This window comes from Apteryx rowi, unplaced genomic scaffold (genome assembly GCF_003343035.1).
Source record: "Apteryx rowi isolate R43461 unplaced genomic scaffold, aptRow1 scaffold_39, whole genome shotgun sequence".
NCBI classification, from domain to species: domain Eukaryota; kingdom Metazoa; phylum Chordata; class Aves; order Apterygiformes; family Apterygidae; genus Apteryx; species Apteryx rowi.
The window spans coordinates 2,902,037-2,974,125 of NW_020450418.1; the positions used below are offsets into that span (position 1 = coordinate 2,902,037).

The following is a 72,089-nucleotide window of genomic DNA, read 5'->3' on the forward strand; positions in this document are numbered from 1 at the left end:
CATTCTCAATATAACCTTCTGCAGTGCAGTAACAATTAAAAGTGTGGCTCATTAAGAAACAGATTGAATTTCATATCAGATTACCAACTTAGAATAGCACAGTGTCTGAGCAACTGATATTTTTGGTATCCTGATGAAGTAAAAAACTTTACAACCCCTCCGCAGCTGCAGCATGGTCTCAGGCTTGAGCTGTAGCACAGGGTTAAAATGCACCAGCGAAAAATCAGAACAATTCTGCACGTCTAGACTGAAATTGTGGTTGCGACAGGTATTGTGAGGCCTCTCAATCAACTGCTGAGCTTATTTTAATACCGGAGATACTTTGATTAATGTTCAGTTCTCCAAGCACTTAGGAATTGCAATAGCATCGGATCAGACTTCAGGTCCATCAGTCACATCCCAACAGAGCCCGTCTTGTCTGAGAGATGCCAGATGGGCAACAGATTGTTTCAGAGATCGCAACAGCCCCCTGCTTCGCTCGGACGCGCGGACTCAGTAAACAGTTGTTTTCACTTTGCTTGCGCTCCCTGGCAGGTACCTTATATATACACTGACAATGCATAGCCCATGCTCGCTAGAATTTGTCAGGTATTTCAGTATATGCCCCCCCGCAAAAGGGATTTCTTTACTCCTGAACCTTTCTTCCACACAGACACAAAAACACTTTAGGCAGCTTTGCCCACGGCTGAACACTTTTTCTTTTTAAGTGGAACTTGATAGCTATGAAACTTGGTATAACACTGCTCCTAGCTGGGTTAGGAATGATGACTAACTCCGTAACAGAAAGAGACTGGTTACCAACATCTCAGTTTCTATTATATAAAAGACAGGGGTCTGCAAATAAACAGTAAAAAATAAGAGGCGAGGAATATAACTCACAAAGCAAATAACTATTCTAAGGATATCATTACACTGGAATGTAATGTAACATCCATTTGGGGAATCATGGTCTTTGCAACAGAATTTATAACCTTTGTTGGCCAACAAATATCCTGAGCAAATCAGCATGAAGGTTATATTTAAAGACAGCAAAAACATAGTAAATCTCAAAACAAACCACTACAAAGCAAATTCAGCTCCTTGAATCATAATTTCAAATGAAAGAAAATAAGATCAAGCAGAAATATTAAGTCACAAAATAAGTACAGTCCCCTTCAGTAAGTGGCACTAAAGGCTAATATGTTCACAGTGGAATCTCAGCCATACTCTCTCCTACAACAATTTCCTCCCTGCTTTAAATCAGATTTCTTCTTTGCCCAAGTCTTATTTTTCCTCTTTCATTAGAGTCAATTTCAAATTTAGAAATAACATACTAGCAGAAAAGCTTTTGGGGTTTCTAGCAAAACCAGGTATAACCCACCTAGCGGTGTGTGGCACGTTCTTACAGAGAGTATTTTTATTGGCTATCCTGTTAATATGCTGCAAATTGCAATTTCAAATCATTCTGTCCCAGCTGCTCTGTAAGTGCCTATTTTCTAGGAATTGGAAACAAATATTGAAAGTTCACAGGAAAACATGAAACCATTTCACATAAAAAGTAGTGAAATTATAACACTGAATTAAAACATTCACTACTGTAAATCAGTACATCTCCGTGACTATCTGATTTACATCAGCTGAAGATCTGGCTAATTATAAACTTGAAGAAAACCCAGCGAAGCTTTGAGATGAATGACTGAATAGCTGGTATGTATTGGGAGTGAATATGCATCTCACTGGCAACTTGTTTTGGTTCTGTAAGCTCCTCAGTGATTTATCCTGACAGGAGACATCAGAATTCAAAACACAACAAGACTTTGACCTTAAAAATGCTGTAACTTGTTAAATATGGAAAACTGGCATGAAGAATATAAGTCAAGTTAAACTTTCCCAACATGTTCTTAAAATTTTTATGAGAGTTCCAACTAGTCTGCTATTCAGTTATAAAAAGGTTTCCATAGAAACTGTCATGCAACATGACTTTTTGCTGTAAACACAGTTGAAGTGTCACACTAACTTACACATGCTTATTCTGTTTTCATGGGGAGCAAGAAAAAGAACAAAAAAAAAAATCCACTCCTTGTTATCCAGGTTTTCTGGCAGAGGTAACACATTTTGCCTTGTTTATAGAGATTTCCTCAATTAAGCTGCAGTTGAAATAAACACACTTAGAGAGGTTAATATTATTTTGCAGGAATTACATCACACAGTTTAATTACTTAACCTTTAACGTCTCCAAAGCGCTTATGATTTGAGCATACGTTCTACGCTATGCCAACAGAATTGATACTGGAACCAAATTAAATGTCAGAAGGTTGGAAAACCAAAAATAAATACACCCAAACTATTTCACAGAGCTTCCCGCTTCCTGCTGTTCTCAGTGCCAAGCTATCTCCGTGTGCCTGTCTAATTTTTTTTACCTCTAGTTGTGGTGGAAGAGTTTGAAAACCAGTCAAATCTGCCAATTTCAACCAAAACTGGAAATATTTGGCAAACTAATCCAAGGCTGCTCCGTTGTTCAGCTGCCATCGCACCGGTGATGCCACCTCTACTTAAATAAAGAGCGGAGAGTGCCAAATGTAGAAGAACTTGTGTATGGCATGGCACTACCTCTTTCGTGGCATTTTTTCACGCAAACACCCTGCTTGCAAAAGGTGCTGCCTTGACATCCTCCGGGACTGAAGTTATTCTGTTTATCCACAGAGCAGCCGTTGCACAAGCTCCCTCGCATTTGGTTGCCAGGTAGAGGGTGGAGTAGGGAGAGGTTCCTGCGCTGCGCTTTTTGGCCAACAATTTCCCTTCCTTGCTACCACTATTTTTATTCCATTAGTGGCAATAACAGTGTGGAGCACTTGTTCAGGCAGTGCTCCAAAAAGCTGATGTTTTTACCAGCATCAGCTGTAAAAATGTAAAATATAATAAAGTATATAATGGTAATTGCTGGATCCTAACTTCTGAGAGCAGTACCATCTACTCCTACCACTAATGACACCAGCCCAGGGATAATAATAGTAATTTTCTTCCATCAAAATTTAGACAAGGCCACTATGATTCACCTTTGAGCTGAAGGCGACATCTCTAGATATAATAAATTCTGAGCCACTCACCAAATTTGTGCTTCTTTGCTCAGGCCATCAGTATTGCTAACTGGTATTGGTTGTCACTTTTTGATGGACATGAAATTGCTTTAAAATACAACAAAAGCCTTGGTTAAACACAGTAGATCTGATTATTTTTTGCACTTGGGATGTTTTTTCCCCCCCTTAATATATTATTAGATCAACTATTTACTGAAAGTCTCAATGGAAATTTGCAGAAGAGAGGTAGAAGTGACTGCTGGGAACTCAGCAGGCAAACAGTAAGTGCATGTCGTAGTGCTGGCTGCCAGCAAAGTCAGCAAGTCCCTTAGGAAATGCCTGTTCACACAAAGCATGAGATATGCTCTGAATTCCAGCCAATTCAGGCTCCTCTGGGTTCCCAGGAAGAAAACGCATCTACCCCAACCTTAAAAAGCCCTGTCCAAAGCAGGGGGTATAAATGGTGCGTAGGCAGGGAAGCATCAAGCTGTTCTGCTGAGATAAAACCGGCAGCGACGCTGGATGTCTGCCGGCAAACACATCGCTGCGTTTGGCACCTCGCTAGCAAGGCTGGGCTGGAGGACTTCACTCTTGGGCTTGAGCGTCTAAATTCCACCGTCGCCTTGGCTGGGCAGAAATGCTGGGCCAAGGTCCTCCTGTGACTCAGTCCACAGCGCATACGGCGGAGGAAATAATTACCTCTCACCACACAGAAGCGCGGAAAATAAGTAACGTGAAATGCTCTGTGACATCTGGATTACTTTTTCATTGTTGGGGTCAATAGCACAGGGGATTTGTGCAGAAAACCCAGCAGTTATCTGAGATAACTGGTGTGGGACCTAAGAGCTGAAAGTTTAGTCCAGGCTCCTTTGGAAATCCCATCCGTAAATGGGATTCTTTTTTAAAAACAAACCAGAACACTGAAATGGGTAACTAAGAGCAATGAACACTGCAAACGAACCTTTATACTTCATACAGCCTGGATTCCCTACAATCTCTTCACTTGATCCACGACTTCTGCAACCTTTTTTTCTTTTCCATATTTGCTGCCAGCCTTGCAATAGTTTGTACTCGGACAAATATATTTTCCATCCTCATCACCATTTCTGTGTCACCTCTCTACAGAATAAAGCCTTCGAAAGCTAGAGACCTCATTTTGACCCGTTCAACTCTCAACTGCTGTTGCACTTGTGAACACCTCATGACTTCTCTTCTGTCTTCTCTCTCACTGCCAAGGGCAAAGGTAAAGATAATATTTCATGGCTTAAGTGGCCTTTTAAAATGTTCACAGGCAAGTTGTAACCTGCTTTTCTTTCCAAATCACATTTTTAAATCAAAGCAATAATTCAAACAAAGATCATCTCAATTCATTTTGAAGAAATAAATTCTGAATACGTAAGCAGCTTCTATCTCTGGGCAGGCCAGCGGGGTTACTTGGATGGAGGGCTTATTGTATGTATGAAAAACAATATTCTTCACAGTGCTCAAATACTGAAAGCATTAAGTCAATTTAACATTAATGAACACAAACCAAAAGCAACACTCATGTAATCTTGGGAAAAAAAGAAAAAACACTTTCAAGAGAACTTTTTCTGGAAGAATGAAAGAAAGCATAAAGGAAATTAATACAACTAAGTTTCAGAAATGAAATGAGTGGAATAAATGATGGCCACAAAGTCTACCAGCGGGATACAGAGAACGAGTCCAAGTCAGGCAACGAACAGCTTGTTCCATGACCTTGCTCCTCAGTCGGCACAGTGAAATAGCAACGGGGAGGGAAGGGCACGGCGACAATACCGCAATAAAACCGCAAGTGCTGCAACGCAGCTTCTTAGAGACCTTCATTACATCCACATTCCCCCTCCCTTATCTGTAAGGTTTTGTTTTAAATGACCGATAGTATCTTCACTAGCATTAGATTTATCCCTGCTGGGACCAGGCCAGCTGTTAGCGTCTGAGTTTGTGATTCAACACACCTCTAGATTGCTATTTTTTCCCTTAATTATTCCTAATAGCAACAGCTTTGGCTCTTCTTATTACTTCAAGCATAAGCAAGAGTGTCTGGACCCCTGGAACTGGGAACAATTCGTATGTCCTAGAACACGAGTGATGAAGGAGCAGTAAGGTACAGCTCTACAAAAGCTTTTACAGGTAAAAACAAGGGGTTTTTTGATAACTGTTCAAAGAGAGGTGCTATGTAGCACTTCAGAATACATGGACAGAATACTATTGCAATTCTGCTTTACACGCCAGTAACTTCCGGAGACACTTTTGCCCTGCGATAACAGCTTTTGGCTGAATTCAGCCTTCTAGATTACATTCACAGCCTTGAACAAATTAACTCACAGGCAGGTCCTCAGATCTCATTTACCAGGGAACTTAATGAGAACATGCTTAAGGATTCCATAGGACTAGGAAATTAAAGCATCTTTCATGATGTTTAATACAAACTATTAACAAAACTTACATATAGTTCGACAACTTTCACACTGAAAGGCATTTTATCTTTACACTTAAAAATTCTGCTTCTTGGTGGTGTATATTTTTGTTTGTCTTAATATCACTGCTAGACCAATGTATTGTCTTCTAAAGGCAAATCTGAAAAAATATCCAGTTTATTCACTGCCCAACAGCCAATATTATTTTGGATTCAAAATCAGAAATTCTAGCAAGTTTGGCCCACCAATTGACCCCTGAACAGTTACAGGATATCAGAAACAGCCCTTTGAGAACACAAAACAGTATTAATGGAAAAACCCCACAGCCCGCTTCTACACAAAAAACATAAGAATGACAAATCCAATGCAACTAGCTAGTTTTCAACTAGTATAAAAGAAAAAAATAAATGATTGGCTTTGGTGAGTCTACAGAGTGGTTGACCATTTCCAGAAATGCTCATTTCCCAAGTAATGACTAACAGGCTTAAAAAAATGAAAAGCTTTGAAACACACGTAAATACTGCATTTTATAAAGATTAGATCTTTCAAGACTGTTGATAAGAGGAATCTGAGCATCAAGTGTTTCATATATATTTTTTGTAGCACTCACTCAGCCAAAAATTTAAAGGAAGTGAAACAGAGTAATTTCAATCTAAACAGTTATCCACAGAACTATACTTTATATACAGTTTATTTCACTAGAGATTTTAATTTTATACATAGTATAAAGGGGTATCCTGATATCACACATATAGTTACTTTACCGTACTGTTTAAGAACCAATTTTTTTTTTTACATAATACAGTATTAAGTACCATATTAATTAAAACAAGTGATTTTAAAAAAAACCTACATATAAATGGATGTTTATCATATGCACAGTGCAAGAACGTTTTTATATCATTGTAATCACAAAATGTGAATCTAAAATACAACACTGCGATTTAAAACTAATTTATAATTATGATGCCCTGTGTTGTAGACAGACAGACTTGATTAACCTGTGTTTCAATTACCAAGCAACGCTAAATTCCAGACAAACAGCAGCAGCTTATGAGTTTACAAAGATACCTTCCACAGTAACCCGAGTGTTGCAAAACACTGGCTTATCCCTACTTCTGATCTTGACAGTGTCCTAAAGAAACGGAAAAATGGCACAGATTTCTTTTGGAATTCTTGGATAACTAATGCTAAATAAATTCTTTATTACTTCCACAAAGGAAACCTTAAGAACTTTTAAGGATGATCCAAGAGGTAAAGATGGAGAGATATACGGGCAGAAATCTCAGAATTTTAGTAGCAAACGACAGGACTTCTCTTCTGCAAATAGGAAGAAAATACTGCAGTATAACTCAAGTTGTAAAATTTACTGAAAACAATTGTGGAAAAGAAAGCATTCATAATGTAAACACGTCAGAGATGATTTCTTCATTTTCCCTTTTTGTAGAGTGGGGCAGTGGATGAATATTAGCTAATGGGAAACAGACGTCTTCCTCAGAAGAACCACTTCACCATCACAGAATATACGTGGTAGTCGTTGAGAATTGCTAACATGTTTTCTCCCCTCCCTCCCCCCCAAGTTTCGAGTTCAATAAATAGTAGAAAAATAATCCTTTTCTTAAAAATCTTGAGATGCATTGTCCCAGGTTCCATACAGCAATTGTCGGAGCAGTGAACTTTCCACACACAAAACAGAAACGGCAGAAAAACCAACAGCCTTTTCTTCCCTCCCCCCGTCTGGCACCTTTTTAGTCTTCAGCTGCACAGATTTCTGCTCTTCCAGTTAAGGAAACCAAATCAGCTCTGGCTCCTTTGAGCTCGCGCTCTCCCCCTTCTCTTGGCTCAGCATAACAGGGCTTCCAGAGTTTCAACCGCTGTATAAACTTGTATCCCTGGTTCTGGAGGTCTCACATGCCTCCTGCTCCATTTTATTAAATGTTATGGCAGGTCCATTCATCACGCACGTTCCCCTTCCATTCCAGAGCCAACCTTACATTTATGAAAACGTAAAGCTTTTATGCCCAACAGTTTACTCAGGAAGTTTAGTTAAATGGTTCCTGGTAAAAAGCACCAAACAAAGCTGCCCGTTGCTGCATGGATCGTTGTTCACCGATTGCGTTTCTCCTGCCGTCGTTCATTAGCACTCTGCATCCACAGTGTGTACCGTGACTGCGGCCTGTAGGTGGTGGCTGTGGTGAAGAGTTGGGTGGTGCAACCGATAGTGGTGAAACTTGTGACTCAACAGCGCGGCCGTCTGCGGGGGCGTATCCAGGTCTAAGTCTTCATCGTGGTTTCCGACATCCACCCCGGCCGATAACGGGTCGTTATTGCAGGGAGGATTTTCACTGTCTTCCTGAGGACTCATAGTGCTGTAGCCTAGAAAGTCAAAACGATCGGACTGAGAATCAAGAGCAAGGCTAAAAGGTCGGTGTTGCACAGTGCTGACCCAACCAGCATGCAATCAGAGGCAGTCTGTACTTTACAGAGAATAAACAAGTAGCTGCTTTAATTAAGAGAAAAGGAAAAAAAAAATCCCCTGTAATTTTGAAACAGATGCCCTTTTCCTGCCACGCTCTTTCTTCGGGAGCCTATGGGTCTGTAGTATACCAAACAGCAAAACCAGTTACGCACACAACAGTTCACTATGGAAGAATCGTTAGCGCTGATTTAAAAAACAGAAGATAGCAGAAATTTTGGGGGGTTGGTATCTTTTAAGATATTTACTTGGATTTTACAAACTGACAAGAAATAAGTGGGGTTCACTACCTCCACCTCTCTTCATATCAAACTACAACTTTGCTAGTAAGGATCACCAGCTATTCTGGAAGTAGCAAGACTTCTTCACATCATCTTTTCATATTATATATTATCATAATATTATTTTTTAAATGGAAAAGAATGCTATTTGGGTCTATTTTCAAAAAACAAGCATATATGTTTTTAATACTGGTGAACTTTCCATAAAATTAAAGAAATCTATTGAATCCATGTGGAAGTGTTTTACACAGGTCCATTAAGCCAAATAATACAGACTTTTCCAGCTAAACATGCACACAAAGCATAATTAACTTGAGGCTCTCATTCCTCCAAGATATCTGTTCCTGGGGTTTGAGAAGTTAAAAAAAAATTAAGCGTCTATACCAATAATGAGACATTACATTCATTGGGATATTCTAATGAAAGAACGTCACCAGAAAGTTAGCTAACTGCTAACTGTTGCAAGACAAGATCATGTTTTTGCTAGCAGTTACTGCAAGATTCAGATTTACCACTGGTCAGATCCAGTTTGCACTATTCTAAACAAAACCATGCCTCAATACTTCCAAATGCAAAAATGCAAACAAAATTCTAAAGGAAAAGGACCTTGCATTAATTATGAAAACATGTCTTCCGAGAAGACTTTGGCTAAAAGCTGAAAAAACACCAGTGCTTCTGAGCATCTCAATTTGTTGGGTTTTCAGCCTGAGACACCTAAAACAGGTGTTATAAATATCAGGCTAAGCACCCAAAGTTGGTTCTCACTTTCCACAGCCTTGGGCCTTGTTTCTAGTTGGCAGAGAGGAACCAGGGAATAAAACTTGGACGGCCCTTTGAAGGAGAGGAAATTACAGAAACTAAAAATAGAAGTGTACATTTATGAAGAGGGTGAACAGTTACCCTCATAACCCTGACACGTTGATGAGAAAGATGGTGAGGATTTGTTAGGACTGCAAGGAATGGAGCAAAAGTAGCTTTATCTTAGCCAATCTGCCTCATTGCAGGTGATCTGACCCCAAATCCAGGATAATTCCTCCTAGATCAAGACTGTGCCTCTTTCAGACATCTGTCCATTCACGTTCCAAGGCTTTGGTCTGGAGGTTTTCTGTCCCTGAGCAATTCCATTAGTGCAATCACCATCTTAATAATAGAACAGGTTTGTTACAAGATACACAGCTACCGGGACATGCAGCTAGAGCTGACGTCCGTGGCAGACTGCCTTGTCTAACCTCCTCTTAACTTATGTTAAGCCCTCCTCATGAGTCAGCAGCATGACACCCTTCTAACTGCTCTTAAGATTTAAGACCACCTAGTCTCAGGGCAAGAGAGAGAAATCAGAGTTCCCTGAATCCTGAAAGGGTTATAATAGGGTTAAAAAAAAAAAAGAAAAAAAGAAAATATACATAATTGAATACTCTTCATTGCTATTGACATACACAGATAACGTTGACTGTTTACTTTATTTACTTAAAAGGTGACATAAGATGTCCTCTGTGGTGATGGTATTGACTGAATGTGCAACAGAAAGGCCAAGAAGCATCTGACTCATTGGCCTCTAATCCATGGTTACTTCAGCTCAGCAAATGCAGGCATCCAGCACATATTGGGTATTTTATAAAAAGATGGGCATGTCACGTCTAAGACAAGAGCAGCAGACATGCTGACTTGACTGCGAGGAATTTGCTTTCTCTTGTTAAGTATGAGAGGTCCGTTATCTCGACCAAACGTTTAAATCGATTGTTACGGTTGGCTGTGGAAAAAGGGTCCAGTAAACGTAGTAACGTTTCTGTCGGTCTGAATTCCAGTCCCCCAAGCAAGCTAACAAAACCCAAGAATCAGATGCAGAGCGCCAGGCACTGAGCTGGTGTTACAGCGCTGCTCTTACAAAACCAGCTCAACGCCTGGATAGTATTATCTGCTGAAAGGTGTCAAAACTGTTTAACTGTGAAGCAATAAGGGGCAAAGGTTTTTGTTTTGCTTTTTTGGCAACCTTATCTGCAATGCGCCAGACATCTGAAGGAAACCGAACAGCCGCAATCATTAACCAGGGGTCGGGGCAGCGGTTCAAGGTCTTACCGTGGTCGCTCTCGGTTCCCGAGCGCCCCCAGTACCGGCGTCTGCGTTCGGGGCTGTGGGCGTGCCGCTCTATTACCGCCGCTATAAACCGCGTGTTGCTAACTGGGAGAGAAACAGAAACAGGGCTGGTTTTAAAGAAAGTGCTTTCACTGAGCTGTATCGGCGGGACAGTCCAGTCGCAGGGGAGGAGGCTTTCCGTGAGCTCATTCTTCTCAAATGCTACTTCTTTTACGAAGTAAGACCGTCGAACCACAGAAGGAGGGGTAGAAGTACAGAGGTGGTGTTCAAATGTGGAATAGATCAAGATAACAAACGCATTTATTTCATTTGCTTGGATCGACAGAAGTTAGAGAATTACTGTACCAGTGCTAAAGAAACTGAGGCACTGAATGCCCACGAAGACCAAAACTAAAAAGCACTTGTAGAAGCAGTAGATGCTGGCCACAGAACTCAGACATGCTTGTTTTTCAATCTTTACATCTTGGCACAGTTTCAAATCCTGGGTTTGATTTAATCCTGTTTAGTTAGGGATGAGAGATAGGGATCTGATCTGACTTTGGAGCTCTCCCAAATTTGAGGTACACTGGCTCATCCTGCAGCACAGCAGCATCATATATAAAGTGCCATTTCTGATGAATGGTAGGGAAAAACTACCATCCCAAATCAACGTGGGCAAGATTTACTGACACACTTGCTGAGCTGCCGTGCCAGACCGCGCTCTCCTTTGCCAGGCTGCGCGAAGGGAGGAGCTCTCCACCCCCTGTACTGGCACAAACGCAATTTTAGAACTGCATCAGAGCAATTCCTGGGACTGGTCATGGGGAGGAGGGCGAGGGTGGCATAAGAGACAGACTTCCTCCACACATAATGGAGAATCCTTTAAGCGAAAAATGCAATGTTTCAGCATGAGACTGAAGGTGCGCCCTAAGTTACAATTTAAGTTAAAACACTGTCCAGTCATTTTCTAATCAGCACAGGATTTCCTCACATTTTTCTTCTAGCATATAAGAAAACAAACAGCTCATTTACTCTTAAACTATCACTTTTTACAGAAAAGTGATTTGGTACTTACTGATTCCTCTGTCTTCATGGCTGTCGTCGTCTCTCTCGTCCCTATCGTTTTCCAGGTTCGACATACGCACTGACATTTCTACACACCATTACAAACAGAAAAATGCAACTGTTAAGAGAAAAATTTTGGATCAACTTACTAACGGCCGTCACCCTGGTAATACAGTGGAAGCACTTTGCATTACTGCCTGAAGAGATACGGTTGGAGCTTGGTACGCTCTGTTTCCGAGAGAGATGGGACTAGGAATACTACAAAAATGATACGTGCCATATCCTTGAAAGGAGCTTTAAAGACAGTGAATTGATTCAAAATAAAGGTAAGATAATCAAATATAAAGGCAATTAGGATTGATCACTCTTCTCACCTGCATACCTTTCTCCCAAACACAGTTTTCTCTCTCAGACTTCAACGGTTTTGTTACAAAAACAGCCTCTCATCAGGTCCTTATAATGGCACCCTGACCCCAGAGAGGCTTCTGTGCCCTGCTCTAGTAGCCATAAAAGAAAGGATTTTGCTCTCTTTTTCTGTTTTGATTTATCTGTAATAAATATCCCATGAACATGAGCATCACATGGAACAGAAGTGGGAATATGTAAAAAAAAAAAAAAAAAAAAAAAAAAAAAAAAAAAAAAAAAAAAAAGACACAGCCAAAACAGCCCAAGCAGAGGGGGTGTGAAAACTGTAATACTAACATCATCACCAGTGTTGTGCAGCAAGAAAGGATATGACCAATGTGCTATGACAAGGTCCAGAAAACTGTAAAGCAGGGCTGATCACTTTAGCTCTAGAAAAAACTTCAGCTTCCAGATGGGAAATGTTAAGTTTTTGTGCACATTTGTCAGGAGGCAGCAGGTCTGACAGCACCCAGGAGAGGGCAGTAACACACAAGCATGCTGGACGAGACCTTGCTTTTATAAAGGTTGGAAACGGGAGATAAAATAGGGTAAGGCATTGAGGGGTGAGAAACAAAACCCAGGGAAGACTTCTGATGCTAGATGGAAGTATGTGCGAAGTATCTGCCCATTTTTCTTTTTTAAATTCTCAAGTACTGTTTCTCTCTCAAGAGTTACCAGCTCACCCTGCGCAGCCAAAGGCGACATGTGCTGGTGACTCCTCCGATGTATCTGGTGGCGATATGCATATACTGCTAGGACAAGCACCATAATGCAGCCCATAATGCCTCCAGCCACTGGTCCAACTGGTGCGCTTTTTATCATGTTCAGAGTGATTACCTCATCTCCTAAATCAAAAGGGACAAAACAGAGGGAAAAAAAAATAAACGTTCTGCAGAAAAGTTTACGTTAACATCTCTGAAGACTAGAGAAGGCTTTCTAGGTGCATCAGTGTGCACACAGGAAAGCACGCTTCCAACAGAAATCTTAAGGACAGGAATCTGCAAGAGACACTGGGCTACACGAAGACTTTCAAAAATATAATACCCACAACAATCCTGATGCCATTCCTTTACTGCTTGATGTACTGTTTTAGGATAATTCATGGCTAGCGTAAAAGTTAAACAAGTCACTTGAGGCACGCACTGACATTGAAAGTGTGCGTTACCAAATACAAGCAGCTAAGCGTAGCACCTGTTCAGAAAGCCAGAGTTACCTATTGCTCCCAAGTCATCCACATATGGGCTCTTTGCTCCCACGATGCCACCAAAGCATTCTTTCTGAGGGGCGCAATAGGATTTATCCAGGTGGGTCTTTCCATCACTGTCTACCATACACCACTCACAGTCCAATACACCAAAGCAATCCCTGAAAATTAAAAACAAAGACAGAAAACATTTACTTTCAAGTCCAGCTGCATCTTGAGCAAGCATCTTCCAAGTCTGCTTGTTTTGTTTTGCTTTTTTCTCTATTGCTCGGACTGAGCAAAGGGAGAACTTCCTACTCGTAACTCCGATGAGACATTTCTCAGGATGGTGAGGTCTGAGTAAGGTCCCAACCCTTTTCTGCAATCCTTGGGAAGAAGAGGGAGGTAAGGATTTGGGAATTCTAGTCAGAGCACAGCGTGTTATCACAATCTCCAGTTCCCTGAGACCGCTCATAGCTGGCAAAAAATAGAGAAGCCATTAAGCTGCTCTGTGTAATGCCAGCAGGAAAACAGAGATGCAGGAAACTAGAAACCACCAGGAAGCTATCAAACCTCTAGTGTGCTCCAGGCTCACCACCGTGGAAGTATTCTCTGGTTTGTGTGAACGCTCTGGTCCACATATTCCCCCAGAAGGTAGACAAACACTTCCCTTTTGCTAAAAGGATCGTCTTTTCAACAACAAATCTGTTCTTCCACTTGCACAACCGTCGGTTCTCATATAGTCACAAAGTGTGATGGGAAAGCCATTTGTTTGCTATTAATGGTGTTACGTGACTCAAGCAGGAATACTGAGGTCTTATATTTCTGCACTGCAGCAAAATGGCATCAGTGGTGGGTGTTATAATAGCTCAGTCTGGCAGCGGACTTTTTTCTCCTTTTTTAAACTGCATAAAGAAGAGCTATCTTAATTTAAAGAAACAACATTCCTAATCATTTCAAGAACGCAGTGTATTTTCAGGGATGGAAAACTCCACTTTACCCGCTCTCTGTTCTCTGATTGCACTGAGTATTAATACACTGTGGCAGAGCATCCTGTAGGCTGGGATCAATTGCTGTGAAAGTCATCGGCTCCTGATGAACTTCACAACTAGGATTCCTATATTGGGGCAAAAATTAAAACCTTGGGTTACAAGAAGTAGTCAAAGCACAAGCATCAAAAAAAATTACGTATTACAAAGCAGCTGCTTAATTATGTTAAAAAAAGTACTGTATATTGTATCCTGTATCAGCTGTAAGTTAGCATGAACAAACAATCCGTTTTGTCAGTTCTGTCACACATCAGTTTTGCCATTAAACGGAACATTTGTTCTCACCTGCTTTCCGCATTAGTAAGGTTGCCGGTACATTCATTTACCTCCAGAGGGCACTCGCAAGGGCATTCACATTCATTTTGTTCCATTCTTGAGCGGCAGGAAAAAAAGAAAAAGGAGAAAAAAAAAAACCATAAGCATCACCCATTACCCTCATAACACTAACTCCACAGCCCAGCTGCGTATCGGTGGTTCACCAAGGAGAAAGGTGTTCAGTAACGGTTCTCTTTCCCCTCGGGGAAGGGATTGCTCCTATCCGGCACTGAGACCCCGGACAATACTTTAACAGAGCCTCTCGGATCCAGCCTCATGCCTCTGACACAGTAGCCACCTTGCTAATTCTAAAAAGCAGACAGCAACCCCCAGACAAATCTTATTACAGACTCTGACCTAGACACAAGGCTCCTTTCCAGTGCAACAAACACAGCGATGCTGATACAGTCAAAACCTCATGCAATCAGAGGCCCCCCTCCATGAAAATCCATGTTAATTCACATAAAACAGTGGGTATTAATATGCCAGAGTAAAGGGCCTGATCCACAGATTATTTCCTCTCTGAGGAACTACAGTCATGGTCTTTAACGCTATCCATAGAAAGCATATGAAAATGTCAGGAAGAAACTACCCTGAGTCTTTTATTATACATTAACAGTATAGCCAAGGATTAAAAGGCATTACAAACCATCATGTCCCCTAGGAACAGCATATGTAAAGCAACTACTTTGTTCTCACTTCAGTTCTGCACTGCATAGTTAGCTTACAAAATAATTTTTTTTTTAAATGTACTTTGAAGCAAGAGAGCAGCAGTGCAGGCCTGCAGCAGCCCGCGCGCTTCCCGTCTCCTGCTCACCGGTGGCAGTTGAGGCAGAGCCTGTCCACCATGCTGCAGGCGCAGAAGGCAAGGGAATCGCAGGTCTCATTGACGATCCCCACAAAGGCGTTGGTGCCCGGGATTCGCGTCAGCCGGTATTTGGAACAGTGGCTGCCGTGCACGAGGTTGGTCAGGTCCCCCTAGGGAAAAACAAGTTGCGTCGGAGGGCCTCCTTTTCAGATACGAGCCTGGTAAAACCGTTCAAACTGTTGAGTTTTCCCTATCTTCCGCATCGCCGTTGAGTGAAAAGACTTTGTTGAAGCCAGAAAAACCATGCTTAGCTAGTAAGCATGACATGTGGCAGTGGGGTCCAGTCTGACACGCTGCCGCGAGCGGGTTACGCTCCACTCGAACGCGTCGCTCGCCCCCCTTCCCCGCCGTGCCAGCCAGCTGCACCCTTCCCCGAGAGGCTCCCTCCTGCCTGGGAGGCACCACCAAAACTTGCTGAAAACTTCCTGGCACACGTACTACAAAAATACACCACAGTATTCCACAGCTGCGATCTATTTGGTGGGCAAACTCATTCCTGGTTCTGATTTGCATGACACAATCTTAAGTTTTTGCTCTGTCCTATACAATTTCCTTTATAGTCATATACTTTCCTATTTTGCATTTCAAGCGTGGGGAAAATGTTCAAACCTATCTGACATAAATCAATGCATCATGACATAACTTTCAAATAATTCTGACACTCATTTCCCACCTTCTCCTCCCAGTAATAATGGAAAAGTATTAAAGAATGGCTTCTTCCACAGAGCTTAGGATCTTTTGCATTATTTTACAATGATCTTAAAACGGTGGATCTGTGGCATTGCAATCAGCATCCAGGACACAGATGACAGCCTTTTTTGRTTCAGATCTCCAAGCAAGGCGGAGAACAAGAGGAAGCTTGCACATGACACGCTGGGACCACCGTGCAGCCAGATCTTCAGAAGACTGCGGTCTGACAAATTATACTCTGGATGCTCACATACGTTTGCTCAGTAAATGCATCTGCTCGGCCACCTAGCTAAAAGTTATTAAAGGCCTTTACTGTCCGTATCCCAGGAGGACATGACACGAGTCAGAGTTGGAAACGAGATGTCAGGGGGCTGGATGCAATGCAAAAAATCCCAACCGCTACTGGAAACTTCTCACCTAACGCTAGAGAGCTTCTCTCATTTTTGTGTTCCTGGACTAGGCTTAGCAGGTGGCCAGCTCTCACCTCCGTACCCCCTTGTACGCCAGCTGCCTCCTCATACAAGCACAGTGCGTGCACCCCAGATCACTGATCTCCTGTTTGCGGAGGGCAAACAGAGGCCACCCTGCGCGAAGGGTTGGCCTCGGCGTCATTGCAGCTGGTGCTGGCGAGGATTTGCGTTCCTACCCAAAGAAACTCAACCTAACCAAAGTACATTCAAAAGCAAAAGCAAAACACACGCGCGCTTACCACTAAGCTGGTGTTAAATTTATAAAACCGCTGAACTGTTCTGTCGCTGAAGCTGTTGCAGAGGTTTTTCTTGACGAAGTTTGGGTGGTTCAGAATGTCATTTGCTACCAAAGGCTCCTAAAGGGAGATGCGTAGGATTTTATGCCTTTTAAAACATGCACAAACAGCAACTTGTCTACATTCCTTACTACCTCAGAAATTAAATAAGGCAGGACTAAATCATGGAAAAAGGAGCCAGACCTTGTGTGTAATGTGCTGCTGTTCTACCGGCGCGTGTCCTTTGGGATCGATGAGGGTTGGGTGTGCCACGAGATACCCTCTGTCTTCCATAATAAAGCACCTGCCCCACAACAAAGAAAGCGTACAGCCTCTGATTAGACTTCCTTGGATTTTAGAAAAATATGGTGAAATATAATACGATCCTTACACCTGGAATAAAAATTTTTAAAGGCTTCTATTTAATAAAAAAACCATGACCATTAAACAAGATCATCGGAAAATGTATTTAAAGAATATATCAGTATTTCCCTGAAGCTTTTAAACCTGTTACTGTTACAGCAAGCCTGGACAGACTATCAAGAACGTGAAAATGGAACCAACTAGAAACAAAAAGAAAGGCCAATGGGTTTATTGTCAAGTCTGATTTGGGAAGAGCCAGAAATCAAATATAAACCTTTTGAAGTTAATTACGCTCTAACAGTTTATTAATCTATCCTATTACTAATTAAACAGAGATTTCACACTCTCATTTAATGACCTCCTGCTTTAGAAGCAGCCTTGAATTCAATTTTAACTGAGGGATGATAAATCACCTCTATTTAATTCTCGGTTCTCCCAACCTTTCCTCTCCCCTTTCCAGTTCTTCATTAGTTTCCCGTGTGATTTCAGGGAAATTATATTGTATCTGTGCCCCAGGATCCTCACCTAGAAAACAGTGTGCTGTGAGGTTTTAATCTGTAGTGTTTCGTTCCCCAATGCATTACATGATGCCTCTGTTCTCTGTTTTGGGTTCATTTGCTGGTTATCAGCACCCCAGAATGACTGCAAATAAAAATGCTTTGTGGAGATGCATTAAAAAAAAAAGAAAAAAGCAAAAAAAAAGCCTGGTGAACTGTTAGAATAGATCTCTCCCTACCTGTATACGTTCAAGCAAAGGCTAAAAGCATTAGTTGCGGCTCCTATGTACGGTCTAAAAAAGCATTTAACAATGTGCCTGACATTCCTGGTTTTTGGAATGCAAAGACAGAATAAAGCACCTGACCCCCTTTATTAGGGATAGTTTTTAAACAAGAAAAGCAAAAAACCACTAAAAAACAGAAAAGAACTCCAGACTAAAAACCCTGATACGCCTTTTACACATCATCAAACAAAAAACCCACAAATCAAACAAGAAAAGAAATGGCAGAATAGCAGAAAACCACTTCCCTTCCTAAATTTAAGGTTTAAAAACAAACAAGCAACAAAAATGCCAAAACCATGTTATCAAGTTACTGCATATCCAAACTACAGCCTTTTTTTCACCCTCATGTGACCTCATCTGGTCAAAGAGGAAAAACAGGGAAGAGAAAAAAAAAAAAAAAGGCTGAAGAGATGTATTACTTGAAAGAAAAGCCTTACCTGATTTTGTTCCCTCCATCCTGGTTACAAACCGGTAGCAGGTCCATGAGAACTTTGTAGAAGTATCTCAGGGTAAAATCGATGCCCATCACTGCCACAGAATGTCCTGAAGACATCTGTGCACTGCAAAGAGGAAAAAAAATATATTAATACAGCCACCAAAATGTTTTTGCTTAATTACTCAATTCCCTACTTAATAAAAGGGACTGGGTTCCCTGGCACATAAATGACCAGCTCAAATCCATACCTACCTACTGAAGGACCTAGTTCTCACTGTTCTGGATGGAACAACGCTTGGTTTCTTAAACTGAAGAATGTCCAATGAGACGATTTAGATCCAGCCAGCGCTTATTTTCCATTTAATTCTTATCGACATAAATTAGGATCAAGAATTCCCCGAGCACACACATAAAACGACCTCCTCTGCTTTATCACGTGCCTAGCTCCTCCAGCACCGGCCCCGGCCCCGGCCCCGGCCCCGGGCGGCAGCAGCCTCCCGCAGAGCCACGGAGCTGCAGCGACCTGAATCCCTGCAGCCTTTACGGACTCGGGGGCTTCGGGTTTTCAGCGCTTTTGCAGCTCTTCCTGCTCACCCCCGACAGCTGGGAAACAAATACAAAGCTGCTATAGAGATTTTGTTAAATCTCAGTTCGCTAAGGGTTTTTTTTTGTTGTTCTTTGGAGAGACCAACACACGCATTTTTATTTCTAATCCAAAGCCCGTGTCTGTACTATCAGTACGGCTCAGATCTTCCAAGTGTAATCTTCCCTCACGCAGCGAGAAGTCACTCCCCACCGGTCATAACTAGTGTTTAGTCCCTTCCCTGGAACAGAAGTATCGGTGTAGGATGCAAAAGCTAGGAGAAAGCACCATTTTTCACTTGGTCATTAATATTCTCTGCAGTTTTTTCCCCCACAAGTGAACTCCTCTGCGGATAACAGAACTCCTTCTAGGTGTAGGATCGAGCCTATGAATTTTAGTCAGCTGGAAAAAAAAAGCACAGACCTCGACACGAGGCTGCCTTGCGTTGGGCAGCCACCCGGCACCCAGGCCCTGCTTAACTAGAACTGGCCCGAACGCTCCCGTGGGCAAAGCACGTCCTCCCGACAGATCCCTCGCCTGCACGGCTAGCGGGACTTCAGCACGACTAATACGGCGATTAACCCGACCGCTGCCAGCCGAGTGACATTTAAAACCCTGTCGCATAACAAGCATTCGGATTCAGTACATTCCCCCAGCGTAGGGCAACCAAAAAATAACCATTTAGGGAGGAAGCAGAACCTGAAGTTTCTGTGGATGCTTGTGAGCAGCGGCAGCAAAAGCTGCCGTGAATTGCGGTATCTCATCCATACCGAAAGTCGGCTTCGTTCCCATTTTTACGCACCAGTCCAAGCGTTTGCACAGCCACCTTAGCATCTGACACACACCTGCAAAATGGTCGCGTGCCGATGCAGGGAAGTGTTTTCTCCTAACAGCTCTGTAAAGGGAAAAAGCTCTGCTCCCAACGGCAATGATATCCTATCTATGTCGTTATTTTAACAAAACTTCCTGTCCTGGCAAATTCCCATCTCCCCCTCAGCAGAGGCGTCGGGATACTGAAAACTTCCTGTATCAAGGCACAATCCCCCTGGGAAGCGGGACAGCGGAGTGGCGAGGCTTGGGAACGGAAGCCTTCTGGTACAGTAATAGGGGATTATATATTATAATAGGGGAAAATAACTACTGTTCAGGACAGTGGTTACGGAAATGACTGTATCACGCCATGGCCTGCAGCAGCACGAGGCCGGACCGCACAAGGGCATCCCCATCGCTCCCGTGTTCCTACGGCAAATCCTCCCACTGCTGCTTGGCCGGTCACGGATTGCTTCTGGAGGCCAGGAGAAGACACGACACGACCGCTTCAGCCTCAGATCGCAGGCTACGTGGGCCTTATGCTGACGATAAACGATGCATTTGACTTGCTACTTTTTAAAGTTCAACTTTCTAAATAATTTAATCTCTGAGAATAGAAGTAAAAAAAACAAAAAAAAACCAAAACCCCAATGTTTGGAAAAAGGAGGTAACCGAACGGCACAGCCAGACTACCCAGCACAGAGGTTACTGGCAACCTCCCACGCGCATTAAACCAGCGCAGTTTACCGGACTGCAAAGTCTGTTTGCTTTTAAAGCGGTCGGCGAAGACGCGGACCAAGCTGCAGAGCAGCGCGGGCGTTTGCAGGCCACGCTCCGTGCTCCAGGCGTTTGGGCTAGTCCTAAACCTGCACAAAAGGGAGAAGGCGCGGGAGCAGCGCGCGCGAGCCACGGCGGAGCGCTCCGAACGGGAAAGGCGGCAGGCCCACGGGAGCGCCGTGCCCCGGGGGAAGGCTGCTCCCTCCCGCAAAATCCTTACTCGCAGGACTTCTGAGGACACTTCTACAAACTGAGTTCTTCAAAGAAAGGGAATAACATACTGTTCTGCTGGTAGGAAAAAACCCACTGAAGTCTAATTTCACATTGCTCATGTGGCATTTAGTAAAATATATATATTTAAATTTAAAAACCCTATTTTTAAATTTTAATTTATTTTTAATTTTATCCATTTCAGGGAGAATGAATGGGATAAAGGATGACAGTGAAACAGCACAGACATATTTAACTATATGGGACAAGGCATCAAGCTACAACATTCTGAGATTACTGCTCTGTTCCACAGGCAAAAAGCTATTAACAACGCTATGAACATTTTAACTTCATTTTTAAGCATTAGTTCCTTCTTTGCTGATGGAAGTTGCATTAAATAATTTTGTGCATGAATCTTCTATTCCCAACTGCCAGATAGAAAAGATATACATAAAATGGGAATAAGAGATAGGTTTCAGTTCCAGATAAACTAATGTTGTAATTTAAACCCACACAATAGTTTCTAATGAAAGTATATCTATTAACTCTACTGTCTTCTGCCTTTTTCTTTTTTAAACTAAGAACTGTTTGAAGATTATAACTGCATGTGACTATAATCTTTAGAGGTCATATTTACCTAGGAATCGCATTCCCATCTGCCTCACTTTGTTTAACTGTTCTTTAATCTCGCTCTAACAACCCATGCGAGCAGTTGTTAAAGTGAACTGAACCATCTCTTACTAGACAGAAATCAGAATTTTCACTAATTGCGCTTCTCTTCTCAGAGAAGGGCATATTTTCTTAAGCAAATTTCGCTGTGAAAAACCACAGAGACAGTAAGCCTGACTGATACTCCTGCCAAAAGAGATAAACAGATGTTGTGTGGTGGGAAAACGCAAAGAAAGCCAAGACGTCACTGGAGAAGAAGAGCAGTGTCCTAAACTCTGCTGGATCGGTGATCCGTATTCACCAGCGCCAAGTTAAAAGTTACCTTCTTACTGGAGAGACATTAAATGGAGCGTGTACAGAAGCCACCTGCTCAGTGGAAACCTTGGAACAGACTCCACATAAAAACCAAAACGAGTAACTAATATTTCTGAAACTCTCCAGTGTTTGTAATCGGAATGCTTAGTACACAGTCTCCAAGCAGCACGCAGCTCATGAGCTCCTTTAACGTTGTACATCTCAAACCAGCGGCATCTCGGCTTTGGGCTGGATGCCTGTCCAGAAGATCGTTGAAACAAAAAATGTCTGGTCTTTGAGGAAAGGATCGTTTCAGCATTGAAAAAATATTCATAAAAGAGAAAGACTCCATTTCTCATGGTGGTAATATTAACTCTGCTGAGAATAAAGGAAACGCTAACGCTCTCTTTATCAGCTTTGATAGACAACTAATTAAACACTACTTTCGGTATGGTACAATAATCCTTTAGCTGTATGTGGTGTTTCGATCCCAAAGGCATGGACCGGTGTTATCACTCTGACTGCTTTCTGCAATCCTGTAAGTACAGGCCAAGGTTTACAGGCTTTTCCTCACGTCCTTTTACGCCTGAAAGCCCTGCACAAAACATCTACGTGCTAAATTTACATTGCCGGGAGTACGGACGGCTCTTTAGCTAGGAGAGTCGTGTGGACTGAGCTTCGCCGGCAGGTAGGCAGATTTCCTCTCACCTCTCGCTCCCTTCCAAACATCGCTCTGGTACGTACACCTTCTGTGTGGGAACAGCTTCAGCAAACTGCAGGAAGTTTAGAGATCAGCTGCCTTGATGAAAAAGCAGATCAGTCTACTTGGCTACCAGCAGAGAGGGAACACATCCAAAACTGCCGTATGCAAGAGCTCCCTCTCCACCTCCTATAGCCTCGTGCTGGATACACGAAACCTCGTCTCGCGTTCGTCCAGGAGCACGTTCTCAGCCAATCAATCTTTTCCTCTATACACTGCTATTACTCATATATTAATAAAGCTACAGAATATAAACCTATTCATATACATGGATTTTTCACAGCATCTCAATATACTATTTCTGCTGCATCTACACAAGGTTATATTCCATTTCTTCAAAAGCACTTTAAAAACAGTTCTTGGACATGTAGGAATCACCCAGCATATTTCTGCCCTACCCAAAGCAAACCCCTTTAGAAGGTAATTCAGAGTATTCTTGCTTGACACAAATCTCAGACCACAAGTTACCTGGAAGAATGGACTGTGTGACTGATGGTAACAACATAGCCTGCGCCTCCGACGTCCAAGTAGGGACCAGTGAACGTTATCAGGCCTGGATTAGCCACTGCGTGCAAGTACCTAAGGGAGGCCAAAAGAAACATTCTTGATTAGTGAGAACTGGTTACTTTAAACTTGAAGGCAGCATCCTTGATTTTCCAGAAACACAGACAAACGCTGAATTCTGCACATGGTGAACAACGTGCTACTGAATTAAAGTTTCTGCTTATGGATCTTACAATTAAACAAGTACCTAAGCATAATTAAAACCCAGAACTAAAACAGACTAGTTCAATAAAAGGTTCCTCAGCACATACAACCGCATTAAAATAGCTCAATTCACTTCAGGGTAAAATATGTATAAAGTCAATTTATTCATTTTTTTCCCAGAACAATGCGCGACTTGGTGCCAGATGAGATTCAGGCTCTCAAAGCAAGCACCATCAAAACCATTACACGGCAAATGCAGGAGAGAGTACGTCTTACAAGCAAAACTGACACATGGAAATTCAGAAAGATGTCAGAAAACAACTGCAAACTACAATTTTTCTGAAAAGTGCTCGTCAACATAAAATAAGCCACAATCCAGTCAAATGCCTTTCTACTGCAATAGGAAAACTTATAAAACATTCTAACTGTTAAAATCACTTTTCTGTATGAAAAGGCTATTACTCTGTTTTTTTCCGCAGCATACATACTTGCAAGTCTGCACTGTGTTGTGCAAGTAGCTTAACTGACTTCTACTTTATTACCCGTCTGTTACTCTTGCTTGCATATTCTTTCCAAAACACTGCCCTTTGGCTGTATATATAAAACAAGTGACTATCTCATGTTGCATATGGAGGCTTTTTAAAACCACAGATAGAAAAAAATCAGTGAAGTGTGAAAGTAAACCACAAAAAAAACCCTCACAAAAAATAATAGGGAAGCTTTTAAAAATGGAGACACGGGATTGTAAAGGTATATTCAGTTCGTTTACAGCATGAACACACCCCATTTATCTTGCCACAAAAAAAGAGCAAAATTCCATCGTCTTATCTGTTAGCAAAACCATAAACAACAACAAAAAGGAAGAAAACCTACAGAATCAGTAACCAGAAACTGTGGTAATTATTTTTCAGGGGAAACATGGGTCAGGAGAGCCCCAGACCGGCCAGTGCCCAAGCAGTTCGGAGCCCTCCCCGCGCAGCCGGAGCGCTGGCTCTGCCTCGGAAGTYGGCGTGCGCGTTGCAGCCTCCCCCTGCATTGCTCACGGCCACAGCGGAGCAGCACCTGCCTCCTTCATTTCTAACAATTCCTAACACATGCCAAAACACACGCGAGCGCGCTCTCGTCTCTCAGGCTCTCATTTGTAACGTATACAAATATTTCCCTAAATCGGATGCTGGTGCATAATTAATAGCGCGCAGTCAAGCCGGCAAATTCCTATTTTGAATTAGTGAGGAAATCCACTGTAAAGAAAACAAAAAAAAGTTAAAATATTAACGGTTAAAAATGCCAAAAGGAGCTGAAAACGTTACTGAGAGCCAAATGAGCTAATCCCCAATGGATGAAAAAGGAACGACAAGATCAGTACTGCTCCTTTTCCGAATATTTACATTCCCATCTGCTACAGGAGGCAAATGAAACCAACTATCACTTAAAATAAAAAGGTTGGAATTAGAGCCAGTAAAGGCTTTAGCTAGCTGTATTTAAGCATTAAGCGTTTCACCCATTACGCAAACATTTCGAGATAAACAGCTTAGAGCCGGCCGCAACAAACAGGCTTCCTACGAAGCCGATATTAAATATTTTCCTTAAGATAATCCGCAGCTTTGAGAAGGGGACCCGGCGACTCACCACTGCCGGCGGGTGGGATCGAAGGCTTTGTCCATGAGGGAGCCCGGGTAGATGCGGAGCACCCCGCTGGGGGTTGCAATGTACCGGCGCACGATGTAGCTGTTGAGCCTGCTCATCTCCATCTGCGTCATCCACTCGTCCGTGACGTGGCTGGTCGCCATCACCTCGTTGCGGACGGAGAACTGCAAGACAAAAGGCAGAGCTGGCGGGGGTGTGCGCGCGGGAAGGTCGTAAGCTGCTCGCGGGGTTTCCTAAACGCCTATCGGGGGATCATCTCAACTCAACTACTTGTTTGAAACCTTCTCACACCAGGCAAGACCTCGCGCATTCCAAGCGGGGGAGAAAGCTGATTACAATGAAGCATCGTTGTCATTAGCTCTGCGGCTTTTTAGCTCGGGTAAATATAACTCCTCTTGCACACAAAACAGGATTTTCTCATTTATATGCCTAAAAGCACAAAGATATTTCCCACTAAGAATTCCTTACAGCTTTAGTTTTTCTAGCGCTCACTGTAAAGGTTGCCACTGCAACTTTTTTGTATTTTCCCTCCTGGGGAAGGAGGTCCCTCTCTCCTCCCTCAGCTCTTCCGCTCCGTCTGCCCGCTGGCCGCAAAGCCCACCATCGCAACTCCGCGCCCGCTCGGCCGAGGAGGGGACAGGACTCCTTTCCACGCGAGGTGGTACCACGCTAAAGCATCGCTGCAGCTCCACGCCACCATCAGCATCGGGAGAGAAGAGACTCGGGTCCTCTGCTCCTAGCGCCACCCCACCAGCTGGGAGGCCAACCCGAAGGCGCGAGACAGGCGGCAGGGAGGGACAGACAGGCGGCAGCACACGCAGCACACCTTAAGGCCAGGATTAGCGATCAGCCGGGTGTTGTCACTGAGGTAGGCGGTGTAATGCTCCACCATCCGCTTGGTCTCTGGTTGGCTGAGATGCTCGTAAGGAGAAGAGAAACTGCCTGCAGAGAGCATTACCGTCGGGCTTTCTAAAAAGAACAAAATATTAGGAAGTTAAGGACAATGAATTGCACGTGTTGTGTAGTAAACCCACTCCTACCACGAACGGGGATCCGACCCGGGGTCCCACGTGAGAGTGGGACCAGCGGAAGGAGTTGCAGCGATGCATCCCTTACTCTTGCGCCCATTTCTCCGCTCTCCTGTACTTCAGCGTGAAAAGTGCACAACTGCTTCAGGCCGTAAACGGACTGTGCGTGATGGCGAGGAAGCGCGAGGGCCACCATCCCGAAGGGGAACGCTCGTCAGCACAGCCCGCGACCCGAGTCACCTTCAAAACTTACTTTTCACGCACATTTCTACAGCGCAAGATACACAGCTTATGATGAAGTACCCGTTTCACAGTCACCTAGGCACAGCTTAGGACCATCAGGCTACGCTGCTTTCTGTAAGTAGCCAACACATTTTGGGGTTTCTGGTGATAGTCTTAATTCAAGCGAGGGAAAAGGAAGATCAGAAGCAGCTCTCTGCATCTGACATCTGCTTAGCTGTTATGTGCAGACCGGAGAGGAGATCTTAATGAGAAACCAGAAATGACTAAATGGGATTTTAGCCATGAAAGACAGAGTAAATTATATGGAAAGGGAAGCCCATACTGGGAAAACTAAGGCTGGCATCAGTGGAGTAACTAGTAGCATCATAATGTAACAAGAATAAAGCTGAGAGGGGAAAAAACAGTGTATGGAAAAAAGGTAGACCACTGAAGAGAGTCAGAGATGGAAGTGTCCTCAGCGGCACCSAGAGRGAARGGCACCRKGGGCACTGMAGGAACACGACAGTCGGATCTGGCYCCATGGACAACACAACCTAGTATTAAATACCTGCACCCACAAGTCCAAAACTGCTGCACAAAACAGGCTAAGAGTGGGGGGATGATATAGCATCGTAAGACTAGGCACATAAAACGGCTAAGTGACTTCARCTCTCACACAGGACAGTGGAGAGCGGAAATGATACCACAAAATCCAAATTTCCAAGCCAGCTCTCAACCCAACGGACCGTACTAACTGCCCATGAACAACCTTTATTGTTTCAGCAYACAGAAGTGAGAAAGTTCCTCCATTTATTCTGATCTCTCTATGCCATTAGGTAGACTGTAGTAACCTTGTTCTCAAAGTCTGAACAGTTCTCTGAACTATCATTTTCTGAAAGAYGACAGAACGTGGTTTCCCTTAAGAAAAGAAGGTTTTGTGATAAAGAAGAAATTAATGATCTAGGTTTGTGTTGGATAAGGCAGAGGAAAACACAGCTTTGAGCTCCGGATAATTAATACATGGAGTATTACAAGAGCAAAAGAGGGAACTTACTAATAAGYATGTAGCTGTCTGAGGCGACCTTCAGGACAGACTAGAAAGCAAACTTTTATTGTGCAGACACTGCAATACCTGAGAGGATTAAAAAAATAAATAAAAAAAAATCCAGGATGATGATGATGATGCAGGGCTGAAGGCTGAGAAGAATGTGCTTTCCTGAATATTTGATCAAGGGAACCAGATTTCTCAGGGTGCGATGGTCTCCAGAGAAAAAATTCCACCAGACTAAGTGAAGTGGTCTCCCTTTATTCGCATTCCTCTACAACACATCCCATACATCCAGCAACCATATGTACTGCAGTCATCACTTAGGAACTTCTATTGTAGTCTTTCATCTGCTTCACAGACCAAATACTCCAACTGCATTTTCCCTTGCATGAAGTTTTTCCACTTGCCAGCTTAGCACTGTTTTTTTTTTTTACATATTTTCCATTTATATCTTGTAATTTTGAATACAAGACAACCAAAACTAGGCACCACATTAAAAAGGGAAAAAAATCCTGTGTTTTAAACAACTGGCAAAGCAGTTTCCATAGATCTGTCAAGCTCTTCCACAACTCCTCCAGTCTAATCTCACTTAGCTATTTGCAGCACTGCAATATAGTAAGATATCACTATTCTGTAATTCATCATGAGACCGTCAAACCTTGCCACAAACAAAAGGTTAATTCAGAACTTTCTATAACATAAAACAAATTTTAGAGAGAACCCAATTTTAATACTTATTGTGAAAGCTTGCAACTCACAATGCTTATTTTAAAAAAAATCCTATATTCTTAGGATATATTATATTTCTTAAAAGATTTTTGAAATTCCCTATCCTTTCTGGACATTAAAGCTTCTGACAGGTCGACTCTCCCTCTTTCCCAAGTGTTTGAGCAACTACTGAAATTAGTAATGTGGAACAGAATCAGTTTAACCTATCTACAGCAGAAGCCCGTTTTTCTGAAATGTGTCAGTGACCTGGGAATCTTTAAGCAGGTACAGTAGGTCTGGAAACTTCACACTACAAGAATTCAGAGAACATTAAAATTCTGCGTTTCCCCCAAAAGACGTAACTTTTGACTTCAAGTGTACTGATGGTATTAAATACTTATGGCAGTGAAAAATCTGCATAAATGCAAAGTCAACAGAATAGCAGTCCTGGGTGACTGGCAGGAATTTCACCATACTCGGGTTATTTGCCAATAAGCTGCTTCACAGCCAAGAGAATAGCACCAAGTTTGAAGCCAGGTGTGACATCTCTCCCCACCCCGTTTTCTGGGAACTGCATTGAGCAGGACTCGCAGGGCAGCTCTCCCTCAATCAAACGAGCAGCGTTATTGCGTTCACCACGTAAGCGCTCGCCAGAGGAAGGGCCGAGCAGGCGAGCTGMGATCAAGCAGAGCTGCACAAATGCAACGCCAATTAGAAAATCTGCCTTGGAGAAAAGCCTCGCAAGAGGAGAGCGTCTCCACTGCGTTGTGGGAAGAGGTCCTCCTCCCGCCACACTCTACGGAAACATGCCCAGGGTATGGATGAAGCGCAGGAAGGCTTTACCTAAGGTCGCCAGCTGCTTGAAGTGCAGACAGGCGTTAGGCTGGCCCAGCAGATCGAGGCGATGATACAGGAGCTTGCTACTGGGGACGGTGTTGAGGTTCTTAAGCTGTTTAACAGGTATTTCTGGCTGTATCACCACGACACACAGAATAAAGGACGTGTCTTGGACCTGAAAAACACGGCAAGTCACCAAACTGAAACAAAAACGTACAGGTTTTATAGCATTTGTTTTCTATTTAGCCCTTATTCTCTCKTCTTGAATTGCTCATGTCCATCCTKTTCGGGAAGGTGGCATCCCACTTAGTCATACTCTCCAGGATCACAGTTCCCACTCTCTGAAAACAGACAACTCCCTTTCCAAGTATCTAACAAGGATTCGATCCTGCAGCAAACAAAGTCTATGCACAAAATAAAAATATTTATTTTTCATTACAAAAATATATTAGCTAAATTTTATTGCTCAGCTGGTCACAGTTTCCAATGCTCTTTCATGGATACTTTTTGAAGCATCGTTAAYAGGGGAGAGGCTTCAGGTTCACAGCTGATGAAAGAACACACTGATGCTCCCATTATGAAGAATACTGACAAATTAACGGTCAAGAGTAAGATTTTCTCTTTACCATTCTGTGTTGCATGTGTCACATGCTTTGCTGGTTTGTGTATTTTCTAAGTATCCTGAGGTACACTGGACTGGTGAAACTTGGATTTGCCCAGCTGCTCTCTAAGGTTGTCTGATATTTAATATAGCATTTCACAATTAAAAAAATAGCTCCATACACCCATACACCCCATACACCCTCCTATGTGAATTTCTGTTACACAATGACAGATTTAATCTTTTAAAACTGCTCAGCATAATCTTTTAGGTTGGATTTTTAAGTTAATGCTGTGAAATGATCCACRAGTACCCTAAAAAGTCTATTGACACAAAGAAGTTAGCCAATTATTTCTGACATCAGCAAAAGCTGCCTGGCTTATATTTAGTTTTAGATTCCCATTTTAATCCCTGGGTCAAGATTGTTGTTCGGATGTGTTCACAAATTAGACTGAAGGAAGGAAGACAGCTGCTAGAACCTCTCTTTTATTTCTGTTATTGGTAAGGAGAAAAAGAAACAACTCTCACAACAGGTAATATAGCCTGTTAGATATATGTCCTACTCAGTTTCAGTAATGTAAACTTTTATATAACTAWTGTTTGTAAGAAAGCTCTTAAATTACAGCAAGCATCATTAATGGCTACTCATATAATCCTTTTATGTAGTATGTCCTAAACAAGAAATGGGAATGAGAAGTTACTTTTACCCAATTATATTAATGGATCACACTACCCTGCCCAAAACATAGTAACAGTAATAAAAGAAGAACAACTTAATACTAAACACTGCCTCAGCACTGTGCATGAACRTGGTCTCTGGCAGATACTTACGTGCCACCTGGCTTGCATGTGACATACAGAGCGGTATAGATTTTCTTCCAGTGGGAAGACATGAGTAYAATCACTGTGTGACTGTTCAATGTGTCTTACATAATAAAATGAATGCCTTCCTTTCGGAGAATACTCATGAAGAGAGAGCATCCCTGTGTCCAGATAGACACGTCTCTGAAGATTACATGGTAACAAGCCTCCAACTATAATTTCATTGTTCTTTACATAAGAAAAGCACCCATGCTCCTGTGTAATTCAAACCTTTCATACTTCAACGTTAGCAATACTTCATACTTCACTATATTCAATGTATTAATATACTCTTATATTCAATATATTAATACACTCTTTAATATTTTAACTTACTCTATGCTACCATGCAACAATTTCCCTTTAGGTACTTACCATTTTCCAGGCATAGCTGACATTGTAGGCTTCCTTTCCAATTTCTCTCAGCTTGTTTACATGCCAAGACAGTGAGGAGTTCACAGGGACTGTAATGATCTGACTGCCCAGGGGGATGCTATATTGGCAAAAATAACATCCAGCATTGTATTAAACACTGTGAGAGCTCTTAAACAAAACTCATCTCCTGCACTTTCATAAAACTATCCAAAGSATGAAGGGGTTAATTGTTATCTGTCTTTAGTGAAGAAAAGATTGCTCTGATTTGATGAAAATACCAGCATATTTTGCTGCAGCATATAAGTACCAGCATATTTTGAGTAAAACCTGTCTTTTTCAACTGCAAAAAAACCCCAACCAAACAAGCAAAACTTAAGCCTTAAATTTTTCTATTCTGTAGATTCATACAGCACATGTTCATAGCTTATCATTTCCTGACACAGTATGAACACTGGAATGGTACTCATTTACTATCAATTTAAATTTAGAATAAGAAACAGCAGGCAGACTTGAAATTAGACCTAATATTAGTGAAGTTTAAATTTGCAGAATTGTTCATGCATATCACATTGTACCTTTGCCTATTCTAACGTTGCTTTCAGACCAGAAATGTTGAAATTCATGCTTGAAGACAAGGGCTCTTGTCTACTTTAACACTGTGCCAGTTCTTAAGCAGGGAGTTAAGTACGAGAGTTGCAATGCTGGGAACAAAAGTAAAATTTCTTCAAAGCTCATGCGAGACAGAGGGAAAGGAGGTAAAGGAAGTACATGCAAAATGTGGGGAGTGTCAAAAGCACGTTCATGATATGGATTATGATCCCATATAGAAGTCCTCTAAGCACAATTTTTTCTAGAAAAAAGCAATTATGTGCAGTATCTAAACAATGCACTTATTAAAGAGCCCTGAGCTAGTTACCTGTGCACAGAAGTGCTGGCCAATAGTATCCCTGCTCTGATTCTGATTTTTAACAAGTTTTGGGCAGTATTCCCTGCACTTCTCTATCTCTAAACAAAGTATCAGGATAACTTACCAACCTGAGAGAGGACATGTGGAGAAAAGGGCTGGTAAAGGACTTTGAAGATGAGAGGACTCTAAGTGCTACTTTTATTTTTAATTAGGGCACCGTGGGCTGCAAACTTAGAAAATAAATCCAGATTCAACCAGAAAAAATGAGAAAGAGGTAGACAGAAGGAAGGATATATCCCAAGGTACAAATATTCAGGCATGGTGCAGAACGCTGCGAAAGAGTAAAAGTATAAAGGAATTAATGGGAGTTGTATATCTTAAATAACACTTCAACTGCTGGAGAACACAGAGAAGAACATCAAAATTACTAGAGGGAAGAGAGAAAAGCAAAGAAAAACGTCAGATGGCAACCAGCCAGCCATATGGTAATGTGACTGTAAGATCGCAATGTTAAGCGGCCATAATAACTATCTACTAAGAGCTAAAATAGTTGAACTTCCAGCAGAGAAAAGAGGTATGGGGAGTGAAACTAGGAATTATTGGATAAAAAGAAAAACCCAGACCGAATATTTGGAAAATCTTCCTGACTTGTGAGATTATAAAGACTCTCCCCTAGACAGGCTGTGGAAACCACTGCTTAGCACACCAAATAGGATAAAGAAAGCTGGAGGAAAAATAAAAACAGAATTGTTTTGCATTTGCAAAAGATGATGTGTCCTCAATTCCATCTGAGCATCCAGATATAACAGGAAAAGCAACTTTCAATGATGATAATGATGAGGAATCTATACCATATGTTCTCTTAAACTCCCCTCTGAAAATACTTCTGGTGCTCTTAGGACTGCTAATGTTTGGACTTGCATCCCGGAGTCCTTACCTAAGGATGTTCTGCCGCACCAGCTCAAACTTAGGAATGTTCTCATAATGAATAATGTCAGTGTGGAGCGGCGGTTCAGACAGCAGGTAGGGCCTCGTAAGGGATGGATGCATAAGAGTGTATCCTAAAACATAAATACGTAAAAGCAAACATTGAATGCATTATATCAACTAAGCTAAGGATAAATATAGAGAGAACAAAGACCAAATACAGTAACTACATACAAATGCTCCTCTTATTTTTACAAACGCTTAAAAAAAGTAAACAAGGAATGTTATCACCAAAGAAGTTGCAAACTACAAACTTGGTAAGCTGCAAACAAAAGACAGGTAGAAGAACCAAACAGTAGAATGAACTTGGGATCAGAGAGAAAAAAAAAAAAAAAAAAAAAAGCTTCGTACACATATATTCCAGTTTTGCCTTTTGCCCTACACACGTAGAAAAACTCATTTACACGTGTAGAAAATCCCTTTCAGTAGCAGTCAAAATTTCCATATTAGAACTCCAGTACGGAAATTTCAAATCATGAATCCACTTATAGTCTCTAGCTGCCTGGCAACCCTTAGGCAAAACTAACCAAACAAGTTGCAATTAATCTTTTAATAAACATTATAATTCATTACTTATAGATTAAAGACATGAGAATTAACAGCTTGCTTTTGATACTTAATGACCTCAGTGGGATAGGAAGAGATTATCTGAACCAACAAGTTACCTTTATTATCTATGAGAAATGTGTAGGAACCCAAGGAATCTTGATAATAGGTGACATCTTCCAAGATATACGCAAGATTAACATCTACTCCAACGATCCCCAGCAGCAGGTTTCCAAAGTAGCAAGGTTTACTTACAGTCATTATCAGGCCTTAGAGTGAAAGAAATAACACRGAAAACATCAGCAATAATCTCCAGTTAATTAGCGTTGGAGGAAATAGARCATGTGCTTTATCACTTCAAAATGCTACACAGTCGCACTTCCATGCTGGAATACAGACAGAAATTGCAATGAACTATTTCCGGAGAAGGGGGATTCCAAGTGAAAAGAAAGAACCTCACGGACTTCACGGTGTGTCAGGCTTGTGTCACACAAATAGGACCTTCGTTAYGAATCACAGCCTGGGGGCTTTACTGAGAACACGTTAAGTGCTCCCTGTATTTCCCTTCCTATGGCCCACTGACGTGCTGCCCCAGCGAAGGACTAGCGAGAACACGACTAGTACCTGATTCAAGAAGTTCTGCCAGYGATAGGTATCAGGTGATGTGTAGGATCAGGAGGACAACACGGAAGACGGGAGAAGCCTTGTCACCCATCACCGACAGKTGTGTTTGAGATACCCCACCAGTGCTCCCAGCACATCACTGCAGAGCCGTGCCAGAAACTGGGATGCAGGAGAAGGCTGGGCTCCCACTGGGAGCTGAAGAGGTTATCGGGGCTGGGTTTTCTTAGCCACGCTAATTAGTTATTTTTACATCTTTGATAGTGACCTAAGATTAATTTCATTTAATCTACATGATTTATTAAAATATACAGTACATTTAATATTTTGGGGGTTTTGTTGGCCTACAAGTGGATGCCTTACAGATAAGAAATGCAATAGCATGAGAAGTCAGGACATTCTTATTTTGTTCCTTTAACATTGTTATTTAAGGCAACTCCAAAAAAGAGAGCGAAAGAGAGAATTTGCATTTGTAAAGCAGCAATAGGGATGAATTATGGCTCATCTAATTATATATTCAAAATATTAAACCTCCTCTGCTTAACTAAATCCCAATACAGCCATTGTACTGGGAATTACAATCATAATCACACAGTGATTTGAGAAGCACCTTGTGCTTGAGGTAAGTAATCTAGGTAATACCTTATTTCTCTTACTTTCCATACCATTGCTATTGGGAAACTCTGCAACCCTTTTCTTTCAAATCGATATAAAATTAATTTGCATATATGCCTTCAAAAAAATCTTGATATTTATGTAAGATAAACCTCCTCTACTGCACCATTTCTAATCCTTCTGTTGCTCAAATTTTCCATTCTGCTTTGTGAGAAATGAATAATAAAAGCTTAATTAGAGAGGTTTGAGAAACACAGAAGTACCCTTTTGACTCAGAAGAGGATTACTCAGGAATAGTCTTAACCCACACAATGGGACTCAATGCTCAAGGCAAATAAGGCCATCCTAAACTCAGAAGTCGTGAGAACTATTCGGCATAAGCCTCCAATACTCCTATAGAATAACCAATAGAAGAATATCCAAAGTTGTGAATTAAGAAATACAGAATTTGTTAAATTGTCAAAGCAATACAAAATCACTGCTATATTTCCTAATATTGCGATGTTTTTCAAGATGCTTTACAGAGCGCCGGAGCAGAGCTAGAGAAAAGYCAAGCGAGCTGCCTAAGAACAAGCAGGGGTAGAGGGAGCTAAAGGATCTGTAGTCCTGAGTTTCCCAGTAAATACACTGAGTTTAGGAAGGGCACCGAAGACTGAAGGCAAAAAGAGAATCACTGCAGCTTGCAACCAAGGAAGCTTGAGCATCTGCTGAGCGTAGGGGGACCTGCAACCGGGTGCAGGYCCAGCTGGGGGAGCTCCGCCAGCACCGTGGGACAAGCTCGACCCTGCTCCCTTCCTCCGGTGCCCAGCAAGAGCTGCAAAGGATCATCAAGCACTGCATGCCTATCCTGAGCACAGATGAGACTGTATCACGCTTGCGTTTCCTATGCACGTGCGTCATCTTATATACATGCTGGTACATTCCCAAAGGTCTCTACAGAGATCTGTGTCTTTAGTATCTCCATTAGCCGATCTCACTATTACATACATATAAAGCTGAACATACAGTGTTTGTTACTTAGTTTTAAGGTAAATGCACTAGATGGATCCATTCTAGGAAATCCAGTTTGTCCCCAGCTGCCAGCCTGGCCAGGTCAGGTCTGGTCGGGCAGCTCAGGCAAGCCGTGTATTAAAAGTGTTGTAATAACGAAAGCTGCAATGGTGCAGCATGGCTATGGCTGTCATTTCAACCCGAAAAGATTCCTCCCCCAAGCACAAAGTTATCTCCACAGACTAAATCTATGGAGGCTGTACACGTACTTGCATATAAAAACATGTTTCACCACTGAGATTCCAATCTAAATCAATCCACTCTATGTCCTATTACCATTTTTTTTTCCATAACCAGACCTTCAGCAGATGTAAAACCTCACATGTACTGCTACTGTGACTGGCTAATTTTACATTTGCCTTGGGAATATGCTTAAAAGCATCACCTTTTAAGCCTACGGTACTTTTGGGAATAGACAAGCAAAAGGAAACCTAATCTCTATGTTTTTATGCCTAAATTCCGTGTTTCCTAAGCACTTACCATCTCCCATTTCATCTGAGAAAGGCAGACTGAAGACTGCTTCATCAATCATGCGGTTGGGGAGGTTTGTATAGAATCGTCCAACTGTAGTTTCTAGGTTACTTAGCTGGTTTAAGACCATCATGCTTCCCTTGATCACGGGTAAAGCTGTTCGATCTGGCACTCCGTATTTCACCGAGTTCTGCTCTGCCAGGTCTCGGAGAAAGGCCAGCTCTTTTAAACCTGTCACTCCCTCTGAAAGAGAGGAATATAAGGAATAATATAAGGAAGGAGATAGAAGAAGCTTACTTTGCATCAAGACTCCTGTATCTTACTCCAAAGTATGTTTATACCGTAGGATTGAATATATCTAAGCAATCAGGTGACGTGCTGAATGACTATTCATATATGATATGATATGATAATGACTATTATGGTTTTAGGAAAAATACTTAGCCAGCACAAAATTTAATAAGATCACCTCTTACATACTGTTGCACCGTGCAAAAATTCAACATGTTGTTCACATCATCACTTTAAACAAAGATTTATGAGACCTATAAATCCCCAGGACCGCTGTTTGCTCCCCACCRGGGGCTAGTCCGCATGAAGGACTAGGAGCACGTTATACGCCCCCGGAGACAACAGGCTTTGTTCTTCAGCCTGAACATTACAGCCTCGCGTTTTACACAAGTCCCAAGCTCAATTCCTGCAGACAAAATCAATCAAAGACTTTTGTACATATTAGGGCTCAAATGAGTATTTAAACTTAGAGTGAAACGACACATTAGCTTAAGTATTAGTTCTCCTGGCCAGAGCCTGTGTGCCACTTTCAGTAATGTAACACACAGCCTTCTCACTGGAAATGCTTTCTTGGAAACGGCACGGGATGCCAAACTACCGTGCGAGTGATCTGCATATCTAGCTTCACTCTTAAGTTAGGCCCGAAGGTATCAAAGCACTTCAGACTGCRTTTGATGTTACATTCCTGCTCCCTGGGTATGACTGAAGCAGAAATCATACGTGTCCTCTCGTTCTGCGGCACCAGAAGACACTGCCAGCGTCAGTAAGGCAATAATTATCGAATTTAACTCAGTCTACTTGCCACTAGACATTTTAGGCAAGAATACTTTATATTCTGGAGCAGCTGCAYTTTGATATATAAGCATATATTGACACACGCTTTTATACACCAAAGAAGTATCATCTGAGGGCGGCCTCCGGATTACAAGGGCCAAAATCCATTAACACCCYGCTCCAGGTAAGGCAAGGAATTGCGCTTTGAGGAGCTCATAAAGGGAACTTTCATCCACTGGAAATACGACAACATTTCTCACCGTTCATAAGCGCGTAAGTGAGAATCATTACTGAGTTATTGAGGAAGCTGTTTTCTTCATTGATGACCCGCAGAGTAGCCTTTTTATCATCTTCCGAGGAATCTTTCGATGTAATCCCAGCTGAGAGATAAATTATGACCATGTCGGTATCTAAAAAGAAATATATATATATATATATATATAGCAGAGAGTACATTAGATTTTTAACTTAAGAAGAAATGGGGTAAGAGTTCTTACATCTGTTTAAGAACAAATACACGCGCTGCCAACAGCTTTATTTGCAAGAGTCACATATATACAGGGGATAAACACACTGGAGCCTTATGAACTTTATTGTTCCTTGTTAAACTTTAATTTACAGAATTTAACAGACAGCTGTTGGTTCAGCGTCTATCTGCTACCGGCAAAGCTCTCGATTTTCCGCTGCGCAGAGCTCCCAGACGCGTCCCGGCCGGTCGCGAGCAGGAGGAGCCCGAGAGGAGCCTGCAGCCTGCGGCACAGCCTTCCCTAAGCGATTCCCCAGGGAGAGCTCAACRACAACAAACAACCCCACAAGTTCCCTGGCACAATGTTAAATCCCGGCACAGAAAAGACCTGACCGTAAGATAAACACAGCCATTCGCAATTTGAGGGCGGGAGTTACGGTCAGACGCACTGGTGCCGTTCCCGCTTGCCCGTTCCCGTTTCCCAGCCGTTTCTCTCGTGACGTAGCCTTCTCCCGTCCAACGCGGCCAGAGAGAAGAGCTATGCCGCATCCCAGGGCGGCATTTAATTACGCTTCCTATGTGAAAAGCGCACCGGCACGCTCCAAAGATAGGTGCGAAAGACCTTCTTGCCCATTCCTCCTCCCTCGCGCTCGTGTTTGTGCCGCTGAGGTTCGGCRGTGGACGCAGCGCTGGAGCAGCTCATCAGCATTGACTCGCTTTGCGTCAAGTTGAACGTGCTCTTCAAGCTAAGCGTGCTCTGCGTGGAAGGCCTGCCCCAAAGGCCTTGAACACGTAAATTCAAAGCATTGCTTAAACACAGCCCTATATCATCACATCACTTCTCATTTCATGTGTATATCTAAGACTACAGGGACCCTACGGCACCACATAACCTGAAGCACGTTGCTTCAGCGGGCTGTGTACCAGGTCTTGTTCCACCTGCCTCCTGCCGTTACACAGGTACGAAYGCTATGATGCCTTTGACTTGTATGTTTTGTCCTAGTGACTTGAGAAGACTTTTGGCCAGAATCGAGTTTTGATACGAAGGAATACGTGGAACTGTTAACTGGTGGGGTAAAGCTAGCTGCGTTTTTCTTTCGGAAGTTAAAACAAGAGAAGAACGTTAAGGCAGATATTAAYATAGTTCTGGCTGTACTTCTAGGAGAAGTATTAACCGTTTTCCCAGGCTGCAGCACAGGTTCTGCATGCTGCAACCAGGGCACGCTGCTCCGCGTTACAAAAGCTGTTTGCTCGCAGGAGCGACAGAGCAGAGGTTGAAGGCTGCATCAGGCACCAGCGCTAAACAGGGCACCTTGGCACCCAGTGGCTAATTACCCTGTGCTGTTAGATGCACTACACTTTCAATAGGAGCAAAAGTCCCTTATGTCCCAGCAGCATGGTACAGTAGCAGTGCATGTGYCTATGTATACGTGCATACMTATATACGCRGTACCTATTTCCCAAGAGCGTCCAAGGAGCGCTGGCCACCCCGCGGCAGAGCGCTCTGCTCTGCTTTGGGACGAAGGTCTGTGGAGCGGCGCYGCGATGGGAACCGCCGTCAGGCAGGAAATTCGGACGTGTCGGCAGGCACAGCTCTGCTGCCTTGTGGCGCGCGCTGCCAGCGAGGTCGCGGCGCCGCGGCTTCCCCGACGCACCCACGCATTGTTCTCGGGCAACAGGATGCCGGACGCCAACAGTAAAAWGAATAGTGTTTTCTTTTCTAGGTTTGTTTTTCTTTTTTTGAAAAAGATGAAAAGATTATTTACAAGAAAGTGAGATGTGTTTTTATAAACATCCCCTTCTCGAACCTATTGTGCCTCACCCTATGGATTCTGAAACGTGCTATATCCATTGCAAATCTTGAAGTCTTTCATTCTTACAAACACACCTAAATCCAAAGTGTTTGCCTCATATTTTAGGTTTCAAGTAGTGGGCCCCCATGTAGCTGTGCCCCAAAACAACTGTTTTGTGTAAAACCTAGTAAAAACGTGTGGTTCCATATTAATGAAGAATAYGGCAATACCTTCTAATCACAAAGAGCACCAGGGACATCAGGGGCGTAGGAGGATGCTGTAAGACTCTGCACCAAGGTTCTTGGAACAGCTACTAATGACTTGCACATCTTATCCCAGGCAGCCTCAGCAGTGGTGGTGGTGGTGGTATGTTTTTTTTCTTTTTCTTCCCTTTTTTTTTTTTTTGCGCTAGGAAGGTGTACCCTTTTCATCATTTTGCCAGAGGATGGTAAAAATCTGCCCTTAACAACCCYGTCTTTCAGCTAAGCAAGGTAGAGGCAGACACAGGTTTCACTACATATATGGTCCGAAGCTCAGAAGCTGACTGAACCTTTAGTAGCAAAAGCACCATTTTATAAACTGAAGGAAAGCAATGTGAACTAGAAGCATATGTCCTTGGTCTTTGCACCTTCATTCCTGAAATGCCTTTTCTTTTTTCTCTTTTTTTTTAAATTTTCTTATATTATGTACAGCGATCTGAACTGGTGCCCTTCCAGACAATGAAAAAGCAGGCACAGGATCAAGCTACGGGCTCTGCATCACATCAACAAATTGATGCAAACGATACGTATGGGCCTGCTTTCTCCAGCCCCGCCGTGGTGCTGGCGGCGTCGCTTGAGCCCAGCTTGAGCTGTGTTCAGCAGCCCTTAGAGCTGGCTTTCCACGGCTTCCTGGCAAGCGAGCGTGCCACGCATCGCCCATCCATCTTTTCCACATCTTTCACCACATCCCCATCAAAACAAAAAAAAAGAAAGAAAAAAAAAAGGCAAGAAGAAAGCCCGTAACGCATGCACCATTCAAGAGGATATTCTTAGATGAATGCAAATTCAGCCAGGCCAACCTCACGTTCCACAAAACATCGCCCATAACTGGTATTCTAAAAACAAACAAACAACCCCCCAAAACACCAAAAACGCCCCCTTTTTCTTTGAGAAGCAGTGATCTCTTCCCTAGGATTGCAGTTAAGCGGATTACACATAACACATGTATGTTTTGGCAACGTATCAATGAAGCTGCAGCAACAACTATTTTTACTAAAAAGACCACCCCCCCCCATCCCTGGGAAATAATTCAGTAATCCTGCAACTCACTCCTGTAATTTCATATTACAACTCAAAAGAAAGTCAGCAAGTGAAATAAATTAAAAGATAATGGCCACAGTTCAACAGTCACTAAGGTGTAGATTCCAGATCAAGCAAATGCTACTTAATAAAAACATGTGCAATTTTTTTTTTTTTTTACATATTCATGACATTACCACTCCTTTGACCTCTGTCAAAGTGAGAAACTCAAATAAAAAAATTTGCAAACCTCAAAAATAAATCAGGATTGCACAGCAAGAGACTTACTTCCTTGGAGCTTTGTGCCATTGTTTGTATTTCGTATCAACTGAAACGCCTTTTGAAATCCTACTGCGTGCTGGGTAGGGCTGTCAGATGGCTTTATACTGCTAACGAAGGTGGACATCTTCCTTTTTGTCTCACTGGTGGCAGGAGACAGAAACGTCTTATAGCACTGATCCAGTGAGCAGGTTCTTACTGTGTCTGCCACGGTTAACACAGAGATCTTAAAAGAGAAGAAACTATATTGGATTACCTTACCATTTATAATTCTTTACGTACCGATATAGAACACACAATGATAAGCCAACAGAAGAGATTCTGTGGATTTAAAAATCAATTGTTAAAAAATAAATGCCTGAGGCATAAATCCATCAAATTTGAGAAGGATTAGACTTATGGTGATTTCAAGAAAAAGAGACTTTGCTCTTTGTTTCTCAGATGAAGTCAGCTTTACTCTGCTCATACATAATAGTTACTATCCTGTGCTGAGCAGAAACCTATGTAAACTATAGATATCTCAGAACAAAATCTACACAGAGCATTTTCAGTAAATCCTTGAGTGCCTATAGAAAAGTGGAGTGCTTGCAGAAAATGAAAAAACCCTAAGAAGTGTTCACAGATAAAGCATTGCGGTTTTTAACGTTTCAGTGAAAGTGAGCCAAGTCTACCATCAATTTTTATCCTGTAAATAAGTTAAGGCATGCAATGGTAACACTCGCATTATTAAATATATGCATAAGATCCCAGTCTTGATAAGCGAGTGGCATACTTTATTACAAATTACRACTGATGCAAGGAAGCGACAGAATGAAGCAGTAGTTATTTACCCGTATAACAGGTTTCAAAACCACTAAGTTACTGACCAAGTAATATATGTCTTAAATATATTTTCTTCACTGTAGCTCTATACTCAAATACTTCTGACACTTAAATTTAAGTACTACTAATTCTGCTAAACTGTAAGCATTATTATACCATATTAAAATGCTCTAAAAGCACTGGAGTTAGCTACAAGTGTTTTTCCCCATACTATTAATGAGCAAACTTAAGGCAAAGATTATAATCAATAGTACTTCAGCTAATTTGATTGAAACTCGCATCCAATTAAAAAGAACAAAAAAGAAATCAAGGTCCCACTTCTAGAGAACTGTTGAAAGTACAGGTGAAGCTGGGGACTGCTTGTGGTCCTACAAAAGCACTTTTTGACCTGTGCTGTAATTCCTACTTTAAAAAATTCTGGGTTAAGTGACTTTCTCATCGCCTTGCAGAGCATCTGTGGCAGAGCCAGGAAAAGAATCCCGATGTCCTGGCATCCGGCCCTTTGCTTTAACTTTCTCCTGCTGGTAGCACGGTTGTCTGGGAATCTCCCAAACACTAATTATATTTCAGATCACTCTGGTATAGCAGCAGAATAAATAATTTCCATTTTCACAGGAAAAAAAAAGCCTCAAAGGTTAAATGAGTTGCTCAAAGCAATCCAGCACCTCAGAACCTGGTCCTCCTAACTGCACACGTATCACAGTGCTGCCCACTACCAAAAGTCTCTACCAACATGAAAGAGCCTTTAAAAATTACTAAGAAACATGGTTTTGCTTTAGATTGGTGGTTTTCCCTTTTTTTCAGGTGATGGATCCCTGAACGTTTCCCAGTGGTAATACAGGCTTCCAATAGCGAGTTCAAGCCTTCATCACCCCTTAGAGGTAGACCACAGATCCCCGGGAGTCCACAGACCACAAGTTGAAAACACTGCTTTGGACAAAACCTGAAAACATCGAGCATAGTTAACACCAATGAAAACACGCTCATTGCTTAGAGAAACCTTACCTTATCGTGTTCATCTATCGAACTCAGAATTACTTGAGCAGCATCTTTGGCAATCTGAAGCTGCGTCTCCGTGACCGAAGCCCCGTGGTCCACAATGACAACTATATGTTTAGACTGAGGTCTGACAGTAGAAACATAGACAGGCCTAAAGGAGAACAAAACGCAAACCACTGTCATGAGTCATCTTAGGATTTCCACTAAAGTATTATCAGTGAAAGTAGTCAAGAATTAAAAACAAAAACAYCCCACAAAGAAAGAATAAATTACGAAGGGAATTTTTGCCTTTATGAAAACTCCTGCTAGGAAAGAACAACGATTTACTACACGCAAGAGCGATAAAATGATCCAAACGTGCAATGCTGTGACCAAGTCACTAGACCAAACCCACCTCGCTGAAGCAGGGACCGTGTTTGGGATTGCTGCTCGGAGCAGCTCACGTGAAATTCTGGAAGCCGCGACTGACAGATGCTGGATGCCATGCATTTTACGCGCATGAAAAAGGTAAGTGCAACAGTGGATATTTGCTGGTTACGYGACAAGTGAAAACCTTGCAACTGTGCACAGTTGCATTAGCATCGTGGGTTTGGTTTATCACAGTAAGAAAGCTTCTTGCCAAGACAGGTTTTTCTGTTAGTGCCCTGGAACGTGTTTCACACAGGTCGTGCTCCACAGCCCTTTGGATCTGCGCGGTTTTAAGCTGCGCTGCCAATTTTTGTTAAAGTCTGGTAAAGGCTCTTAGTACTTCCATGTGTATATTTTTGCTAACATCAAAAAACATATTTTCAGTGAAGCAGTGTTCAGATATAGTTCAATATTGTGAGGTATGTGTGAAAGGTTTAACAAGTTCTCTTTTCAGGGCTTCAACCTGGAACAAATTAGAAGGATCTTTGGGGGGGGGGGGGGGGRRAAARAAAATGGCAGAACTCTTTTTCCTCTTTCGCCCAGACTCAAAGCTACTTAACTTCACATACGAGTTTCGGGGATCTATATTTTATTATATCAAAGGCAACCACAGAAATCTTATTAAGAGTGAGGGACATGCAGGAGATTTTAGACAAGGCACTGCAATAAACAGCTGGCACAAATCAGCTCTTAATTGTAGAACAGCCTGCAGCTCTACACTGGTGTTGATACCTAGACCTCAAATAGAGTGTTTGATCTTCAAAGCGCTTAAATATTAACTAATTAATCCATCCAAACTACCCTCTGAGGTAAACACTAGCAAATAAATAAATAAGTAAATAAATAAATCCCTAATTCAGACAGGGTGAAACTGAGACAAAGATTAAGTGACTTGTATAAGGTCACAGCTAGCTTTAGTGCCAAATCCCTGCTGCGGGCTCGGGTCGCGCGGCTCCAGGCGGCCAGCGCGCACCTTCCCGGGAGCGCGGCGCACCTCGTCTCTCCGTGTCCCTCCCGACCCCTGTCCCCGCCAGCCCCCTCCCAAAGCGCTGCACCCGCCGGCCGAGCAGAACGCGTGCCGACTGCTGTATGCACGCGGGCCAAGCGTGAGTCAAATTCGAGAGACAAATTTTGCCTATGGGCAGACCCATAACTTACAAGCTACTGCTAAACACGGTTTATTTGATTTGGGAGAGGTGGGGGATCTGCAGGTATTTTATTTTACTTTAAAGTTACATGAAAGTGAGAACTGGTGCTTAAAAAAAAAAAAAAACCCTAAGAAAACTCAAGAGACTCTAAAAAAGGTTACTTATAAATGTTTTCTTCTTGGCAGAGTATAATGCTGAAACGAAAACAGTGGCTGGGGGAAGCAATTTTAGTGCTTTGCCCACTAAACTGTGGGAAGTCGAATCTTACCTGCTGCGGTGTTCATAGCTGCCTTTGCACCGGAACTTGTGGGCTGGGAAAACAGTGAAAATGCCTTCTTCGGAGCTGAAATACTGCCACTTGATTCCCGGGTTAGACTTCAGATTATCGGCAAGAACTGAAGGTTGAAGAGGAAAAAGGGAGTTACCAAGGGATGTCCAACCTGGAGGTTAATTCAGGTTCATTCAAGGCCTCCCTGGTACGTGCTTGGAGAAGATCCAGGGCCACAACACCAACTCTAAGTAGTGCTGTTTGTGGACTGATAAAACTTCACATCTTGTTTGCCAACAATTAAAGTCTCTTGGAAATTTAATACTAGGTTTTGTTTAACTAGATTTTGCTTAATATGCGATGACAATTCCTGTATCTTTGAAGAAGTTTCTAGGAATTATGCACTAAAGAGCTCTGTACTCTTGCTATCTCACTAAGAAGTTTTCTTTAAGAAGAACATTTAAAAACATTTAAGCAATTTAAATAACTGATGGCCAGCAATGATTTGTATGGTATACCTTCTTGGTGCTTTCGCAAGCTTTCCCCGAGACCACCTGCATCTTAGTGCCGCAAGGACACAGCGGATCCACCTAACGCAGGACCTTATTTCCATACTGCTGAACTGCAGCTTGCTTTTAATGATAGTTCAAAAGAATTATTATTATTATTATTATTATTTTTAAAGACAACACATTTTTCTGGCCACAAAAACCTGACCTCCCATTATACAAGCGATTGACAGAGAAGCCTGTAACAGCTCTTTCGGTTTACCTGTACCCGCATTCTCCCACAACTGCCAAGCTGGTCTTTCAGCTATTCCGCCAACGCAGCTTCGCCCAGAACGGTCAGGCAAAGACAAAAAGGTACCTTTTCAACTGGATTTTCACATTCTGATCCACAAGAGAGTCATCCAACCAAAATTACCTCTCCAATACTTGCATAACATTTCAGTGTAAGCGTGGGCACAAGAAGCCAAGGTGGGAGCAAGGAAGGAAGCGATTAAGACAATAATATATATATACACACACATACATGTATGTATAGTGATATATGCATTGTCCACATGGAGTTTGCAGAAAGAAAAAGTTTGTAGTGTTTAAAAAAAAAAGTATTCTTTACACTGAAATAACCCCAAAATACTAAATAGATTTGCTGTTTACAGCTCTGTAACCCAGTTTATTAACATCACCTATTCTTGTATCTGGTTAAAAGTGCTTGGATGAATATTTAGCAAAAATAGCCTCACGCACAAACGTGGGTCCAGCAATACCTCACTGTACAGGAAGAGTTGAAAGGGGAAAACAAAACCAAATACTTTCTACTTCTCTGTCCACCGCGCTCTCCTATTTGCATGAAGGATGGACGGGTACAGCTCCTGTGCTTCGGACTCAAGAAACTCTCCAAGTTTCTCATTATCCCTGTGCTATAATTAACAGGGTTGTGGGCTCCCCATGCGTTGCTCATTAGGAGAAATACGCACCGATCAGGGAAAACGCACAGTATCCTCCCTCTCAAAGGGTTACCCGGTGGCTCATGGCTTCRTTACGATTCTAGCCACCTTGACGGAGCATCATTTTCAAGTTCCGGTTTTCAGAATAATTATGAAATTCAGGCAGAATGATAACAACTGTACTGAACGCTTATAGAGCAATGTTCCTCCAAATCTCCCAGAAACTCCTCTGCGGCAGGTGAGTATTAATAACTCATTGCACGGACAAAAAGCAAAGAACAAAGGAAGCGAACGACACATCCCCGAGGCACGGAGCCAGCCAGGAACAGAGCGCGCAATATAACTGCCGGGTACGGACTGCAACCCCTCTTCTATTTTATAGACCACACTCGTTCTCCTTAAAACACACTTACTTTCCCATTAAAATATGCAACTCTTCGAAAAAGAAAAAAATCTTTAAGGAAGCACTACTCAACGCTGTAACAATAAAAGTCAATCAAAAGCTGGAGGTTCAACAAAATTGACTGCATCAGTAAAAACACAAACCACCACCAAAACCAATGGCCAAACAAAACAGCCCAGGGCCAAGACTGTTCACAGGAATAACTTACCTAATCAGAGGTATTTACTGCATAAGGCTAAGCTAACGTGTGGACGTTGCAGAAGGCACGAGCAGTCCGGGTTTTGCACTTCTCCCCCAAACGGCCGCGTGCCCGCAAGCCGGAGCCGCGGCTGGGAGCACTGATTTACAGCACTTTGCCTTTTACCAAGCACTCGCTTTTTGCATTTCCCTTCAGACTGACACCGAAAATAGGCCAGTTTCATCTTCCGGATTTCGTTTATTATCAAATACTACAATATCTGGGCTGGAAATCACCGCAGGGAACGTTTCARACCTCAGCCAGATGCTCTGCAACACACACCGGAGCAGCACGCAGCTGAAGTTCGACACTGGCAGCAGCTTCACGCTTACTCGAGTTTCCCTGACCGGTTGCGACCACGAGGGCTCTCCCAACATTCAGCTCAGCGGAGTTACCCTGTACACACTACCACCTTGTATTTTCCCCTCTTTTACTAGGGTTGTTTATATTTCCACAGTCCTGCAAGTCCCAGTCAAAATCATGGTTCTGCATCGTGCTGGAGATGGTACAAACAAGCAGCTTTGCTCAGCCGTTGCTTTGAAGAACCTGCAGCCTAAGCAGGCGAGGTGGGATGGAGAACTGAAGAAGCGGAAGAACAAGATGTGACCTGGCTGATCAGGGTTTTCGCGGTGGGCGAACAACAGCACCGGGGAGCAGAACTACGGTCTGTTCACACCTCTCTCTCCTGCCTCCAAAAAACAACTCAACCTGCCAAAGATGGCCAAAGCTCATGTCTCTCCCTGCTCCTATGCACAGCTAAAATCAACGTGGTGATGCTCTTGGGAGCACAAATCATCACTGTGCTCCTGAATTTTCTCCTATTCAAAGGCGGCACCCATGATCTTGCAACCAAAGGCCAGYGAAACGTGTGGATATTGTTTGTTTCACTGAGGTTCCCCCTAAACTTCTCTAAAGTCCTTGGTTCTTTGTGGAATACATTTTTTTGGTTGGGGCGCTTTTGTTTTGTTTTTACGCCTGACATGATACCAATTTAGCAACACCATTTCTGTGTTGTGCAAACACAGAAATGTTGGTACGGAGAAGTAAGTTTGTTTTTTTTTTTTGTTTTAATGTCTAGGCTCTGCGATTTCATAGTTTTTGGGGGCAATTTCATTAGTGCAAATAACTTTGAAAGAAGGGCTACTCTTTTCTGTTTTGTATAAAAAGGTTGAATTTCTGGCATTTAAGTTTTTATTATGGGTTACAGGGTTTGAATAAGTATCTTTGACTTCTTCACATCAGACATTTGATCACTCTGTTGAAGCCTGGAGGAAATAACATGTCCAGTTCAATCTTACCAAAAGCATTAAAGGAGTCTACAACTAAAAGGAAATGTTTATTACTGCTATATTGAAGCTAGACTTCTTTCCATGTGGCCACTACTTCTACTTTTTAAATGGAGATCCTCTCACGGGAAAATAAGTGCTTATTTTCCTAATAAAACATTTTTTCTCGAACCTCAGACAAACTACTTGCCACAACTGCTGCTTCTCCTTTTCTGAAAGCTCTGCTCACGTGTTGCCTTCAGCCAGTATGTTAGTTCAGTCCTGCCCTCCCCAGAGGCTGCCAATTTTATTATTAAAAAAAAGGCAGGGAGTTATGACGACCACAGCACACAGTCTCCTATCAGATAAGCACACTGAAAAATATGCATTTTCTTCCTTTTCAGGCGCACTCTTATTTTCCATCTACTAAAGCTGCAAGAGCTCCCTGCAGGTCCTTCCTACTTTCCGGTCCCCTGCCTGCAAACCCAGCAGACGCTCCTCCTTAGACTCTCCTTACTCACCCCAAACCTTACGCTCCGGCAGCTGCTTCCCCGCACGGTATTATCACCTCACCTTTCCAGCAAAGCCAGTCTTGGGACAGGTTATAAAACCGCGAGAGCCCAACAAAACACACGGCAAGRTGACTTGCCTGCCCGTGCTTAACTCCCGGCTAAGCCTGCACACCAGCAGCAGCGCGTGCACGACGTTTCACTATTACTCACTTTCTAGGCTTCCATATGCTTGATCAAGATCTGTGGTTCCCATTTTAACTCAGTGTTTTTTCTTTCTTTCATTTTCTGGTCAGGTCCGAGTCATTTTTGCAAAGGAGAATAAGTTCTCTCTCCCCCTATTTTAACACTCAGTAGGAAGTATCTTGTATTACTGAGTGCATCTAATGATTCTGGCTTTCCTAAAATAAACACCATCACTAAATGCGGACCCAGACTTGACATCACACTCCTTGGGGGAAGCTAAAAATCTAAATCTTACAAGGGTAGAAATTTTAGTAGCACCCATTAATTCCCAGGCACAAATTGGGGATATAAATGTCCAGTTGCGACTATTCCCCCTAGCTGCCATCGCCCAGCATCTCGGGAGCCTCCGTCCCCTCCGCACCCAAAGCGGTGGCACCTGACCCTGGATTCTGCTGCAGACAGAGAAAAGTTGGAAAGTATTAGCCTGAGAGCACCGGAGGGGATCCGTCTCTCTCTAATTATAAATACCTAACAAGGCAAAAAGGACTTTTAGAAAGAAAGCCCTATGTGACAGGGTTTATAAAGCTTCAAAGGGAATGCGATATGATAACACTCAGCACTTCTAGATGCCACTTTACATCTTCAAAGCATAGTCAAGTCATTAACTAATTAATCTTCAAAGAACAGCACAAACAGTCAGTAAAAAAAAGGAACTACGGAACATAATCGCTCATCATAAGAGAGTTTCTTACAGTCCTCTTCTTGAGCATTACATTTATAGAGCTGCTGACCGCACAGTTCTCAGCCTGCAAAAAAAAAAAAGTTGAATTTTGTGCGTAACGCATACTGCAGTTCGTCTCCGAGAAGAATCTCCATTAAAAAAATCATCATGGAGATCCTTTAGCGTTCCCCCAGAAGCGACAGCAGAAAGCAAACGCGTTTATTTTACAAGGAGAGACTTGCTCTCTTTCGCTCTCCAGACCTACGCAGCTGATGCAGGATTTTCCGAGGCAAACTGTATTCTGGCTCATTTTCACTAGAAATAAAAGACTCTGCAACTGGAACCCAATTAAAATTCGACGGACGGGATCAGCCAGAACAAACCCCAGCTTACACCTTGGTAGGTCTTTCCACTCTGAAGGGCAAAGAAATTTCAAACCCTTTCATTTAAGGAGCGAGTCCAGCTTGCTCACTTGAAAGGAGTTGAGCAGGGGAGTGCGTGTGCATGCGGGGGACATAAAAAACTCCCCGTATTTCAACTCACCTGAACACCAGATGAATAAGGCACAGACAAAGCCTGTGGGGAAACTTTATCCCAGCTCCATATATTCCAGAGGAAGGTCATTCAGCTAATGCTGCCCGATTTGAAACAGACATTTGGGAGGACGAGAAGGAAGATTTACTGGTTTCTCGTTTTGTTCAAAAGGAATAAACAAGGAATCTGTTAACATAATGTCCTGGCTCTGCGTAACTGTTTTTTTTTTCCTCTAATAAATGAAGGACTGTTTGCACCAGTGAAGACAGATTTCTAAAACCGATCAGTTGAAGCCTATGATTCCATCTGAAGACTAGGCTCTCACCTTATCTATTTGGCAGTAATGGCTAAAAGTAATCCAAATCCAAATAATATATATATAAATAATATTTATATATAATTTGGATTTGGATTACTTTTAGCCATTACTGCCATATCTATCTATCTATTTCAAGCTAACACAAACGGAAACCTTATCAAGACTTAAAAAAAACCACCCCAAAACAACAAAAAAAACCCCACACCCTAATACTAAGAAAAAAAGTGGCCAAAGCATTTTTGAAGGGTTGAGACAACACCGCTGGATCTACTTCTTTCTTCTTTCTCCCTTCCCCCAAGATTAATATTTATTTTCTCTTTTCAATGTTAAAAAAAATCAATAGACATTGCAAAAAAAAATTGTTCATTTTTGAAAATTTTCAAGGGCTACACTCAGCCCTTTTAACAAATCCTCCTAACTAGTGGCTGAGCTTGTCGCCCGGCCCAGGGACTCCCGGGAGCCTTGGTGCGGCGGCTTGCCTGGAGCCCACGGTGCCCATTCCCGTCGGCCACCTGCAGCTCCCCCCCCGCTGGGGCTGCACACCGGGGCCAAGAGCAACAGTTTAAGAATTGAGATCTAGGCAGAACGTAGCAGGGTTTAAATTTGTATGATGCTGAGAGCTTTTTATAGACCAGATTATTTAAATTGCAAAACCGATGTGGGAAAAAAAAAAAACCACAGGAGAATTCATTTTATATTTAGAACRAAATGATCAACCTCTTTGGCAAGACAACCTGCTTGACGGATAGGCCAGTCTGGTTTTGGAAACTGTAGACTTAAACTAGAGAAGTGCATTGGAGCTCCTGCTTCTGCGCTGRAGGAGTAGAGAGCTTCCAAACCCTTTCTCTAGAAGTTTTGGGTCCTCCTGCAATCACGCTTTATCTAGTGGAAAAGCCTGCAGACGCGATGTTTGGGAAGACGTGGATTCCCATCCCGCCTGCAACGCTAAATGAGCAATGAAAAAAAAAAAAAAAGGATCGAAATCCCCAGAAGTACCAACAACCCTCAGGAGGCATTTTACAGCGGAAAAATAATTCAGACTAAGRTAAGGCCAGAATTCAAGGTGCGAAAGATATTCCTAATTAGCTCTGTAGGAGGATACTTACAGGGGACATAAGAAAAAGGGAGCAAGGGAAGAGAAACTTCTTCCTTTTTTGATCTTTATTCCACTTTCAAAGGCCGTTTTAGTTTAGAATAACACACACACAGAGATTTACTTGGAAATAGCTCCTAGGTAGACAAAATCCTCCGTCTTAGGCGTATCCTCCCCGGTAAGGGATCTCGCAGAACTAGGTCACCGCAGAACGAGCCAGGAAGAAAAAACCCCGAGAGCTTCGGGAGGCAGGTGAGCCTCACTGAGCACTTTCCAGCACCGCTCCCAAGCTCACCAAAAGCTTCCCAGCCGCTACGGTGGGTGCTGGGGCCCCGAGACGCTCCATTTCTCCGGCCAAAACCGTTTCGCTGCCTCTTTACGTCGCCCCACCTCTCTGCAGCCAACTATTGCCTTAGGCTGCGATTCCGCTTGGGCAGGGACTGCTTTTTCGGCGCGACAGCCAAAGCGAGAGCTACGGACGACCGCTAACACGGCACTCCCCATGTCCGAGACGCTCCGCGCCTGAGCCCCAACGCCTGCGCCGTAGCCGACGTCCAGCCCGCCGCCGGCACCTTGCCCCGGGGCAGCGCGCCGACGTCCTCGGAGAGAGTTCAGCCCGGGGAAAGGCAGCTGAAACCTGCCCGTCAAACACGGGCGCCTCGGGCCGCAGCCCGGCAAGGTTTCTTCACGCCGTCTTGACGCCCGGGAGCATCAGGTCCAGGGTCTGGCAGGCTTTCACGCGCCCTCGCAGAAGGAGGCGAGGTCTTCTCCGCGGCTTCCCTACGGAAAATTGAACTTCTGACTTCCCTAGGTGTGCACCCCATACCTAATCTTGTTCCTCAGAGAAACCTATTTCTACACCATTTTTCTGCATCAGTCCAGTCCTTCCATTCCATTCCTCTTACGGGCACCTTCTCACGAGTAAAAAAGATCCCACCAAAGGACGCGTTTCTGAGAGCCGCTAGCAGGAAAGGCCAGAGGAGAGTTCACGCTCAATAAATACGGATGCATTTCCCTATTCTTTACTATCGCTCCACTTCCCTCTTCTCCTCCTCCGCCCTTTACTGCCATTGCAACTTCTGCAAAGACGTTCCTTCACTAAGGTGGCTTTCCAGCTGGCAGAAGAGGAGGGACACAGGTCTCGGGGGTGAGTCAGGACAATAAGAGCCTTGAACGTACGCTCACTTTTGGTTTTGTACCAATTTTGGTTCAAAATAAAAATTTTTTTTAAATGTTCAAGTTCCCTTAAACATTTGGCTTAGATTATTTGTTTTCCACCACTCAAGAAGGAGGATAATTTTTTTAACACATTGTTTTACATGCATCTTCTGCAGCAGAGAAGGAAAAGTTTGCTTAAAAAGCATTAAGTCAGGGATTCATTCAGTGCTTTGCTATTATAGTGGTGCCTAAATACTTGCTTTCAAAGATTATTTTTAACAATCAACAATTGCAYGCAGTTTTAAACTTTATTTTACAAATAATTATTTTTTCATATAAAGCGAGAGCTTGTGAGTAAAACAAAGCCCAGGGAATAAAAAGTGAACAGAGACTGCTTATCGTTAGCATGGAAAATACCACACAAGTAATGGTGATGAGACATATCAGGCAGTCAGCTTGTCTGGCCGGCACCTGCGTTCAAGATGTGCTGTACGCTGGATGGGATGGAAAGGAACTCGTGGGGGCTGCTGGTTCTGTTCTGTTTTGGGTTTTTTTTTTTTGTTTTTTTTTCCAGATTTCATTAAGAGTGGAATTATCTAGAGATGATGCCAAGCTATAAGAACGGATACAGCATCGCTAGTCAAAAACATCCCCAAAYCTATGTTAAATGAAATCCATAACCAAAATCTATAGTGCTTTTATAATTTACAGCACTAAGTCATCATAAAAAGTTAAAATGCCAAGATAAAACAGCTGGGTAAAATCATGACCAAAAAAATTAAAATCCCTGTATTAATTCGAGTTCACCAGATGTAAAAAAGAAAATCTTGCAGCACTGGAGGACCAAAAGCTGAATTCTTCAGGGATAAGTCACATGCCTTTGGTTCTAAGCAGATCTCCAGGTTTTTAAGTGCGTGAAGCAAATGGGTCGACTGTCAAGACAGAAACGCCCTGACAAGACAAAGAAAGGAAATATTTTAGGATGCCCTTTTATTTTGTAGTGTTTGCATATCGCTGCAAACACAGCCTCCCATTAGCCGAACTCAGCTAAGAAGATCAGAGAACGTTCTTCGCTTGGCACCATCAATAGCTGACACTACCGATGCCAAYGCAGACAGGCCTAGGAAGGAAAGATCTTGAGGGGGGGGGGAAAAAGTGCAAAACCCACAACAAAATTATCCATGGTAGGCTGGAATAAATCTTCCTGACATTTTTATAAAGTACTTGGACTAAGGGCATTACTTTAGGTATCATCTTTCAATCATGAAATCTCAAATTAAGAACAGTGTGACAGTTTCAAGGAGGAATAAAAGCTTGTTGCTATGGCAATCAATGTTAATTTTCTATGCCAAGGAAATGTTAAAGTCTAATGGAAAAAAAACCCTACAACAAAAGAAAAAAAAACAAAATTATACTACTTACCAGAATTTAAGTCACGTCCAGGATTGAAGGCTCTGCTGTTAACGGTGGTAGACAGTCTATCACAGCTAATAGTTCTAGAAACGTTGGTGTTAAAATTCCCATCAAATCTGAAATGACAAACAACAAGATTAGCAAAGCAAGCTAACATTATCTATTAAGTATACACAGTATTTGACACGGAAGCAAATCTTTTTGAAGGTTCAGTGAAAAGTAATTATTTGTTTGGAAACTCAAACATTATACATATTTTAAGGGCCCAGGAAAACTGTGGAACCCAAAACTAGGAGAGAAAAAACTCACCATGTCTGGACTGCATCTGCTCTCTAATATATGTTGCATTTTTTCCCGGTAATACTCATGGAGAGGTACAAACATAAGAGAGCGTGCAGCTTAATGTAGATTTAAACAGTAGAGGTTCTAGCTGGGGAAATCTGCCCAGCATAAGCGTGCCAGTAGGAGTGTTTGTTCCTGCTGCTGAACCTAACTTTTTCTCGATACTGAGACCCCTTCACCAGGACTAATATTTCCTTTTATTTTTTTAATTTATTCCAAATACTGTGCATGAAGAGGATTTCTTCTTTATACCTTTAGAAAGGAAAAAGTCTAGAAAGTTGGAGCAATTGTAAACCTATTTTCTGTAGGATTTATGTTTCAACCAGGGTAACAAACTTTATAGTCTGAAGTTCATTACATTTTTATTAGGTAAAATAGTTTAAATATGCTCCTAGTTCTAATGCAAAAAGTATTTGAGTGCATAATYCTCATGATGATAAAATATAATTAAACCAATGTCTTAACAAGATTTAAGGAAAGAAAGGGTTTTAAAAGGTTACACATTTGAAGTTTCCAAGGACTTAAATGCAATTCTGTATCATTTACATMGGATAATTTTATTTCCTAATGTTTTAGTGATCTTGAGCAGTTTGGTGACATTTGATTCCCACCGAGTATTCTGAGACTTCAAAAACTATTCACTTCAGATCAAAGAATTTTTCTACCATTAACCTATTTCTGAGAAATTACAATAGACTCCTGCACGTAAAACCTGCACAAAAACATGTTCTGGAAGAACCACCTTACTCGTCTTTCTTGCATAAAAGCTGACAGGAAGCAAGTCTTGGAGACAAATTGGGCAGAACGGGGGTTTGTTCAATACTGTCGAGATTAAAATAGCAAATTACACAAAATACAGCTACATCAACAGATACTGGCCAACTTATTCAATATTAATGGCGCATCCGTGACTTGCTTAAGCTTACGCTGCGCTCACCCAGTGTCGCTCTAACGCGTTCGTCTTTGCTCAAAGCACGTGTACGTTATATACGTGCTAAAGGTTCTTTGTTTTGTTGCTTATCATCCGCTGCACATATGCGATGGCAGAGCAAGCGTTTTTTTTCCACGTATGCAAAACAAGCGCTGTTCTCCTGGGTGAAGATTTTGCTAAGAAATTGAAACCCGGAAAGCTGCGAGTAGCTGTGCAAACACGGTGCCCAGGGGAAAGGAGAAGACGCTTTTCCCCTCGCGCTCTGCCCTCAGCGAGCGCCTGCCGCGGCGCCCGGCTTCCTAGGCGCAAGCGGACAGCGGAACGGTATGCTGCAAAATCATCCCGTTAGGACAACAATTAAGAGAAGCAAAAACCGAGACCGCAGGCAGATGGAACCGGTTACCGCAAGGAAATTTCGAGTTACGGCCGCGGGAAGCGAGTCTTTTAAAGCGAACTAAACCTCTGCTAACCCAATGTATTTCCTTTCAGTCCAAAGATCTGCGAAAAGGAACTAAGGGAAAGAAATACACTTGTTAGCTAGCAGGGGCAAAACCCGCCAGGGGCCGGACTGGGCAGCGAGGCGAAGAGCGGGAGGTTGGCGGCCGCGCGGGAGCCAGCGCACGGCCGGCACCGCGGCCCCGGCACCGCGGCTCGCTGCCTGCCCAAGGCTCCGGGTGGAAACTGGGGTTTTCCATTTTTTTTTCTTTTTTTTCCCCTTTTTTTTTTTTCTTCTTTTTTTCTTTTTTTCTTTAAAAAGGCAAAGCAGGTTCTGAAAGCCAGAGCTCCCCAACGCTACGGAGACAAGCGCCGGCGCTCGATGCGACGGGCCCGGCTGCTGGGCGACACAACCATGTTTAAGAGTGGGCTGAATTCTGCACTGAAGGCAGAGGCCCAGCTCCTGTTATCAGTGAAGGATACAGCATCATCTTCTCAAGGTTACAAACTCGGCCCTTCAGGTAGAAAAGGCCTTTCCTAAGGACGTAGTACTAAATTCCTTAATGATTTTGCAAATTGAGAACAATAATAGCCTTCTATGCAAATGCATAAAAAACCCACAGACTGTTTCTTCTTTGGGCTCAAATCAGACTGAATATCATGATTCTAGCAGAATCACAGGACGCCTGGTTTTGCACAGGCAGAACTCAGAGCGGAGGCTGTATCTGAAGACGTTATAATCAAATTTAACTTTTGAAGATGCAAAAAGTAAATGCAATATTAACTGCTTAAATTTTAATATCTTCACTGCCATGTAGAAATATCACAATGAAAACAGTGTCTTCTTAAACCAATATGCCTTAAAATCAGTTCAAACTATATCCATAACCACCACATCTAAACTAAGAGATGCACCAGACTGTTAGTGGACAAAGTCACAGTGACCAAGGCACCAAAAACTTAACCCCTTCACAAAGCTGGAATCAAAAGAAAGAAAAAGGAGAAGGGAATGACTCAAAAGACAAAAAACGAGAAGGGACTCATGCTTCTACGGAAATAACTAACTGCCTTCCATACACTTTAAAAGTTATTTGGAATAGACGACGTTTAAATGGAGCTTTTGTCCTTTTTTTGTGTTTTTTCTTTTTCTGCTTGGGGCAGCCCAGACACAGGTGACCGGGGAGCAGGAACACCGCGCCGACGGCGCCAACGCGACCGACCCTGCTGGGCTGCTCCACCAAGGAGCGAGGCCGTGCCACGTGCTGAAAGCCGGCCGACGGCGCGGAGCGCTCCATGGGCTGCTCCGACTCTGCCGGGAGCCGTTTGATAAAGTCACGGGCAACCTGCTCTTGGAGAAGTGCCCAGAGTCCTCTCCGGCGAGAAAAGGACTTGACGTTTCACAGGAAGGTGGGTTTGGGAGCAAGGCTGTGCCTTTTGCCATCCCCGTGAAAATAAAACCGCTTTGAAAAATTACAGTTCCTACTAAGTAAGCAGAAATTTTGTTACTTTTTTTGTTAGACAAAAAAAATCTCAGGACTAAGATTAATAGATAACGGATGGGTTTCACAAGGAACATGTTTATCTTTGGGCAAAAGCAGCTGGAGAAGAGATAGACACTGCAAATTAAACATTTCAGTGCTGAAGAAATATTTCCAAGGACTGCTAAAGAACAAACTCTTAGGGAAGGAAAATGACTTTTCAGGATGTTAGCTAATCACCCCAGTGCTCCCATCAAAATCTATTAGCAATGGCAACAGGGTAACTCGCTAGCAACAAACACTACTCGTGTCTCTGAACACCAGGAGGAAATGCTGTTTTTTTTAACTCAAAACCACCTGGAATCTTCCCCTGCCCCAGTTTTATTGCATGCCAGAAGTCGCCTCCCATGCTTGCTCAAAACGACATGTGCACCTTGCCCATAGTTACTGCATTGCCAAACTACCAGCTTTAAATTACCAGCTGGAGAAGCAATACACGTCCTGATTAAAAATGCCGAGTGCATCGCTACATTACTTCTTAGCATGCTTAAAGCTGTCAAACCGCATTTCGAGTCTCCCAGTCATGACAGCACAGGGTACGAACATGAGGTTTCCAGCAGACGAACACCAGGTCTAGCAGAGCTGCAGGAAGAAAGCAAAAAGCCCCTGCAGCCCGCGCTTCTGACAGCGCAGCCCACACCCACCTGCTGTCGTTACAGCACACGAGTAGCAAAAGGAGAATAAAGCTAGTGAAAAAAATGATACAAATAAAATATGCAGAAGAAAGAAATTTTAAAATCCCCTGAGTTAAACGCCAGCGCTCAGAAAGGCCTGTTGTCCTGGAGCAAGGAGTGCTCTGGAGGGAGTTTTGCTGGAAGTCTACCTTAAAGTCTGTTTTCAGACGCAGTTCACCTTAACCCTGACTTTTCTGCACCTTGCAGCGGGATGTAATACTGAAAGTGCGACTGGTTCTGTGACAGAGYGACGCTGAAGAGAGACAAATTCCTACTGCAAACACAGATGCTCCGGAAACCGAGAGCAGATATTTGACATAGGCAGTACTGCGGCAAGTTAACATTTCAGTATTTGTGATGATTTTAATTACACTGGAGAATTTTCCATTTGCTTATTTTGGATTCCTTTAAGTCATTCCAATTACGAATGCATTATTAAACAATTTAGCAATTTTCACCATTAAAGCAATGTTTAAAATTAAAGCCTCRACGTTGCAATCGAGGGTTTACAGTAAACATTTGTTTTCTTGGCTGTAACAGCTGTTTTAGCATGTCCTGTGATATGTTTTTATACACTGCACATTTTCTACAGAAGTAACGAACTGTGCAAGCCTTCGCATCATTTATTTTGGAAGAAGTTATAAAACAAAACTTTTAAGATTAAGATTTGCAGACAAGCATTGATCACTTCTGTTGCTGCGTACAAAGGAGACTTGATTTTTAATTGCATCTTCCACCTTTGCCAGCTGCGACTACAATGCGGGCAAACTGAGTAGAAGAGATGGCTGAGGACCTCTTTCGAATTTGGCCCAAGGGGTTCCAGATGATAGTACCACAACCAAGATGCAGGAAAGTCCTCCAAAATCCTTACCAGAAAATAAGAAAACCCCTTATTTTTGGATGTAATTAGTTTTGTTTTTTTAACTTAAACAACAACAAAAAACATTGGCTGAAGTTCAGTTTTAAGAAAAGTAACATTCACCCCCATCCCCCTTTCTCCTTTTCTCTCTCTTCCAAAAAAAACCCCCTCAAAAAAATAAAAAACCAACCTCCTTCTGGATTCACTTTAATGAACAACTGATCGAAACTGCATCCCGAGGGAGAAAACAGAGCTGTGACTCCCACTTTGATCTCTTCCCCATGGAGAAACGCACTCCCTGCCTAGCTTGCAAGATGTTYGCTTGATTGACGTTTGCTCTGATGTGCAAACTGCTTTGAACTTCAGACATTTAATTCCCATCAGGCCGCACTCATTTTTATTCTCCTTCAACAGGATTTACAAGCAGGAGATCAGCAAACGTAGAAGATAAAATAAATTTGCAGAAGCTTTGACTCTTGCATCAAAACAGCGTTCAAGTGAGCTCCAATTGGATTTCGTTCTGCCTGAATTTACAGTGTAAATCAACTCCTGTGCAGTTGCAGTTTAGGAAAAAATAAGGGCACAGCGTCTAAAAATGACGCTTGAATATCTGCTGAGGGGTTCTCATTGTTTTAAGACTTGTTTCTTTCCTCTCATTTTCCGTTTATACAAATTTAAAAGTGATTTTTGTATGCAAATGAAATTACGGAAGTACATTGAAAATTTGGCATTTCCTTGAAAATTCTCAGCTTAACATGTGTTCTTGATCACAGATTATATTTATTTATACTTAGGTACATAGAAGCCAAATATTTAAAGAGCTCTGGAAAGACGATGCGTGTACGAACGTTTTCAAAAATAAATTCAAGAGAAAGCTACCAATGATTCAGCCAACCAGTTTCCTATAGTAAGGCATATGAATTGTTCCAATTACTCTGTCATCGCTCAAAAAAGTCAACCTACGTCCGCTCTCAGATGTAAAGCACGAGAGTTATGGGAAGGAAGACGGCAACTCGGTCATCACCCTCGCGCCCCTTTTCCCCCCTGCCCGTTCCCAGGGCGAACGCGGCGTGCCGAGGGAGCCGCTCGCGAATCCCCCGCTGCCGTCAGGAAGGGAGCGGAGCAGCGCCGAGGCCAGCGCTGCCTTCGTCTTCGAGAAGCCGCCCGGCACCGCCGCGGCCTGCTGCTCCGTAAGCCCCGCAAACGTCTCGGGTTTCGTTTAGCTTGGCCCAGCCGTTCCTCCTTGGGAAGCGCGGCCCTTCAGATACCGAGCGACCCAAGGAACTGAATGGGACCGCTGTTATCTCCCACTTAACTGCCCCGGAGAGGAAGGATAAACACAGCAAGGGCTGCGATAAAACTGAACTGCGTTAGCAAATATTTAACCATCTGTTTAAAAAGAAGGAAAAAACGGACCACTTCTGAAGGCAGTATCACAGTCGGGGAGTAAATGATTTTCAAAAATAGGTTGGTAAACTCGCTTGGGTAAACAGCCGTACTAATGTTTGTAACGCAAAATTGTCAAGCAGTATGTTATACTAACAAAGATTTCTCCATTCCATCTCTTTCGGCAAATTCAGATAAAAGCATTCCTTAACCTCTTATCAGCRCAGTTAACTAAGAACAAAAACAGATTTCAGGCAGCCTCAAAACCTACACGCCGGCAGCAGAAGCCTGCAACAAGTAACGACGCCCTTCGAAACGCCCGTTTTTGGGAGGCTTGCGACAATTCCCCATAAAAACGAGCAGCGAAATGCATCTCCCTGCAGCTACGCAGGGCCAGGCCGGGGCAGGGAAGCCACCGCAGCAGCACCAGCTCAGCACAGGACACATGTGCAGACTGCACCTTCGCGTGCGCTTAACATATGTGAACACAACTTTAATCGACCTGGTAAAATCGGAGCTATATAAAGCAGCCTGCGAAAGTCTCCGCTAGCATAGCTCAGAGCCGCTCCTGAAAAAGGTAGCTGGTATAGCTGCTCACGGTGAATACTCGAATACAACTCTTTCCTCTTGATTTTCCTCCTTCTGCAGATATTCGGTTCCCCCCCTGAAGCTGCGGGGAAGCTGCAGGTGCTCAGCACTCTTGATAAATAAGCACTATTTTCTGCTCTCTTGCTGACAGCCTGCGAGAGTCCCCTCTACAGCACCCTCCCGGGGTGGCCTCACCCCGACACGCTGCTTCGGAGGGGGAAAAACACCCAACGACTTGCACGCAAGCTCTTCCCGAGGTGCCGGAGGAGAGGATTTACTAGGAACCGCAGAGCCATCTGAAGGCAAAGCAACGGCTGCATCAGCCCACACGTCAGGCTGTTGCGATTCCTGGTGCTCCTAACAACTTACCGGGGAACGAAGCATCTTGGGCGTGATAAACAGGAGACATCGTCTTGCACGCAAAAGTATAACCCTCTTAGGAAGGAAGGTAATTCATTAAAACATTGCTTTGTAAAGGACCACCTGCTTCTATCATGGTAGCGCATGTCTGGTGTTTGCATGAAATCTGCTTTTCACGGCTTCTTCAGCAGCCTCTATTAGTGTGGAAACAGAAAGCCTTGTTTTTCCAGCAGGGATTTCTCCAAGGATTAGACAAGCTACACCACTTTTGCCATCCATTTTCCTTATCTCCCATCAGTTTACCTACCCGTTTTGCTAAGTGCCCGGAGCGCTTTATCTGTACGGACTCTGGTCGGCTGGAATGACGGCGGCGTAGGCTGCCTCCTCGCCGCTGCTATCGGTGCTTTCCCGACGCAGTATATAGCTTTGGGACCAGGGACAAGGCTCTAGCTGACCTCACGGACACAAATACAGCCTGGRTGCTTGCGCAGATATCTGATTTTAGTCCCATCTGCTTCCGAAAGCTGAACTCTCTGGCTGCTCTGTTCAAACATTGTCCCTTCCTCCACGGTCATCGTGCTTTTTCCATTTCCAAACCTTGATTGGGTAGAATTGAAACTGCAAACAGCTATATCGGAAGCAAAGAGCAGCAAAAACTAAAGAAAAACACATAGCCTCTGCTCTGCTGCACCAGTTTAGCAGTCCACCTCTATTTAGCAGTACTTATGTATATACTTCAGCACATGATTAATTCCCATTTACATGAGCACATGCTTAAACGTCTTGGTAAGCAGGATGAGCATAAGCACACGATTAAACGTTTGTCAAATTAAGGCCTATGGGAGCATCATTTGCCAAAATTGCTCAGTTGTCACCAACCACACTGCCTCATTGAACTGATTTTGCATATTCTAATTTATTTTCACTACTTTGCAAAGCAAGTTAGTTCCATTGTACAAAATTACCTTGGTAGGGAGAAAAATAAGTGATTGATACCAAATACGCTAGTTAGGCCACTATAAGGTGACAGAATATAGCATCTGAGAGCATAGTTAAATGGTTAATTTTAATTCAAAATTAGCACGTATCTAGCACTATGACATGGAAGCTTTTAAGAGACATACTACATTTCCAATTTTGTTCCACATCCRTTCCACAGAAATAGTGCAAGCTCTGGACTACCATGGCTGTTGCTGATACTACCAGGTATGAACAGCCCTTGGCTGCATTTAGATCATTGGGAAGGAGGGAATACGTGGCAAAAATATTTTCATTTCATTGCAATATGCTAGGAATTAATAATGAAAATCTACTAAACTGTATCTGCCATGGTCATGGTTTGCAAATCCAAAGAGAGATGAAGCAGTTTTCCAATAAAACTTATAAGACTGCTCTAGAAATCTCGAGCTAGGACACAGTTTAACAACGGCTTAAGGCACCTGCTTGCTTAAAACTCCACCACGCACAGTAATTACATGAGTTAGTCATCTGGACTCTTTATTGTGAAAGCAAACACTACATAATGGCAATAAAATAAATATTGTTATCCTTGTCATATCTCGCTACTCAACTAAAGGAGCAATTTAAATGCCAAGTTCATTTCAGATTCCAGGTCCTGTTTTGCAAGTCCTATTTCACATCATTTATTTATAGTCACTGGGTGCAGTATTCTCATAGTTTATCTTGAGCAACACAGCAAACAGACTTTGAGCCAATGCTCAGATTTGCAAGCTAAACACAGGCAAAGGCAAGGCCAAACTTTAATAATTTTGTTAACAACAAATAAAGACTGAGTAAAAATACTAAGCCATTAAAAAAAAAAAAAACTTTAAATAAAAAACCCTTTTTTCTACACAAGTCCATCATGTCCGCTTCATTCAGACTTCCTGTAACAGCTATCAAAATGCCATGGTAATAAACCTATAAAACAAAAGCAGATACTTGAAGGAAAAAATGTGCAGAGAAACACGTTAAATTATAATGCTCTAATAATTTGGGGTACTGCTTCCCGACAGAACCATAGCAGTTATGCTTTCTCATGTTTCTGGGTCATAGTATGCCTCTAAATAATACATGTGACATTTCAGGAGTTTTTCCTACTTCAGTCAAAATGCTCAGGTTATTTTTTTTATGACCCAACAGAAACAAAACTAGGAGAGTTTTAAGTGACATCATATCTTTTGTGAAAGAGCATCTAATATTTTGGTGTCTTAACGACAAAACGCCTTTGGTACAGGAGCTTTTCTATGACTTTGGCTGGCATACAGGATCACAGCAAAATCAGACCGACAGATCACGTGAATACCTTCCTGCACGGTTTTTCCAAAAATCAACTTAAACATGTTGCGTGGAGAAATCACCTGGTAACATGAAATGCCCCCAAGTTTGCAAACATCACTGTGCATTTAGAGGGTGAGATAAAAAGCCTTAAATACCGTGGAACAGGCCTTTAACCCTACCTTGAGACAGCAGGCTTCTGCCACCGTTCCTGCACCAAGCATTTAGCGGAGAGAGAGAGGCTACGTGACAAAACACCTCTCTACACCGGTGAAAAGAATACACAGAGTTAAGCAGGTCAGATGCAACACAAACACTTCCCTACTCTCCTGAAATAAAAACAGCAGCCTTAAGGACACACAAATTCTCAAGTTACAATCTAAAGCAGACTGTCTCCTCAAAACTGCAAACAGCACAAGCAAGCGAGTGTCTTTCCCAATGGCATCTCCCCTACACCCAGCCAATTAACCCTTTAAACCAGATGAAGTAGGGCAATTAGTGTTGCTGTAACACTAGCACGCGTGCCTAACGCTAACGCACGTCTTTCCAAGCTCAGGGATAGACCGTTCCTAGCAAAAGCCAAGCCGGCTTCCCTGCTCGCGAGCGCTGACCTTCCCACATCTGCACCGAGTTAGTCTGAAAAYCAAAGGTCAAGGAGTTCAAGTAAACCAGTGGTCTTCAAAATATGATCACAATATCCGGTTAGGAGATACCTGTGTCCATGTTTTTGAAGTAATTCCTGAATCCACGTGCAAATACTTGCATGCGTCCCACTTTCCAAATACCAACAGTTACCTGTAGGCCAGCACTTCTGAGAAAAACCAGACCGTTAATTCAGGTTTCCTAACTTTTAGCATTCTAAAAACTTCAGTCTACGTTTCTTCTCTTTGGACAGAGAAACCCCCCCGTGCTAGTTTCGAACGCCTGCCTGCAAAGACGCTCTCCCCCGGCACATTCCTGCCCCAGGTAACAAGGTCCAGAAACGTCCGAGAGGGAGAAACGGTGATGCGGACTAGTGAGTATTCCTCTAACTTCGGTGTAAAGCTTCTGCATAAAAAGAAAATTACCTCATTTTGAGTTTTTCATTAAAAAGTTACCTGTCTTTTCAGGAGGGGCAGAGAGACTAGCAAAGGTTTGGACGCAGCTGATGCTATGTAGGGGAGGGAGTTCGGCTCCCTTCCCGGCTTTCCAAACCCCAAGTTTGTAGCAGATGTCTCCCGCTGGGTGAACTTTTCCACCTTCCTCTTCAGCGTGTGCGTATCAAATAGCAGGCCTTAAATATCAACATTAGCTTTTTTTTCCCCCTGACAATTTTTACAGAAATGGGGAATTTCCCAGAAAACGGGGCTGGGAGATGCCATCTAGGGAAGAAAAACCAAGAGGAAGAGCAACAGGCAGGCGAGGCAGAAGGGGAGAACGACAACCGAAACAGCGGCGGGAGCGGGAGCATCCAGACGATCACAGCCTGGCGCTAACCACGGCCTGAGGGCGGGAAAGTTTTCATCCTCAGCTAATTCCTGACCTTTCTACCAACGCTGCCAAAAACCTGCTCTTTTAGCCACACACGCGCCAGTGTTTTGCTGCGGGCACGTTGTGCAGCAGGAACTGCACTGAGATGCTAAATTCACCCCCTATGCACAACTGAACAGCGAGGTACCGGTTACTCTGGAGCCACCCCAGGCCTAACCCCATCGAGATATCGAGATTTTTACTTTCGTGCCAGTCAGTCAAAATAAATACAAAAGAAACTAGTCGCCTTTCTCCCCCGACACAAATTCATGCCACATATTTGAACGCGGTGAATACTYTGAATCCGCGTATGAACAAAGGTTCTTGCAGTACTTCGGAAAGATGGAAGAACGCTCTCATTAAGAGCAGAGCTGTCTTACAAAGTCAGATTGCAGAAAATGCTTTTAATATTTATTGCCCGCATAAACAATATTTTAGAGAGAAGGTAAAGCCAGGCTGAGATATAAAAAATGGACATAAATTGTAATCATGGTTTGCATTYTATAATAAGCAAAAAGAAAGTTACTTCCATATGCACTGGAAAAGAGAAGTAAGCGTTTAAAATGTTAATCATTTAAAAGAAATTATTACACTGTTACTGGAAAGATCAGACCTTCCATATTACAAGTAGGAAAAATAAAGAGGTTTCTATAGCTACGCACCATAATACAACATAATTAAAGAAAACTGATTGCCGGGATTTGCACTACTCAAAACTTCTGTATTTAAAAACAAAACAAACTGAAAATGAACAAACTCAGGTTCCAAGCAACGCATCCAATTTCTGTAAATCTCTCTGTATACCAAACAGCAACATGGCAACACGGTTAAATTGTACTGCAATATTTTTACCGTGTGATGAATTGACCAACTCGTGACTTTGGTCACTGCACTTCAAAAAAAAAGAAAATCCCACCACTAGCTTCAGAAGATTTATTCAGGCTAAATTATATCTCAGATAGTAGCTGTTCATTGAGATACTATCAGATTTATTCTGTCCATCACAGTCCATCACAGCTGAGTCCTAGTCCTTGTTTAAGAGTTCCTCATTAAACATACGCTTAATGGAAATATGATAGAAGAGTGAGGACAGGATAGGGAGCACCGCTGGAATACTGTCTCTCCCCTTTTTCAATGTTACCAGAAAAGCAGAAAACGAGCTTTTCTGCAAAAGAAACACTTTCATCTTTTTTGTCCCCTCCCCCCCCCCATATTAACTGGCAGCGTAAGCAATTTCAGCACTTAAAACTTACTCCATCATAGATGGGGGAATAGTACAGCAGTCCTGGATCGCAGTCAGGGGCGATGTCAGATGAGCAGTATACGATGCTTCCACCACTTGTTTGTTACGATTCACAACATCCAAGTAACGGTTAAACTTCTCACGGATTTTTTTTGCCAACTGGAAAGAAAAAAAAAGAAAAAAAAAAGGAAAAGATGAAAATTGGGTCAGTCTCTTTGTATTATCACCTTCCACACTAACAAACTTGAAGGAGAAGGAAAAACTGCATATATTAAAGATAACAGTTGTCTGCTTTGCTCATTGTACTTCCATTCTGCTGACTTAAGCCACTGTGAAGTCAAATAATAAGACGGCCACAGAAAGCAGAATATACAATAGGACAAAATACATTTACCATCTAGCAATGGGTGCTTGAACATTGAGCCGTGCACGAATGAAAAGCGAAATCCCCATTATACCCAGCTTCCCTTCCATTAAGGACTTCCCGGGGCGCGTCAGGAACGGCAAGCTGAGTATCTCCCACCCTATTTTCCTTACTTTTCCAGAGGTTGACTCTGGCTAGCCATAAACTACAGCAGTTTAACTACGGATGTCAAAAAAAAAACAGCAAAAAACCAAATCTATAACTGATGTTATAGTAGACAAAAACGACAGCGCTCACATAGGTGAAACTTTTTGGCAAGCTTTTTAACGTCAGAGCTCCCCCTGACGAAGGCAGCCACCGCCGAGTTCAGGCAAGGTTTAGAGGCTACGCTATTACTCTTAATAGCAGATGTGGGCATTTCTCTCTCTTAAGACAGTAAAAACAAACAAAATGTCATTCCTTCCCACCAATTTTCCACCGCTGCTCTGGGACACGGGTGCGCGGGCCGGGCCGCCCGCTCTGCCGGGGACAACCAGGAGGGAAAACCTGCGGCTGTCACTTGAGCAAACGTGACAGCGAGCACAGCTACTAGGAAGCGTCAGGTTTTACAAGAAACGTTCAGCGAGACTTTYGATCCTCGTCTTTCGTTCGAAGCGAGAAATCAATGAAACGGGTCAGGCATCGGCAGGGTAATTCGGCCCGGCGCAGCTGGCACCCTCTCCGCACGAGCGTATCTATTACAACTTATCGTCTGCGGCACGCATTCGACATGAACGGGAATAATCTCTGCGCAATTTACTGCTGGTACTGAATATCCAGAAGTATTTCATCTTGCATCTCAGCAAACGTTCTTCAGAGCTGAACTCACTTCTTGAATTCATAACGTTCATTCTTCTTGCTCTCCTCCGAGCTCTTCCTCCCTGTACGCTCGAAGCTCTGAAGCAAGGGCTTAAAGAGCACCACCACGTTCATCCTCTGGGAAAGGCGATCGGGTGTTTCGGATCCCCCGGACTGACAAATGTCTTTCCTAACTATTATTAACAGGACGTTTCACCACGATTTACGTCCTCATGTGAATAATGAGGCCCGCACTGATAACGGCAATGACTTTGCCTCCATTGTTCCCATCAAATACTACGGCTCAATTACAGGTCTCCTAGGAGCGGAGTTTTTAATAGCATGTTGTTCAAATGACTTGTGGAATTATACCTAATTGGTTTTGCAGAATGATTTATGGCTGAGACACCAGAGGACTACTAATGGCCTCCCCCCTGTTAGGCATCCAACGCTATTAAATTGCTCCATAATAAGCTGCTGGGCAGCGTTCTCTCTTCTCTATATTTGGGTTAACTTTCTGCCYGCCTGCGTTCCTGTGGTGGCTTAAATGTGACCCTGAAAAACGTAGTCTTCTGGAGTGTCTCAAACATACACAAGCCAAACTTCCTAAACTCAAGCATTTAAATCTCATGGCCGCAAATTTCCTCTCTAGGTTTGGGCAAATAAAACATCTGTGCTTAAACACCGCTTAAACCAGATAACTTCAGTCTATACACTTCTTGTTTGGTTTCCCTGTCTGAAATCGCAGAAAGGGGAGAGAGTTCACATTTGCTGAAAAAACAGACCACACGATCTTCATTAGCRGTAATGAAACTAACCCAGAGTATCAGAGCAAAAGCACTCTCAGCTGGAAACCCCGCTTTCTTCTGCTAAACGAACGCCGTACAAGATGAGACGGAGGTATATTGATGAGCTTCCCATCGCGGGCTGCGCGATGAAAGCGCCCCGCACCCTTCAATCCTGCCCYGCTGTGCGAAGCCGGGAGATCTGACAAATCCGTTTTCAGAACGGCCGGTACCTCGGAAACTGATAAAAAGCAAACGTTTAGCACCTACGCAGCATCTCCCGTCTAAAAACCTCTGAATGATTCAGAGTCATTATACCATTTTTTAATGGGCTCCAACACTTCGGGCAACGCAGAGCCAAGCGCGTTTCACCCGCGAGGCGATTCAAGCCCCCCAGCAGCGCACGGCTGACGACTCTTAGCCCCACGCCACCAGCGCAGTTTAAAGAACCGAGTTCAGCCAACGCGTCCTTTTCCCCCCCCGTAATCGACGGCTGGTGCCCAACAGCGGCRCCGGCTGTACCGTCCCTGCCCTGCCTTCGGACGCAGCGGGGCGAAGGACACGTGCACGTAAACTCAGGGATGCCTAAAGCCCGGAGGGCTCGAGGAAGGAGCCGACCGGCAGAGAACCCAACGCCGCTGCTCCTCAGGCTTGTAACCCGCCACATCGACAAGGGGGGGGAGACTGAACAAACTCTGCCGAGTCTGCCGGGAAGAGCCAAAGCATCCCCAGTGCCCATTTAAGCCCAAAAGAGAACACACGCCAAACCCAGCGCGGAAAAGGCAGCTTTTAAACAACGACGGTTTAGGCGAGGAATTGTTGTAGTAGCTGCTGGTTCGGTCTGCGTCGTAATGAGCTTTGTCCCCCCGCAAAGGGAAAGAACCCCCCAGCCTCCCCCAAAAAAGAGGTTTGGAGGGAGATTCACCATACAAACCTTTCCTTCAGCAAGACGGCATATTCAGAAATACTCCACTACCTACGGGWTAAGCACTGAACTAAGAAACTCTCCTATGCGGAGAAATTGTGTCCCRGCTGGAACACTTGTGCCAAGCACCCTGAAAATACCGGTCTCTGATAAGAAGTGAATACTCCCAACAATCAAAGCCATGCTAAAAACAGCTAACTCAAAAAAGCCCACAGAGTAGCAATGGCAAGAAGATCCAAAAGCAATTTTCCCCTGAAAATTGATGGCAATGCATATACCATGTTAGGAACCTAGGAGTAGCAAACCAATCAGCTGAAAAATTATTAAAAAATGTATGGTTCTAATCTGTCAAATCCAAAAATATAATTTGGATGAAGCCTAAAAAAACCCCCAAACAATAAACCCCCCAAACCTTAATTTTATTCACTGTTGGGCTTCACTTGAGTGCAAAACTTCCTAAAACTCCAAACAGTGAATAGTCATTCTAGTTCTTACTGATATAAATAACAGCAAAAATAATACATACTTCCAACCTCACCTATCCCTTGCATGCCCATGCATGCACACACACATATACACACACCCCAATAGCTCAGACACATTACTCAGTTTGCAAAACAATGCACTCGGTTGCTAGCGAGTGGAAGAAYAAAAACTGCAGTCTTAAATCAGCTTTTTGTTTTTCTAAGAAAATCTTGCACCAAATATCACTTACTGTTTTTCTGTAGGTACCCTGCCTGCCTTTCAACATAGGCGTAGACCTGCCCAGAGCTGGATAGCTGCTGCATACCGAAGGATGCAAGATTCAGGCCACTTTTTTTTTTTTTTTAAACAAAAATTCAAATGTACAGAAAGCAAGCAAGCAGGAATCACAAAAGGACAGAGCATTTAACCACGCAACCATTCTGACACAACCAGTTAAAATATTTTGAAGGCATAATGAAAAGCAATGTCCCAGATCAGGCACAGCACATACTAAGAGAGACGGTAGTTCACTTCCCAAACTCAGGAACAAGGAACGAGTCCTTACTCCCACCAACGTAGCCATTAGCTCTGCTGGTTTTTTTTAGCAGCCGGCAGGCAGCCGAGGAGTTGCAGCTTGCCGACAGGTTGGACGGTAACACCCGTTTCTAGTACAACGGTACCCAGGGGTAATGCACTTCAGTTGTCACCGTCTCCACTGACAACCTTTCATCACACCATCAGCCGCTTCTCTAGTTTTCCCAGAGCCATTTTGCTCATCTGCATACTTCCCTAGAGCTTCTTTTAAAGCTTCTTGCCTCTCAAAGCCCTATAGCTCTGAAGTCTTCCTCTTTTAGGGAGGACTGAGGGAAGGTAAAGCCCAGAGTAAGTTCTATCTCTGGCTGTATCTCAGAAATGATTTTTTTTTTTAATGTTATCAAGATCGTATACAACATATGCATCAATGAGGTTGGCAGGCAGGGATGACATTGGACTTGCGCCAGGGGATTACCGCAGCTGGGCTCCTAGGCAAGTGCTGCTTACATACTGAAGAGTTTAGCCGGTATTTTTATTTTTAAATTCCCCTTGGGAGTCAGAAGGGTTTGGAACAAAAGCATCTCCGCCAGACTCACCTATCGTGTCTTTCCCCACCATATCACAAGTTAATGATCCTGTGGATCCACAAATTCTTATTCYAGAAGTTTTCTGACAGACTTATTACTAATCTGCTTCTCTACAAACCCAGAGTGGCCCAGAGGCCACCAGGGACCTCTGTCTCCAGAAAGGACTTCAGATTCACAGCTGGGTTCTGCACCCACCCGTGTGATTACAGGTTCAAGCCTTCGGTATTCCTCTGGAGCACGGCAAAAATACGTTCTTATCATTTAATCGAGATGCAAGAAACTGCTTTTCACTATACATTGCCTTCAGAAGATCAACACTCGTTCGAGGCTTCCAGTCTCCGAGTGGTTTTGGCATGGCTTTCCAAGATTCTCTCTAAGGAAAACTATTTCAAAAGTGGTCTGCAACAAGAATTAGAGAAAGGGCCACAACCCCTGCGAAGTCACTCTGGGAACACGTTAAACGCAGCACGCGCTGCCTTTCATCGCAGCACTCGCAGTTAACCGACACAAAATTCAACAGCACACGAGCGTATCACGTTTTATGGCTAAGGAAACGTCACGCTTAGCAGCAAAACCTAGGTTTTCCAACGTGCTGACCGATTTCTTTTGGGACACTACGTACGTGAAGAACTGCTGCACTTGGAGTGAAAGGAGACAAGTGGCTGGTTAAAAGGAACCGAACGCCCACGCGGGGCCCGGAAGGGGAGCGGGACGGCAGCCGCAAGCGTCACTCTCGGGGCAGACGCGCTCCTTTAATTACGTTATCGCCCTGCATCAGGGCAGGGGAAGCAAGTGCATTAATCCGTTTCGTAGGTACTGACATTTTGAAGCCAAAAGGGCTTTTGACGGCCTTGTTTGAAGGTCACCGCAGAGGCCGAGAACCGAACCGTTTCCGCACCAAGCCGGTGCCTTCRGGCTGAGCTACAGGGTAAGTTTTATCTCTGGCTGTACCGCAAAAACAAATCAAGTGATGAGGAGTCCTTTCATTAGTGTGACTGCAAAGCAGGTCCTCAGTTTTAACTAGTATTTCATTAATTATTTTGATAACGAGTACGTTTCGTGAAAACAGACAGAAACCTTGCGTGCAATCGGCATCTGAAGCGATGCTGGCCTCAGCGCTGAATATGCAAAGAGCAAAACACGTTATAGATTGCTGCGTCCTTTCCCACAGCTTATAAAAAAAACAGAATGCAAATTAACTGGCAAAGGAAAACAAGGAAAAACAGGGAATAGCTAAAGCTCTGAAAAGGAGGAAGTAATTTCATCACCTGGCAATTGGTAATGGAGCAAGTAAAGGAATGTAACAACAAGAGCAGCAGCAGAAGTCTGGCTCTGAAGCAGGCTTGGAAAAAGCGCTGGATTATCCATCACGTCCCGCACAGGCTGCGTGCAAGGCCTGCAGGAACCAGGAGCATTGCAGCAGCCAAACAGCAGCAAGGACCACRAGCGGCAGCACAGCGGCCGTGAAGACGCTCCCAGAAGCAAAGTCCAGCACAGGCAGGCTCCGTTTTGGTGGAAGGACGGGAAAGCAAACCAAACATTACTTATAAATGACATAACGATCCAGTGATTCTGAGCTTTTTTTACCCAGAATAATACCATCTGGGAATTTTATGTGGAGTATTCTATTGTCCTCCATGCAACAAGAAGCCAACGCAGTTTGCAGACGGGGTATTTGCTTTTTAGAGAGAATCTTCCCCAATTCTGCAAGCACTTGCTGCTCGAGTTAGTCTGGATGGCACAGCTTCAAGCCTTTTCCATATTGTCAGAACTAAAGCTGATGACCTRGATTTTCCTGAAGCGGACATAGTTGAAAAGAATATGGAAAGCCAAATCATGAGACAATCCATTTGTAAAGAGGCCATGGATTATTTTAAAAAATAAAAGGGGGAGGAGGGCTCAAGGAGAATCTCATTAGCAATCAGAATCCACCAGTTTAATTCCTTCAGTGGGAGCATGAAGTGGAAATGAATGTTAGGCATTTGCAAGAAAAGATCATTTTCCAGCATGGGAAAAAGCAGCACTTCCACACGGACCCGATTTGGAGAAACTGGTGTTTGCCACAACCACAATT

General features: G+C 43.1%; 1 protein-coding gene across 1 annotated transcript; it reads right to left on the reverse strand.

The window, feature by feature from the left end:
• Positions 1–7,631: 7,631 nt before the first annotated feature.
• Positions 7,632–40,584, reverse strand: CACHD1 (cache domain containing 1). The gene is made up of 21 exons (XM_026074558.1): positions 40,452–40,584; positions 36,885–37,034; positions 35,569–35,802; positions 32,922–33,071; positions 32,207–32,330; positions 30,363–30,480; positions 28,532–28,700; positions 25,509–25,651; positions 24,665–24,846; positions 22,796–22,906; positions 18,226–18,348; positions 16,849–16,948; positions 16,609–16,725; positions 15,159–15,319; positions 14,312–14,398; positions 13,978–14,094; positions 13,008–13,159; positions 12,478–12,639; positions 11,400–11,477; positions 10,328–10,429; positions 7,632–7,870 (listed from the first exon to the last, which is right to left on the reverse strand). Exons 1-21 carry the CDS (start codon positions 40,567–40,569, stop codon positions 7,632–7,634), a joined length of 2,937 nt encoding a protein of 978 aa, XP_025930343.1. The 5' UTR covers positions 40,570–40,584.
• Positions 40,585–72,089: the final 31,505 nt, after the last annotated feature.

Bases quoted from the DNA above. Each gene is read 5' to 3' on its own strand.
- CACHD1 (XM_026074558.1), bottom strand. From the start codon at position 40,569: ATGTCCACCTTCGTTAGCAGTATAAAGCCATCTGACAGCCCTACCCAG. The intron at 32,331-32,921 runs GTAACTTGTTGG...TTTATGTTTTAG, and splicing joins ATTTCTCATAGATAATAAAG to GATACACTCTTATGCATCCA. The intron at 10,430-11,399 runs GTAAGTACCAAA...TTTCTCTCCCAG, and splicing joins CCATGAAGACAGAGGAATCA to TTAGCAACACGCGGTTTATA.